This window comes from Arachis hypogaea, chromosome 15 (genome assembly GCF_003086295.3).
Source record: "Arachis hypogaea cultivar Tifrunner chromosome 15, arahy.Tifrunner.gnm2.J5K5, whole genome shotgun sequence".
Classification (NCBI taxonomy): Eukaryota; Viridiplantae; Streptophyta; class Magnoliopsida; order Fabales; family Fabaceae; genus Arachis; species Arachis hypogaea.
This window is the reverse complement of record NC_092050.1, coordinates 243644-314748: the sequence shown is the minus strand read 5'-3', so window position 1 is coordinate 314748 and position 71105 is coordinate 243644. Positions and strand designations below refer to the sequence as shown.

The following is a 71105-nucleotide window of genomic DNA, read 5'->3' as shown; positions in this document are numbered from 1 at the left end:
ACCAAACATTTTTAATTGTAATCTTGTTACAATACAAAATCTACCTTAGTTTACACATGAATTAAGGTAATCAATAACATGGGTGCTAAAGTACAAATAATGTAGGTATAAGATCAAATTGAACCTGTGGCCACTTGCATTGTGTCAAAGATGGCTGTGGGACACACAATCAACCACTTGTACTTGACCCTAATATTTTTTTTTTCACAGTATTTTTCAATCCGATAAACTAAAGATTAATTCATCACAAATCTGAACTTCATTTAATGGTCAGCCGCTGATTAATGAGTTACTGCATGCACAAACCAAAATTCAAACCCTCAACATTTACTTAAACGTACAAATGAATTAATCACTCGACCAATCCAAGTTGGTTTATACTTGATCCTAACTTGATGTTAATTAACTTGAAGGTGAACCCTATGGGCCTTTGCCTTCTCCACATACATTTGCATTGGACACTCCATGTGCCTGTCCTTAGGCACCAAACGACAACGTAATAACAGATTTTTTATTTCCCGGTTCTAATAATATTATGTATTTAGTAATTATTGAACCACTCACGGATATTCATTTTGACCATTTTAACATTATATATTGATAATTAAAATTTTAATTTAATTCTTAAAATTTTAAATAAATTAATTAAGTTTTAAAAAATTTAATAAATTAAATGGTATTACAATTTAAATCTTGTTATTATTTCATATTTTATATATTTAATTTATCATAAAATCTCGATTTTTTTCTATTAAAATAGTGATAGTGTTATTTGAAAGAGTAGATACAGGACAAATAAAGATGAAGGAATGGAAAAAAAGTGTGTTAGAAAAATTAAACTGTTAATAATTTGTCAGATTTTGGAATAAAATAATAAAATAAAAATATTCTTGACATTTTTTACAAATATTATGGACAAAATATATAATGCACACAAAAAATTAAATATCTTGACAGATTCTCACAGAAATTAATATGTTTGATTTGAGAATCTTGTCATGTTCATTAATAATATCATTAGAGGGATAAACTCAATTTATGTTTGATCTACTACATATAGTTGATAAATTCACACAACATCGTTTTTTTTTTTTTTGTTGAATGCATGAAATTAATGATAAGGAGAGAGAAACACATATTAATGAATTGAATAAAATCTTGATAAGTGTTAATTGTATAGAGTTGGGAGAATAATTAGGCTTACTATTTAGTACTCTCAATTATTTTTCTTGTTTTTATTACACAATAAAAATATGAAAAAAGTTCTGCATATAAGTTATTAGGGCTTGTATGCTTTACAAGTTAATTAACGAATAAACTCCAAAAACGCAATACAAAGTCTACGTTCTTCTTCTTCTTCCTCTTCCTCTTCTTTTTCTTCTTTTCTTTCGTTTCTTGCCTTCTCTTTCTCCTTCTTCTTCTTCTTGCTGCACGTTCTTCTTCTTTTCTTTCGTTTCTTGCTTTCTCTTTCTCGTTCTTCTTCTTTTTGTACGTTTTTTCTTCCTCTTCCTCTACTTCTTCTTTTCTTTCGTTTCTTGCCTTCTCTTTCTCCTCCTTCTTCTTCTTGCTGCACGTTCTTCTTTCTCTTTCTGTTCTTCTTCTTCATTTACGTGCTTTTCTCTCTGTTTTCTTTCTTCGTTATTCTCGATTTCTATTTTTTTGACATCAACCTCTGAAATCATTTTTGAAGAAGAAGAAGCAGTAGAAGATGAGGAGGAGAAAGAGAAAGAGTTCTAAAATATGCATAAGGTGTACTTCAACGAATTTTGGGTGTATTAAATCCTTTGGGTGTATTTCTGTAATCCTTTAGGTGTATTTCTATAACCGTTTGGGTGTATTTCTGTAATCCTTTAGGTGTATTTCTGTAATCGTTTGGGTGTATTTCTGAAGTTCCATTATCTTCAAATTTGGCAAGAAAATTGTTTTCATGGAGAAAGAAGAAGAAGAGTCGTTCATAATGCATGGTGAGTAGCGCGTTTTGAAAATAGGAAGTTGTTGAATAACGTGCGTTTCATTTACTCTTGAATGTGGAAGTGTGTAATGCGTTAATTAAGTGTAATGCGTGTGTTTTATTAGACTTGTAAAACTTGTAAGCCAAAAAGACTTGTATGTGTAGCAGACCTCTAAAAATATTATTACTTCGTAGTGCTTCATTATTGACTAATTAATAATGTCTTATATAAGGGTCATAATATAGTGTGGTTGATGATTCTTGTAAGATGCTATAGTACAGTTTACCATATCTAATGTAGCTATAGTCACTTTAATATTTTTCTTCTTTAGATGGACATGGTTGCTTTAGGAAAATGTTGAAATTTTCTGATCTCATTTGGCGTAGTGATGATGATTCTTTTATTTTCTATCCTTAAAAGGACAAAAAGATGGAGCACTGAATTTGGTGCTTGATGATGCTTTCATTTCTCTTATTATGCTTGCAAGTTGCATTCAAAAGCGACAAAGTCTCTCACCTATTTTATTTTGGATTATTTGCTATTACTTATTTTTTAGTTGTCTTTTCTTACAGTACTAAACTAACATCTATCCAGCTAGCATAGCTAGTTAGCTATAATGTTTGAGTATTATTATTTTTTTAGTTTAATTAATTTATTGCTTTATTCATAATTTTGAAGTTTTAAAAGATAAAAAAATATTACTAATATATATTTGAATTTGTGTTTAGAATATCAAAACTAATTTGAGGAGAAAAAAATTTGTCAAACAGTCACTTTTGTCTAAATCCCAAAATTTTTTAGAGGAACGGTAATGTTAAAGAGATAAAAAAATTTAAAAATTTATTTTATTTAATATTTATTAATTTAAAAATAATTATAAATATTAAATAAGATAAATTTTAATTATTTTTACTAATTTATTTTGTTATTAAATATTTTGTTAAAAAAATCTTAAATTTTCAACTCTTTATACAATTATAATTGTTGCCATTATCTAAAAAAAATCACAATAAAAAAACTATTTTTAAAAGAAAAGTTTTTAATTTTGATCAAAGGACTAGAATAATTAAAAAAAATAAAATATTTAGGACAAAATTAAAAATAAGATATTCAAATATTAGAGATAAAATTAAGAGTTAGAGACTAAATCAATACTTTATCCTTAAATAAATTAACAACTTATTTATTAACTAAAAATTAATTCAATTCAATACCAATAAAAGGGACAAGAGATGGAGTAGAGATGTTCGTCTAGATAAAAAAGAAAAATAGAGTAAAACAGAAAGATAGATTAGAGAAGAGGAACGACAATTTGAACTGACCGACTGTCCGCCCTAAATACGATAGAATTTTCAACGATTGATTGGATTTTGGAATAGATATGGATAATATCTTATGATAATTGTTTGGATATGAGACAATGATGAATAGTAATCGCTTCATCCAATACCTACTTCATACTCATCCCTAACATCTACAAATATAACTAATTTTGATAGTGTAAAAATTTATGTACAATTAATTTCGTATTAAATGATAATTTAATTATTTAACTATTAATTTTACGTACGGTTAATTTTTGTGTCCAATATATAATTTTCTAGTTGGTCGCTGATTTTAAAAGAAGACAGTTTTGTATAAGAACCAAATTAGTTTAGGCTTTAAACCAATCAAACGAACCGGTTCGGATGGGTTCGGTTCAATTTTCATAAGCACAAATAATTAAGTGGAAGTGAGATTGACGAAAGCAACTACCTCTTGTACCATACATAATAAGACTAAAGATGATGATAAAATTAGAAGTGGCGAAAATCCTTGATGATCGATGATTGTGCAAATTCATGACGGCCAAAAAGGGAGTGAGAAAAAGTGAGTCTCAGAAAAGAATAGGCGTTAAGTAGCTTCCAGAAAAGAAGAGAGGACGCCTATGTGTTATTAATGCATATGAAACACCCCTTAGCTAGGTTAACAATTAGTGAGTGCATGCATGCATGGCTCATATCACATGCCGCATGCACATATATAAATGTGTATTATTGTACTAATTATTAGACTATGCACATATCACATGCCGCATGCCCTACACATGGTTTCTCTACATCCATTTCCATCATAAATCTCGTCTTTTCTAATTTCTCTTCCTCGTATAAAACAAAATAAGAGTCCTAATATATACAATAGTGAAAACTCAGCTGAAATCGTTTTTATGTGAAGTTAATATCTAAAAGTTGTTAGATAAAATTTTAATTAAATTAATCAAATTATCTAACAGTTCTGAGATATTAACTTCACGACTGCACTTGAGTTCCACCATATACAATCCATGTCAACATATACGTACATCAATCACCATGAATCTATCCCACGTAAAACGTATGTAACACATCATTCTCTCCATCTTCATTTACATGTTTACATTTGTATAGTATATCATTCCTTTAATTTATTACATATATGATATCTCTAAATTATTTTTATTAATACAATTTTTTTTTTCAATTATCATTTAAAACGATGCATGGTAATTTAGAAAAATTATATAAAAGAGGTATAGTAATTAGTCTTTCTTACGCTATTTTTTTAGATGACAATAATCGAACGTTATATTATTTTTGAATATAGAAATTTCGATACCATCTATAAAATTATTTTTTTAAAAAGTATAAATTTATATAAAAAAATGCACATAAATGATTAGATATTTTATAAAAAAACAACTAACTATTAATCTCGCCACAATTGATGATAGATGTGGCTAAATCCTTTAAACTTGCACATAAATAATTTCATTTTAGAAAAATGTTAGGTATACGCAACTGCCGTTGCAACTCATGACTTATTAGCTTCCTCTTCACCCTGAGATTTGCATTGTAAAATTTTCATTTTGGCTATTTTTTCAGTCAATTTTAGTACAATCTACCCCTGATGAGTCGATGAACGAGTTTGGTTTTCATATGTTAACATACATAACAAAATAAGAAAAACTTTGGTAACTTTAGGTGTATACATTATTTGTTATTCTTTTCTCGTCACTTTGAGTTTGATATATTCTTCTTTTTTAGTCAACTTTAATACAATTCGTAATTTTATACAGGATTAATTTTGATATAATGAACTAACTATTGAGTTTGTGATTTAGGCAAACGGTTGGTCCAGGATCTTAGTGTCTATTATTGGTTAATCTTTGATTATCTTATCATGCACGTACGTAGCGTAGTAGTGCGTATAATCATGCATGTTCATGTAAAACACTATTTTTCATTATTCCACACCCAAACACGTCCTTGCTCCTCCGACTTAGGTCAGTTTCTGGGTTTCACATTTTTTTAATTCCAATCGTGTTTTCATCATGATAATATTATCGTATTGTTTAATGTTGCATAGAAATATATATTGAAATGCATGGTTGCATTCTTATAAGAACGTAACATTTTGAAAATGTACGTAATTTTATCGTTCAATTTGATGCGTATAACGAAATTGATAGGAAATTAGGGTTGAAATTGTGTTATGTTTTAGGTTTCATAATTTGCACCTCTTTTATTTGTTTTGAATATTTGTTGCGATTAGAAATTGAAGAGGCTGAATGAATCAAAAGGCATTCAAGGATTTGGATGAAGCAAACGTTGAAATCGAAAGACTTGTTGAAGAACTAACAGGAAAGACGGATTCACTTGATAACTTGAAGAGATCGCACAATGAAAAAGTCAACGAAATACGAGAAGCAAAGCTCAAAATCGAGGAAATGGACCTTGAGATTCTTCAGAAGGAAAGCGAAATCAAGGATTTCAAGCGAGATTTGAGCTCCAAGGAGTATATCATCAAAGATCTAAGCGCCGAAAACGAGAAGCTCCGGGCCGAATTCGACAACCGGCGTAGAAATTGGGAAGATGAGAAGAGACAGTTGGCGTTGGAATTAGAGAAGGCTAATGTGAAACTGGAGAATCAAGAATTGCAGCTTAATGTGTTCAAACAAGAGATTGAAACCCTAGAATGGTGTCTTGAGGCTTCAAACAAGAAAACCGGGGGCCAAGAAAGTGATGACGTGAAAGAACGATTTAAACATCTACAGGGGGTTCATGAACAACTTAAAGGAGAGTTCAATTCAACTATGAAAGGTTGGGAGTTGGAAAAAGCTAGATTGCTCTACGAAATCTCTTCCTTGCAGGGCAAGTTAGAGTCTCGGATGAAAATCTCAGAGGATCTGCAAAATCAGTTACATATATGCAAACAAGCCCTCGCTTCTGCTGAAGAAATTCGAAGAAAGCGCCATAATGAAAAGAAGCAAGAGCAAGAGAATCCGAGATTGCAAACGTCCCTTAGAGAAATTCAGGATGATCAAGTTCAAGAAGCAGGACAATATTCTCTGTCGAAGCTGCGGTCCGAGCTTAAAATTTTGGAAGAGATTCATAGAGAGTGTGTTTCAAAGTTTAAGGCTAGACAAGCTGAATGGAACTTTCAGCTAGAACGTTCGACGCGGGCCATAACAAACTACCGGTCTCAGTTGATATATAAAATTGCAGAGGTTGAAGATCTCAAGATGGAATTGGAAGGTTCTTATTCTTTTAGTATTGAGATGATGATGCTGAATGAGGAGCTATCTGTGACGCTGATAGTGTTGAAAAGTGGAATTTATGATGCTAAATGGAAGCCTTTCAGAGAGGGCCATGAAATGGAAGTAGTAAACCAGAGTGGAGAAGACAAGTTACATCAATTGATGAAGCAGTTTGAAATGAAAAATGGAGAATGTGACAGAACAGCATGTTTAACGAGGCAAGTTGATTCTTGTGCTCTCCCTTTAGATTTGCAGAACTTAGAGCCAAGTGAAATTGATAGGCACAGGGATATGCTGGATTTACTCGATGCTTGGGACATGGTAATAAACGAATCGGACCAAACATTATGCGAAATAACCGAAATAGAGTATGAGTTGCAAATGTGGAAGTCATTTGCTGAACGTTTGAAGACTGATCTTGATGAAAATTTTGTAATTCGTAAGGAGCTCGAAAGTTCGCTCCTTGCACAAGTAGAATTTAGTGAAACCCTTAAACAAGAGAGAGATAGCTTGGCTTCTCAAGTAGAACAGAAAACAAGAAGCATAGAGTATCTGCAGGAACACTTTGTCCGCTTGAAAGCAGATAGCATAGAAGAGGAGGGCTCGAATTTTGAGGATGTACAAAATAAGGTTGCTTTGATGGCTGAAGCCAAAGAGCTTGAGGAACAATCTTTTTCTTCGCAGCTTGCGAGTGAAGAGGTTGCTTTGATGGCTCAAGCCAAAGAGCTCGAGGAAGAGAATCCCATGGAAGACAAAGCATTTGAGAAGGAGAATCCTATAGAAGATGAGTGCAGTAGCTCATTGACACGTTTTTCTTTGCAGCTTGCCCATGAAGAGGTTGCTTTGATGGCTCAAGCCAAAGAGCTTGAGAGAGAGATTCCTATGGATGAGGAGTTCAGTAGCACGTTTACATCTTTTTCTATTCCCAGGGAAGAGGTTGCTTTGATGGCTCAAGGCAAAGAGCTTGAGCAAGAGAATCCTATGGAAGACGAGTGCAGTAGCTGGTCCACATCTTTTTCTCTCCATCTTGCCAAAGAACAAGCCGAAATTAAGCTGCTCAGAGAAGCTTGCGCAAGGATCACGGCAGCAGAGGTTCTAGCTGCGCTGGAAGTTGAAGAGAAGAAGTTGATGATAGCAGAACTCCAGGGATATATTCGTTGCATAGAACAGAAACTGGAATTGCAGGAGGAAAATTGCAGCCAAACAGAACAGCTTGCATTGGAGAATAGAAACTTGCAAGAAAATTCTACAATTTTGTCATCAGAGAAGGAAATTTTGTTGGCATTTGTTCTTGGATTGAGTGGTAAATTGTGTGATGAGTGCACCCTTATTAAAGATACAAAACTAATAGAAATGTTGAGAAGCATAGTGCAGTCTTTTGAGAATGATAGAAAGGGAGATGATGCACTTCTGGTAAAAGAGAACATGAAGTTGCACCATCCAACAGGGATAAAGGAACCTGAAATAATTTCTAATATCTAAGGATCTGAATAGCTAGTTGCTATAGGTAAAATTGCAATGATGCTGTTTGAAGGTTGAAAGTTTGTTTAGATTGTATATTGTATATGGAAAGTTTTCTGTATCCATATGTGTTGCTTGTCAATACAATTCTTTCACAAATTCTTTTCATAAGAAATCCTTTTTTTTATACCTTTTATGTACATAATTTTGTTCTTATAATTTATGTTCTTATGAATAGCCTTCTACAGATTTAAAAGCATCTCTGCAATGTACATATCCCATCTGAAGTTACAGGTATTCTATTTCTAAATAGAACATTTAATTTACAAGTTTTGATTTTGATTTCAAGTAAACGTCTCTTAATATTTTCTTTTAATGTAATTTCAAAACTTAAGAAAACCCATTTCATTAAACACTAAATATTCTACTTTTTAATTTAAACAAATAAACAACAGTAACTTGTTCAACAAATCATATGAATTTTGGTAAATTAAAGTTTTACAATCTTATATTAGTAGACCTAGCCAAACATGATTGACAAATTAAAGAATAGTATTTGACTCATGCAAGTTAGAATGTTGATGTTGATATGATTATATGAAGATCATTTTAGTGCATGATCTGCAAGAATCTTTATTAGTGCTTAAAGAGCTCGAAAGCATGTCTAAACCTTGGTAATATTTGTTAATATAGTATATTCTTACATTGAGAACTGAGAGGTGTTGACAAAATGGGCCACATTCAAATGTAACAAATGTATTGATAAATATTCCATGAATCAAATTATGTTCAATAATAAGTGGTGTTGGATGTTTACATACTGGTCCAATAAATTGAACCTTGCTTTTTCCATTGAAAACCATCCCTTATGCTCTAATGTTAACTTATAAAGACAGTATGCTAGCTACTGCTTGATGAGCCTGAGTTCTGAGAAAACTCTGATAATCCTTTCCTTAAAGCTGCAAGGTTTACTCCATTGTCAACCAGAATGCTTGTCACACCCATTTTGGACACCTGCTTGTACAACATATTGATCACAAATATTTCATGCATATCAAGTTCCTGGAGTTCTAAATAAATATATAAACGATTCTAGAAACAAGTTAACAGAAACACAGAAAATAGGATGAACGACAACTTTACCCCTACAATGTTCCTATCCTCGTCATCAAAGAATAGCATTGAACTGTATGGAATCCCAGTTTTCCTGTGGATTCTCTGGAAATGGTCTGTTTTATGAGTCCAACTGGAAAAAATTTCCTGCAAAAATCAGAGTCTCAACCATCTAAAACTAAACACATGAAATACTATATTAAAAAATAAATAATAGATATACAACAAATCGTAACGGTCATAAGACAGAAAATAGAGACATTAAGATGATAGAGATGGAAAAACCCTGTCTCCAATATCCATATATTTTTAGTGGATAGAAAACACAGAGAAAATCTGTCTTGGGACAGAGATATTTTGCTTGTCTCTATAGCTGTTTTCTTCTCAAAACAATCTTATATCTTACAATTTCTCTGTATTTTGTGTCCTTAGACGATCTTCAAACACAGCCAGAGATAGGAAGGGATCTAGGATCCACATAAAGGTAAAAGATGGGACAAAGAGCAGCTTAATAGTCGCGAACCTGTGCCACAAACATAGAGTGGATGCCCAACCTATTAAGAAATGTTTTTGCTATCTTTGCAGTTGGAGATCTAGAAGCAATTGCCATATCGATTCCCTTTTCCTTAAGTGCATATAGTATGCCTCTAGCTTGTGGAAACAGATATGGCATGTCATCTTCATAGTAGCACTCACTGCCAAAATACCAGAAGGGCATATATTAACAAGTCAATAGCTACGACGGACCCAAAAAGAAAAGGGAAAACTATATAACCCAAGAAATGTCTATCTTTGATATTCAATGGTTCCAATTGTTAATACATTTTGATAATGTTACTCATTTAAGATACACGAAACAAAACTATCAAGACAACAAATGAGCAACAAAACACTATCAACAAATTAGAGATCTTCTAACGCAACCCATCAAGCAAATAACAAATTTAGGTGATATAAAAATGTTAGTGTGATTAACGAAAGTTAGCATTTCCATCAGAAAGATTAAAAACCATCCAATCAAAACCAGTCATAACCGACAGAACCAGCTCATGAGGCAGAGGAAGTTATATTCAATTAACAATACAGATTAGTAGCATGTTTAGTTTTCTATTTGAAAAAGAACCAAAGATAATTTTCATAAAACCTACTCTCTTTGTAGCTTTTTCCAAAACCATGGCTTCAAGAGCACGAAAAATAAGACTAAGATAGAGGAAAGGATAAGTAATACGCACTTGTAAACATCACCAATATCAATAGAAAGATTCATCAGATGTAACAGTTCTATCTAATTATTTCATTTTGCTCATCCCTTGTCCCTTTGCAAAGCATTCAGCAGAGAAATCCAATATTTTATTATCAGATCAGCAAAAGTAACTACTTTAGCAACCGCTGCTTAATAGTCCTCCAAAAGAAAAGATTTCATTGTACCTTTTTCCTTTTAACCATATCAAAATTAAACTCTTTTTCCTCTCAGAATCAGAAAATGACCTATTTTAATGCATCAAAACAATCATAGCTAAAGTAAGCTAATAACAATTCCCCAAACTAAACACCAACTTCCTCATATCAATATCATATCATATATATAATATAAAACGAAAAACAGAGGGTCTCAAGCTTTGTTCACAGTTCACACTACCGGTTTCAATTGACACCAGCACATGCAGAAAAGAAAAAAAAAAAAAGACTTTGCAGATTATCAAAAGACCCAAAGCACGTGAAAACTAGAAAGTAGAGAAGTTTAAGGGAAAGCGTTTGTGGAAAGGAATTACAAAACGAAAGGTACTAACCAGTAGAAGGGCCAAAGCGTGTAATCGAGATCGAAGACGACGAGCCGTGGAAGGTTCTCGAAACTTGAAATTATTTGCAAAGCTTCGTTCTTTACCTTGGCCTCCTCTTCCGCCATCGACACTGCACGTTCTTCTGTTGGACAGAAATCTCCACTCCCGAGAAATTTGTGACAACCTCCTACATTTTATTACGAAAAAAGTTGTATGCACAATTTATTAAATATTGGTTTATTTTATTTTATATTAACAATTCATAATTAAAAAGGTGGAGTCGATTTCATGTGAAGTTATAGCTGAGAGACATGAGATGGTTTGATTTATTTGACTAAATTTTGATCTAATGGTTCTCAACTATCAACTTCACGTAAAGTCGACTGCACCTGAGTTTCCACCAATTAAAAATAGTAATTTGTAAATTACTTTTATAAAATATTATATACACATATAAATAACATTATTTTTATTTTAAAATAATAAAATTTCTAAAATAAAAAATAAAATAACATTATTTTTAAATTAAAATAATAAAATTTACATGAAATAAAAATTATAAATTTAATTATTTTATCAAATTTTCCGAAAAATACTTTTTTTTTTAAAAAGTGATCTGTAAATATTTTCATAAACTCCTGAAAATAGTAAACTAAAAACTTATCCAAAAACAAACAAAAAAGAGACGATAAAATCATTGGTGGGGAAGGAGTGCTTGTTGGAGAAGGACACGTGGAACAGAAATGGTGGCTAGAAGCAACAATTCTTCTGGCACACAAACGAAGACTTTCGGTCGGGTCCACCCAAAATCACCGATGACAAAAACAAAGAAGAAATGAAAAAACTTCTTTCGCTTGCGTTGCGCCTCGTAGAAGCTGAACAAGAAGAAGAAGCCACACCAAAATCGTTTTAAAGATTCTCACTTTTTCGAGTTTTTAGCGGAATAAACCTTGTCACCTGACCTAGGTGCTTCTGCTGCTTCTTCTCCTTCTTCATCAAAAGGTTGCCCATAATCCAATCTTTCCAAATTTTGAATATTTTTGACATGTATCTCAATATCCCCAACTTAATTTTTAAGTTTGATTGCACGCTCGCAATTTCATGTATATAGTTTTATCCCCTAATTTGGTGGTTTTGACTTTTGATTCTCATGCTGCTGTTGTTGACATAGATTTACACAGGGGGATTTGTCTTTTTCCGACACATATATATTGGGTATATGAAACTGTTGCATTTGGTGGTTAAGAAAGCAGTGCTATTTAAATGTTTAGCTGCTAGGATTTTGGCTCTATTTTGCCTAGTTAGATGGTGATGCTAAGGAAGCAGTGAAAAGGAATTTGAAGAGTAAGTGAATTGGTTGATTTGTGGCCAATAATTTTGCACTTCAATCTCTAATAGATTTTAGAGGGAATAGGAGATGTAGGTTTCTTGTATGGGTTTTATGATGTTTCCCTTCAAGAGCTGGTTTTAGTCATTCTATAAATCTACTGGTGGATTTGATGCACAGAAAATTTAAATATTTGATATAATATCCTTAATATTTCATTGCTCACACAACTAATATCAGTTTAACTACAGGAAGCTGAGTAGCAGATTGTCATAGTCGCCACTTTATCTGTTTTGAGACAGTATCGAATTGTGTCAAAGTCAGCAATACTATAGAAGTTGAATTTCATTGATCTTTGGTTACTAGTGAGGCCTTCTTGGCTATCCATTTTGATACAAGAATGGCCCTTCCCGGTTCTCTGCAGCTGACCCATGGACTGGGACTTTGCAGGAAACCAGGCCGCCATAAACATCCGGTACAAGAATTCTCTTACGTTTCTTTTTGGTTGTTGTGTACACTTAATTGTTTTTGCCTCTGCTCTCACATTGATACCACTTTACGGTGTACAGTCGGTTGTGGGAAGAAGCAAGCTACATTTACTGAATACAGGCCCATCATATCTTCTTTCGGTATGCTCTTAAAATATTTATTGTTTTAACTTGCTGATAATGTGTAATTGATGTGAAAATTTTTTGCATAGCATTGTTATGAAAATTTACTATGACATACATACTGTACCGTTTTGTTTAACATGTGATCACGGATTTAATAGTACTATTTACTTTTGATTTTACTTTATTTATTATCTTGTATCATTTCTTTCTCTTGGAAAATAATTTCTGGTTCAATACCAGTGGAATCTGTGTTACATAAAATTTAATGGATATGTTTTGGACTTAAGGAAATGACTCATTTTTGAGACATTCTTATATATTCCATGACTAATAAATTCTTAATCTATGGTGTGATCTTATTCATTAAATTTGAAAAGTAAGAGAGAGAAAAAAAACAAGAGAAATAAGAATAAAAGGTAGATGAATGGTGTGGAGGAAAAAAAGATTTTCTCCATGGAGTAAGTAAGAATTTCTCCTCATTGTCAAGGGAAAATATGCTTCTTGTCTACATGGATTTGCCTATGATTTAATGTTTAAAAAAGATGATGAGATGAAAATGATTCCTTTTCAACATTAATGAAATTGTTTGGCATTTACTATTCATTAGAGAGTTCTCTGAGATAATCTTCTATTCTAGTTCATGAAACTGGATAGCTGGGGGATTCGACAATTTCATCACATTAACAGGCCAACATATACATTATCTTACAAGTCTCGCCCATTTACGTGCCATTCTCTTCTAGTACCAAGCCAACCAAGTGAGCTACCTGTTGTTAAGGTGGCTGCTACGTTGTTGGCAAGGTAAATTTTGTGGTTTTTAGCCTAGTAAGTGTATGTATTTGAGTTCTCTTTTATTAGCTTATTCCTTTTGGTGTTGGTCTGCAATTACAATTTTTCCCCCTTCTTTTCTGCAGGTCTATTAATCAGATACATAGTAATCCTGTAATATTAAAGTTGATGCCTTCAGTTGCCATTATCATTTTTGCAACATGGGGTGTTGGTCCATTAGCATGTCAGATAAGGAAATTGCTTTTCCAGGTTACACTGCAGTTATTCTATTCTTCATGTTTATATTAACTGATTCAGGGCTATTAGTATGCAAGTCTAATTTGCTTACTTTATTTTGCAGAGGAGTGATAATAGTTGGAAGAAAAGTAAAACACATTATATAGTAACTTCTTACCTTCGACCATTACTTTTATGGACTGGAGCAATACTCTTTTGCAGGTTTCGTTGTTATGGCACATTAAAATTTATCAGAAGATGAATACTTTATATCTTTCTATATGCATCAATTTTCTGCATAGTGAATATTTATTTAATTTCAGAGCATTGGAACCAGTAGTTCTACCTACAGAAACTAGCCAGGTTATTAAGGAACGGCTTCTGCATTTTGTAAGATCATTGTCAACTGTTCTGGCCTTTGCCTATTGTTTATCAAGGTATGCCGATTCCCTTGCTTTTGTCATGATCTATTAACACTGCTGAACAATTTGATCACTATTCACTTAATAATGCACCTAATCACTTCCAGTTGAAATAACTTGTGCTTAACTGCTTATGCCCATTGGGGTTTTCTCTATTGGACTATTAAACTGTATGTTTTCCAAGATATCATTGTTGTCAGCTTGAGTTCCTCAATGTGATTTTTTTTTTCAAAATAATCTGTTTACTAAGTTTTGCTTTGATAAAACTAATTGTGCAATATGCAGTGTGATTCAGCAAATGCAGAAATTCTTATCTGAGAGCACTGATCCAAGTGAGACGAGAAATGTATGTATTCTTTGTGTTCTGTGAAGGATACTACCATGTTAGTCTTGTTTGAAGTTTGAAAATCTAAAAACTATCATCTAGTTTCCAATTATTACCTGTCAACTTCATAAATTTAATATACTGACTGTTGAAGCTTGGTTTCCCGTAGTTGGGGAATACGTTTTCCCTGCTATACCATGTTCTATTATATTTAGCATTCAGCATCCTTGCTCTCTCTCAGTTTGTTTCACACATTGATAGCAATTCACAATTCCAGTATGTCTTTTTTATGTTAATCGATTTGGTTAAAAGAATTCATTCTGGCTGTGTACATGTATTTAAATGATATGATAATGAAAACTAGGCTGCTTGCAACTTAAATTTGTTGACGTTGATTGTTAAAAACTAAAAAGCCAGATTGTGGTGATTTGTTGGTTATTAGTAACATATTAGTTGCGGCTCAATTTCTAGTGTATATAATAAATTTCCTGTTTCTACCAGATGGGATTCCAATTTGCAGGAAAAGCTGTCTATTCGGCCGTATGGATTGCAGCTTTTTCACTGTTCATGGAATTGCTAGGCTTCTCTACACAGAGATGGGTTACTGCTGGAGGTCTTGGGACAGTTTTGTTGACTCTTGCCGGTCGTGAGGTGGGAACTGTTGTGCTTCTGATCTTTTGATTCCGTTATATTTTGGTGCACATTGACATAAAATATTGTGTGTTTTAGATATTTACAAATTTCCTTTCAAGTGCGATGATCCATGCAACTCGTCCTTTTGTGATTAATGAGTGGATTCAAACAAAGATTGAAGGATATGAAGTTTCTGGTACCGTTGAGGTGGGTCAAATTACACATTCTTAAGTATTGACTGTGGTAAATATATATATATATATATATATAAGGAAATTACAAAATATTGTATACTGTTTGTGTTTTGGGATATCTTTGAGGCTCTTTTGGCCACTGATGTTTTCTGTTTATGCAGCATGTTGGCTGGTGGTCACCTACTATTGTAAGAGGTGAAGATGGTGAAGCTGTACACATTCCAAACCACAAATTCACAGTGAATGTTGTGCGAAACCTCACTCAGAAAACACATTGGCGAATCAAAACCCATTTAGCCGTTAGTCATTTGGATGTAAAAAAGATTAATGTGAGCAGTAGTTATGCAGTTTCTATCCAACTGGGTTTATTTTGCTACATAGGATTTTGTGATGTCTCCTTGTGCTAAATGGATTAGTTCTTCTGCAGAATATTGTTGCCGATATGCGAAAAGTACTAGCGAAAAATCCTCAAGTTGAGCAGCAGAGGTTGCACAGGAGGGTGTTCCTTGACAATATAAATCCTGAAAATCAGGCCCTTTTGGTTTGTATAAAGTGCTTAAATTATATTGCAAATTGGTGGTTCTGTTTTCCAATAAATTGCTAACTATAGTCATGGTACCATAATTATAAACAAAATTATTGCAAAAAATTATTTGTTGCAGTTTTTGGTGTATTTTTCTGACTTTGGTTTTCTTCATATAGAAGATTAGTTTGAGATTACATTGTAAACATTTTATGATCAGATGCCTAGGATATTTTTTTTCAATGATATAATACATCTCTTTTTCCATGATTTTCAGATATTGGTGTCATGTTTCGTCAAGACCTCACATTTTGAAGAATATTTATGTGTTAAGGTAATAACATGCCTTGTTTATCTACAATGTGCCGTCTAATTTTCGTGATATTGCTCTAGGATTTAACTGATTTTCTATTTACCAGAAGAAAAAAATGTTGATCTTCCAACTTTTAATTCTGTTTCTGTGATTAGGAAGCTATACTGTTGGATCTTCTTAGAGTTATTGGTCATCACAGAGCCCGTCTTGCAACACCAGTTCGCACCCTGCAGAAAATATACAGTGATGCTGAATTGGACAACATACCATACTCAGATTCCCCAATTAGTGGTGCCGGAACTGTATCTAACCGTCCATTATTAATGATTGAATCACCTAACAAGATCAATGCAGATGATAAAGCAAAAGTCCGATCAGCACGAGCAGCTGGAGATCAAGATAACAAGGCAACTGTGCAAACCAGACTTGAAATGAAGGTTGGTTCATCAGGAATACAAGATGACTCCGAGGTGGATGCCAAAGTCGCTACATCTAATTCTATCACAAACGGAAATGCCAAGACTGTGTTGACACCCAAGCCTGATCCTGAAGTGGGTGAGAACAAGCCGATAAAACCAGATTCCAAGGGTCAGGCTGTTAAAAACATCAAGCCTAATATTGAATCCGAGAGTGTAGTTTCCTCCTCGGGAACAGGCAATGTCGATAAAGCCGGTGGAGTTCCTACGAATACACCAACAAAGCAACAAGGGGAAAGGAAACTGGCTACACAACCTCCTCCGGCATCAAGGCCTGTTCTTGAAGAGAATATAGTACTTGGTGTTGCATTGGAGGGATCAAAGAGGACCCTTCCTATTGAGGAGGGTATTGAGACTTCCGCAACTAGAGAGGCAAAGGAAATGGCTGCTTCCCATGGTGGAAATGGATCTCCAAAGGGCGGGGATGGAAATGACAAGAAAAATTTATAGTTGTACTTCCAAGTGGGGGTTTCTAGTTATCTAATATCCATTGTGATCAATGAGGTTTAACCACCTTCTTGTTTTAAGGCTGAGTGTTGTTAGTGTTAGTAAACACTCAACTTTTGAACCTGAAACTCACCCCACAACCACCTATGTACATGTCGTCATCACCTTCCCTTGGATTATCTGTTAGATGTTCTTACAAAAAGAAAAAAAAATCAAAAAAGGAAAAATCTTTTGAAAAATAACGTACTCCCAAATTAGTTACCACTAGCTTTTCATGTAATTTATGGCTCACAATAGCTAATGAGCACTATGAGCTATTTTTATCGAATTGGCAAGATTGCCTAAAGAAATAAATTAACTGACCATGGAAGAATGCAATCAATCTTTTCAAATCTCAATATCTTCATGTCCATGGATGTGGTACGGAATTGCACTTACTATTAAATTGACTTGCTTGGGAGTTGCTTAATGCATATTTTATGAGCACACATAATCAAACATCTTTATATAAACGGCAAAAGAAAAGTATAGAGAAACAATGTGAATAATAGAGTAAAAAAAAGAAAAATTAAGGGATGAAATAATTTAGGGGTAGAATGCTTTTTTATTCTATTGGACCAAATTTACAGCTTATTTTTCATATTGTTCACAAAAATTATTGTCTACCTAACAAAACCGAAGCTCAAAATATAAACAAACAAACACACCAATTTTTATATGCTTAACAAGTATTTCCGTTTAGGGGTAAAACTCAACAAATTTAGCGATCATCATACATTGAACTATAAACAATTTCTTCGCTACATATTGCACAAACGGTCATTTCCGGAAGTGCATCAAGTGAGAACTAGCAAGAGCATTTTTTATTATCATGTGCTTAATTTCTGTGGTGTTATGACTCAATAGAATATGAAAAGACATACATATTGGTGATCAATATATTATATGATTCATTCATGTTCACCGAATATTGCAATTAGGAGGGCCCTCTAATTTATCTGTGAATGTTGTATTAGTCAAAGATGGGGACACAGCAACTTTACAGCTATCATAGTGCATAGAAAGAGATCATTGTCATATTCCCCTCTTGCAATGATACAAACCAATCTGTCTTCATGTGCCTCATGTTCTAATCTTTATTTTCCTTCTGCCGCATTAATGGATTGATGCCAATTTACAATTGACAATTTGACCATATTTCTTGTAGTCTTGTAGACCTCTTCTTTTAGTTTTAATTGAATGAAATTACCATTGCTGAAGAATAATCTAATTCAGGGGAACTCATTTGTCAACAACAATATGGATCATGTTATTGAATCATAAACAACAATATAAATATTGCTCTTGCTATGAATGCTATCATCTCAAAAGTACATAACTCACACAAATACAGCTATCAAGCACTCTTACCAAGAACATGGTAACAAACTCATGAATAGGAGATAGAGGAAGAGAGGAGAGAGGGTGGACATGCTTTTATTTCACCAGATACAAAATGTCAAATAATAGGGACACTGAAAACCTATATAAAAATACACTGGCTAGTGGCTAGTGACTACTCATCCGTGAACAATATTTATGGTAATTATAGTAATATTAACTATTATATATATATACTACTACTACTGAGCCTGGCACATGCAATCTGGTGCAGGGTATGTGTATATTGACTGTTTTGGCCTTCTTAGCCTGAGTTGCCCTTGTCTATTTTCGTGACCTTCAATCACTGATTGCTGAAATTCTGGCCATTCCATGGTTTTATTGAGGAAAAGCTGCCCCATCAATGCCATGTTTGGCCTTATGGTCTTTAGGTTCAAATAGGTTCTATGTCCAACCTATATCATCATCCAAAATATTGATCATTAGTTACGATCCAATTCAATTCCACTGTCTTTAGATAGACAGCATTGCTATTTATTCATACCAAGTACCAAGTGATGACATTTAATTTTAAATTTCAGAACAAAAGTTAATCCGAATTCTCAAATAAATGTATCTGGAATTGTATCCAAATACATTGATTTTGTAATGTAGCAGTTTGTCCAATTCAATAATTGTTAAGGAGAATGGAATAATTGAAATTTCCCTAATGTTTATTTTTAAGAAATCAAGATATTTCAATTCTTTGCCTTGGCCAACAGGGAACTTCATTATGATATGACGCTTCAAACTTTCACTAGGCCCACATGATGTATATATATCATTCCATCATTATTATTCAATACTAGTTAGGTTGGAAGAAATAGGCATAGCATTGAAGAGACTTCAAGACACATGATAGAACAAAAATTGAAAAATAATGTAGGTAAACATAAAAATAGTGCAACTCACCATTGCATTGTGCATATTTCCTGGAGAAGCGGAAATGAAAATGTCACTGTGCACGCCGATATAGTAATCAAGTGCAGCTAATACAGAAGCTTTTCCCTTTATCAGGGTCCTCTCCTCAGGTGAAGTAAGGCTCTTCTTGTCTTCCATCAGTGGAAACAATTGCCTCAAAGTTGAAATCCTTGCTTCTCCACCATAAACCTGGAAAATCATCACTACTATTTCTTAAAATCAATGAAAATGGAATCACCTTCCTAATTATAGAAGATGACAATCACTTGCAGACAAGTCTTTCAAGTGTCAAACTAAGAAGCAGCAGACAATTCTTTCAAGCTTCAAACTAAGAAGCAACATGATTAAAAAACCTTGTGCGAGGCAAGATAGACGCGAGTGCTGTTGTCGAATCCCAGAGCTGCTAGTAGTAAACCAATCTCTTCTGGAGTCATCGGGCAGCGGCCCTGACCCCTCAACTCCTCGTCGGTAAATTGGGAATTAACCACCCTTCCTTGCCACATGACCTGTCTATACTTTGCAAGGGCCAACTTTTCAGCTTTTCCGCCACCAAAATCACAGGCTGAATGAGCTGCCATATCCTGCCGAAAAAAGAGAACCAGAAAAAAATGTATATATATTACATAGCTAAACTTCCAAGTTTACAAACAAATCCACTGTAACAAACGAAAAAAGAGATACATAGTGAAGGAACCACCCAAGCGCACCTGAACTACAAAATTCTCATAGGTGTGCTAATTTAGATTTTAACTTGTGTATAAGACAATTAATGATCTGGACATATTTACCTCTTAATTTAATATTTACCTCTTCCATGATAAGCAATGTTTGCATTATAAGGTGCCACCAAATGGATGCAACTCAAGCACTCTCATAATGAATAGATAGTCGTACCACCAAAATAAAAGAAAAAATAAATAGAGACACACATTACAATCTCGTATAGATTTTTAAGATTATCAATAAATGAAAAAGTGAAATACCTTATCAAAACGAAGGTGAAGAACAACAAATTTGCCTGCATTACTAGCACCAGCACCAGTGACTTCTCGGATGTAGTTGGGGCTCATTTCTCCATCAGCTTGTTGAGGATATCGCAGACGGTTTATAAGGGCATCTCCGAGTGTTCTAATATGCGGAACAAAGACTAAAGCCTGAAAGTTGACTTTACAGCGCAGGTACTGGATATCCATAGGTAAGTTGTCATAACTCAGACGGTGAGAAAATGGAGAGATTGCAGCAATACCATAGCTGCACGAAATACAAAGAATTATAAATTATTTGAAAAAGAATATAGAATAATGGCATCAAGAAATGGAAAACTTCTCTAACATGAAGTAAGGATCAATTCATTTTCAAGAAGAGGTAAATACCATAATGATTGCATCACATGTGCATGAAAGAATTGATACAGAACATTCAAGGTGTACAATTAGCATTAAAGTAACAGATTAAGGTGGTTACAAACCTCTGCAGAACAGGTAAAACATTTTCGAGATACCAGTGGGCTGATGCATGCACGGGTGCAGCCTTGATTCTGGTTTCTCGAATAGCGATGGAATAGTACTCCCTTGTGCTCCAGGAGTACTCATCAGGGAGCTCTTTAACTATGGAAATATCATCCTTCAATACATCAATGAAGTGATCCACATCAAATATATCAGAGAAGGAGCTGCAGAGAAAAATAAGCAACCTCAATGCTACACGTCATGCAAAATCCATAGGGTTAAAAAGATTGCACAAATTGCAATTATGGTGTCCGAAACTTACCTGGAATCTCGCCAAACAGGATTTACTTCAAGGTATGGGATCACAAGAGTTGCATTCAGTATCTTTGCAACAGCAACTGCATCGCATATCTACATAAAAATAAATGAATACTTAGCACAACTAATATTATGCATACAAACGATAATGCTTCTGATGTAGTTAATAAACTTTAAATACCCACCCCCATCCTCTGCTGGTTCAAACCGCCATCAAGAAATACTTGGATATATCCCTCAGATTTTTCTGGTAATGCTGCTTCAATCAATAAAAAAGCCAGCCACAAAAAGATTAAACAAACTAGTAGACATATCAAATGTTCTCAAACTTGCAACAAACAACAAAATAATTTATTCTAATTTCTCTTACTTGGCTTTGTAGATTCAACAAAAGGTTTCCATCCATGGTCTTCCAAAGGTGCCCAAAGTTCAGAAAGTTGTGATGTTGGCTATTCAGAGAGAAAAGAACAAGTACAGATGTTTCAATAACATAATCCAGTTAGAATCATTTGAAAATGCATTTGTTGCTCAATTAAGTCTTACTGTTTCGCGTTGCACAGCACTCTTCAGAAGACGCGAATGCCTAGGTTTTATAGGATTATAGACCTACATGAAGCAAGGTTGCAAGTTAGAAGGCAATCAGATAATCTAATTATTAATGATATACGCAAACCAAAGAAAAAACTAGGCACAGTGAAAGCATAATGTCAACAATGTTCCTCTGACATGATGATCACACTAGTGATGAAAATAATCATGAACGGAAAAATATTTGTTCAATAATCATGAGAGTAAAGTGCAAACAATCCACCCTTCTTGACACCTTATTCATGTTAAGTCACTCATAGGGCTTAGAAGTCGATAAACACTATTAATGGTGTATACTGAAAACCAGTAGAGCCTCCATTCCCCATTGCTATGCACAATCATATTTGGAAAAGGGGATAAAGGTCAAAATAACTTCAAAATATTTCTGTCAATAGACACTTTTTAGCTAATTTTTGGAACTCAAAAAAAGGAGGGGTACAATAGACGTGTTTGGCAAGTAAATATGGAGAAACAGAGATAGATAAAATTTTGTCTCCGCATAGAAGCAATTTGCCTAGTTCTATGTCTACTTTACCAAATAGGATCGTGTATCTAGTGTCTCTGTAAAATCATCTTGAGACAAGAAGATACATCTCTACTACCCCACTATCATTATCATTATCATTTCTGTCCAAATATCAGAACTTAAGCTAAATGATACTTAGCTATATCGTTTCTTTCTCTCTCTTTTTTCCGGATTTTTCAATTTGGATTTCCTCCTTTCTTTTTTGCTAGAAAAAATTACAGACACTTGGCAAACAATACATGTCCAAAAAATAAAAAATAAAAAAGAAGCTAACCAAGGAGCCGTGATTTGCTCCAATTTTGTAACAACCAAAAAATCATAATTAATGGCCTCATCAATTGGCTAAAAATAACAAATAACAAATAAAATAAGAATAATAGACACACATAAAAAGTGACTGAACTTCAATCCCCAAAATGAAACTTTACTCTTGCGCAACTCAAGTTACACCGACAGTTATCAACAACTGAAAACCAATAATAATAATAACAATAACATCACAGAATCTTCCAGTAAAAAAAAGTATATAACGGTAATAAATATCTTGAGAAAGAAAAATAGCATAACCAAAAGAAAATTATAACGCGAATCTACCTGTTCCACCGAAAAAAAAAATTAAAACTACACAATAAAAATCAAAGATAAGAAACAAAAGTGAAATGAAGCTAACTAGCTAAGGCCTAAACTAAAAAAAAAAAAAACTCTGACCGTGTACATAGAAGAGGCATGGTTGAGAGAGAGTAAGAATGCAAGTGCAAACAGCATAGCCTTATGAGGCTGAGAAGTATTGTTGTTCTGCTCCATTGCCATGGCCAGAGAAGAGGTTGGTTCGTTGAACCTCGGATCTGGAAACTGCAGAATCTGTTTTGAGCACCGCCACCACGAGAAGAAGAAACGCGGTGTGTGGTAAACGGTGTAATGTAATGTAAGTAACTAGAAAACTAATAATAAAGAGCACAGAAACAGAAGAAAGAAGAAGGAGGAGAAAGCAAACCCCTTCACCATAATGATCCCACCTATTTATAATATATCCAACGGACTATTAAATACAGACATTAAAAAAATAAGTATAACTATGAATACAGTGTATAGTGTATGGTATGTGAAAATAAAATAAAATAATAAATGAAATGAAGTGAATGAATGGCTTTGAAGGAAGGAAGGAAAGGGAAGTAGAGAGAGTAAAGGAGGGTCACATGGACACCTGGACGCACTCACCGAATTAAATAATAATTGTTAGGAGATGATGGGCTTGCTGTCCTTATCAACACGGGAATGGATCTCTTCAATGAAAAAAAAAATAATATTCAGTGTTTAATTTTATTATTTATTATTTTTTAATTTATTTTTTGTTCTATTTATAAAATTAAAGATAAAATCATATTTTATTTTTTTCAATAAAAAAATAAAAATGATCTATTTCCTATCAACACCACCGTCTCCCAATTACAGGCACTTGTAATTTCTTTTCATCATTTATCATTACATTTCTATGTAATATTGTAAATTTTATTTCCTGAAAATAAGGGTATATGTTCAAATTATTACTAATAGATATATTAAAAAATTAACCAATTTAAATTGATCCAACAATTTATTTTTTATTTAAATAAGTATTAGAAATTTAAATTCTACTTTTGTATATATAATAATTTAAGGAAAAGTCTAGAAGGCCAACAGTTTTATTGAATTTTAGCCAGCATGTAACCATCAGAGGAAGGTGAACCATTGGATGAAATCTCACACTAATCTCACACCATCAAATCATTATTGATGGCTAGTTGATGGCTAACAATCACCAAAATTGCTGCCCCCTAGCATTGCTCATAATTTATTGATCAACAACAAATTTTTAAATTGAATTATCAAAATATATTCAAAAATTAGTTAAATTTTTAAAAGGATTTTTTGTTTAAGGAAACTTCTTAAATCAGATTTTTTTTGCAATAATAAAAAAGATCATGATTAGTTAATTTCTTTATATATATATGGACTACAAACTGTGATCATGTTGTATTCGTCTTAAAATTAGTAATGGTCACATGTTATCTTTTACAAAAATTTACAAGGCCAACAATATATATAGTAATGAACAATTAATCAACACGTTAAATTCCTTTTATTCTATTAATTTATGTATGTAGGTGAAATATTAATTCTTTCTATTATATAAAATCCTCACATACAGACAAAAAATATGCATTCATGAATTATTATATATAAATTTTTGTGCATATTAGTTACATGTCAGTCACATAGCTGAGAGATCCTAATAATATTTATAAGAAACATAATATTAGAAATAAAAAATTGTATGAGGAAAAAATAATAAAAAAAATTGTCGTGTCTAAAAGACTAAAACCAAAGGGCAAAGCGAAAGGGTACAAAAGTAGGGATTTTTACGTTTAACATAAAGTGGGGGAATCACGAAGACGAAAGGAAAAAAAAAAAAGATACTATCAATAATGTTAAGTAATTAATTTTCTTAATTATTTTTATTTATTTTAAATTATAAATGTAAATATTAATAATTTAATATTGATTAACGAAAAATTTGGTTTCTAAATTTTTTTTGGAAGATTATATAAAGTGGGTGGGTTCACATCATGAGTCACAAGAGTCACATACAGGTGTTCAATTCTGATGCGTTTGTGTGTATAAATGGCCACTTCTGATTGGTCAATGGCCACTTTATATATGTAATTGCTTCTTCTTTTTTTATGTGAATGTGACCACCGACACCTTCCTCTATAGTGGAAAAATAAATAGTATCCTGTCAACTTTGGCTTTTTATGTAATTGCATTTTATAATTAAAATTTTTTTGTTAAATATAATTTAGTCCAGTATATTTGTGTATTTTTTGAGACGATAATAATAAATATCATTGTTAAATATGATTTATTTTTTTAATTTATAATTAAAAAAATTTTTGAGAAATCATGTTTGTTGTTTGTATATTTTTGTATACTCCTATATACTGTTTGTAGATCTATATACTATTTAGGGATGATGATAATGGATTAAAAACGTGGGATTCAAAAAAATTGAAAGGAGTTCACACTCTATAATTTTTATAGAGTTCGTTGGGAGTGCGACGAACTTACTCTAAACAAAAAAAATCATATTTAAAAAATTAAAATTTAAAAATAGTGTTTGAAAAAATATAGATTTTTTTATTTTATTTCTGAAAAATCCTTATTTGGACCCTCAAGTCTTCATCATTTCTTCTTTTTCTACTATAAATGCTATTTTTAGATCCATTTTTGTACTAATTTTTTTAACACCGAGTAAATGAATATATTTTATTTTATTTTCCCCTCAGTTGCATGGTTTAATTTCTAAGTTGAGACATTAATTTAGTAGTGTACTGTGTGTCTTCATACCTACCTAATTCAATGAGAATAAAAAATTAAAGGACTGAAAAATAATTAAGTGACTCAGCCATATATATATATAATGAAGTTTCTATATTAATGTAAAGGATTTGTTTTAGCGTGTGAGAACTCATGTGATACATAATATTATTAGTAAAAAGAAAATGCATTAATGGTGTGTTAGAAAAGGTTAGAATTTATCGTTTTATTCATTTATACTGTATACAGTTGGAATTTAACATTATTCCATAAGAATAGCCGAATATATATTGTTTCTTAATACAGTTGTCAATTTACAAAAATGTTAATAATGTTCACTTGTGATTATAATTTTGATAATGTGGCTAAACTGGATACAATATATACGGTCTAATATAATGAAAGCTAGATAAATATACATTATCAAAATAATAATCATTATAAGGGGATACTATATTTAGCTACCGTTTGTAATAATAAGATATATCTAATAATAAGTTACTCTAGTTCTAATTTATGTACTTACTCAATTATTAGAGAACAAAAAATACTGAAATTTATTTACCATTCTGTAAAAGTTTGTAATAATCCTCCTGAATCATGTTTCTAGAGAATCTTTCTAAAAAAAAAGTTTCTGGCTTCTTACGTTTTTTTCTTGTATATTTAATTTTCTTTTTGAATTGGCATAGTTTTTGTTTTGATTTGTTGGGGTAAAGAAAAATGTTTAATTCATTTTTATTGAAATTGACGTGTTGCATAAGGCTGCTCAATATATATAGGTTAGGGGTGTAAATGGTGCGGCCCGGCTCGAAGACTCGACCCGGTCTCAAATACTTTAGAGATTAATTTAGTGTGATTTTATTGGGTTAAAGGTCGAATAAGGATTTTAAAAATTGATCCGGTCATTACTTCGGATTGGGTCCGGACCATAGTTCGGGTCATCCAAACTCGGCCCACCGATTCTCATACATAATTAATATTTTGTGTTATTAGTGATGGATGATTGTTATTTTTATATGAAATTTAAATATTATAAATCTTAATATTTTATGTTATTAGTCATTATAAGATTATAAGTTAATGTTTTGTATTTAAAATGCATAAGACTTTAGACTAATACATGATATTGTGTTATTTGTATTGATTTAAATATTTGGTGTTATTAGACAATATTAGTATTGATTATGGTTATACTTTAATTTTAAAGAAGGGTTGGTTCTTGTTATATTTTTTAAGTGAATTTTACTATGTGAATTGTGAAATAATGGTTGGAGATTAGGTGATTTTTACATCCTAAAAACCCGATTTTTACCCAACCCGAAAGTGCGTAGCTTTCATCTAGTCTAGAACCAGGTTAAGATCTAAAAATTAGACTCCATCTATATTTCAAATCGAATCTGAACTAAACCAAACCCAATATGGTCCGACCCATATACACTCCTAATATAGACCATATCATTTAAATTTTAAAATAACATCCGTAATCTATACTCTCTTTTTTTTATTAGTTGTCATTAAATTGCTTAGTCTTTAAAAAGAAGGAAGTCCAATTTCGAGAGTTCTGAAAGAGAAAGTTATAGATCCAGATACTATTTTCAGTATTCTGTGCATTAAAAATACTAAATAATGGTCAATATCTTTTGCCATGCATCAACACTATTATTATTCAATAAAATAGAACAATTTAAGGAAAAAACGTATGTAGGTTTGTTAGATTGGATTCTACTTAGGTTTGATTTAAATATATAGAGAGTTCGAGACTCCAAAATAAAGAATTTTAACATAAGATAAAATTGAAAAACTTAAAGAAATGCAAAATTCACACACTTAAAAAAAATCTTATGTAAAAAAATATAATAGATATGTAAATATTCATATACTTTTTCTATCAAATTAAATTGTAAGATAAATAATTTTATAACAATATTAGAATATATTCTATGCTTAAAAAATTGTGTTTATTGACAGATATTTTAAATGTGTATATAAATATTTGCATATTAACCACTAAAATAGTGTTCTTGTTCTTATTATAATTATATTACAGAAAGAAATAAATTTGTACCATTTTTTAATTTATATAAAAAATGCATCGATTAACGTGTAAATATTTTATTAATTATGTCAATCATCTTGTGTTAATATATGTCATAAAATTATTTATTCCAAAAATTTAAGTTTATTAATAAATAAATATACATAAATAATAATTATACATCTTATTCTCCGTTTTACATAAAAAAAATTAAATATCGTAAAAAATTATTTATTTTAAAACTTAAACTAATAAAAAAGTTACATGAATGCACGATATTTACCATACAAATTATATTATTTGACACAATCGTGCATTTTACATATCGTGTAGATTAATCTAACATTGTATGAGTACCAATGTTCTGAATTTTCAACATGATAAGTTGACTATTTATTAGTAGATGTGTATGAACTCCTAAGACCTAAGTTGGCACATTTATTATATAGTTGGAGTGAAATGCAAAATTGATCTTCCAACAATAATAATAAGCATGACTAGTTGACAGTTGTCTAGTTGAATTAGAAAATTATCGGAACTAAATTGACCTTGCAGTTTCATAATTATACAATAAATTAAATTGCGGTTTAAGGAAAATTTAACATTGATGCAATTTGGTTATTAACACCTTATCTTATCTTAATTAGTACATGATACGGTATAAATTAAAGCATGTTAAGAATAATTTCGTGCTTTTTAGTTTAATTTTTACACGTCTTGGTGTATCTCGTCACTTTTGAAGGTTAACGTTGTTTTCGCAATCACTTTTTTGATTGAATAACAAGAAGAAAATTCAATTATTGGGGGACCTAGCTCTTCATGGATTTTCTTTTTTTTTTTTTCCTATTAAATGAATAATAAATAGAATGACCAAATCTGTATCCAACAAAATATTATGGCTATCTATACTTCTGTCCAGGACCCAATCTTAGTTATGAGTATATATATATATATATATATATATATATATATATATATATATATATATATATATATATATATATATATAGTGTACGTCTATCAATTATTCTTTTATAAGTTAAATATGTATAATAGTCACATATAAATATATAAAATATCTTTAATTCAAGTTTTAGTATAACAAAATGAAATGTCTTTTATAATTTATATACAATAAAAATATTTTTGAAAACATATATATATATATATATATATATATATATATATATATAGGTGAAGTACTAAATTGGTTCTATGTTTGGGCATAATTCTGTTTTGGTTTTTAAAATTTAAAGTATTCTATATGAATCCAAAAAAGTTTTTTTTAGCTTCAACGTAGTCCCACCGTTAGGTTAAAGTTAAATAATTAATGAAATGTCCTACATGACAACAATATAAGAACAATGTTGATAATCTGGAGAATAAATACAAACTCTATAGGCACAAAATTAATCTTGGATGTATCAATACTTTTATTTTTTATTTTTTTTACAATTTAAATAAAATATTTTTTATAGAACTAAGGAGAATGATAAATAAATGTATTGATCGATTGATTTTGTGCTTCTAGAACTTGTATTTATTTTTCAAGTTATCGACTTTGTTCTTGTACTGCTGTCATGTAGGACATTTTGTTAATTATTTAACTTTGATTTCGTAGTAACGAAATGAAACTTTTTTAATTCAAATAAGACACTTTAAATTTTAAAGACCAAATTAAAATTACGTTTAAACATAAAAAATCAATTTAGTATTTTATCATATATATATATATATAACGAATCTCTGTATCCCATTATATATTATACAAATATGATAAAATTAATTTTTAGAAGAAAATTATACATCTAACCTCTCAATTCTCGTTATATATTTTATAAATATAGATATAAATATATATTCTGTTTGCAGTTGTGATATTGATATATGCCTTTAATGTTTTTTCTTTATAATTTTCTTTAAAATCTTTATTATATTAACTCATAACTTATTGGCAGTAGTTAGAAAAAAAAATACATATTAAAAAACTACACGGTCAAGGAAACCAAAAAAAGAAACAAAAAAACATTAAATATATGAAATTGGATCCCGTGTGATAAGAAAAAAAATTTGTTGTTGTTATCCTGAATTGCTGATGCTCATATGATACATGATGCTCAAATATATAGATTTAAGAATAAATAACAAATAAGTCATAACTTTTTTATTTAAAAAATAAATAAATTATCAATTAATTAAAAATTAAAAAATGTCTTTTATTTTCTAAAATGTGAGACATTTAAATTTTTATAAAAAAACAATATATTTGTATACTTTTAATTAATCAAAAAATATATATCTTCAAATTAAAAAACTATAGATTTGTGTCTGGATTTAATATTTTAATTATAGAAAGCAACGAGGGCATAAAAAGTAGCATCAGATGCATGGCTTTGATAATTGGCATGACAAGCACACGAGATTCTGAATTCATGCTTTGCTTGTAAGCCTTTTAAGGTGTCCCTCTTTCACAACTCATTCACCTCTTTTCTGTCCTTCCAATATTCTTAAATTATCACCCAAATTATATGGATTCTTTTTTTTTTTTTTTTGCTTTTCCTTTTACAATAATATTTATTCTTCAATCTTTCTTTTTATCTTTTTTATTTCTCCCTGAGATTGGATATCCATTATCAAACATGACTAATCTTTTTTCAATTATACCACGTCTATAAAAAAAAATTGTCAATAAATTAATTATTTGTAAAAAATATAAAAAACACAATAAAAATAATAAAAAATACATGTATTTATTCATAATAAATACATGATAATAATTGATATAGTAACTAATTTTTTATATGCACGTAATATTTTTATTATTTATTACTAAATGGACATTTTAGCATGTAGTGAGACAATTGATCAGAATTTTTTTGAAAAAGTGTAAATGATAGAATCACACAGAAATTTAACAGCTATTCGTTATAAGTTTCCCCCCGCAACCACAATAGTGATAACGAATCCTGAGTTACATTCATTCATTTTTATTATTATTTTAAAAGTTTAATTTTAATATAGGTAAAACGTATCATATTATTGTGTAATTACATCCATTTTCAATACCAGAATTAATATAAAAAGTAGTTATTTTTATTGATGTAACATTACATAATTGAATATACGTGTAAAATTACTTTATGACAACTGACAAGTACATTAAAATTAAGTTATTTTTTAAATGTTGAAACAGTTTTTTTTAATTAAAAAAAGGGGCAAATAATAAAGGAAGCTAAGGTTATTAAGTAGTGCAATGTCACATAATATAAGGTAAAAATATTTGCTAAGAACTAAAAAAGTGGTTAAAGAAGTTTAAAGGAATATAAATCAGCATACCAATCAATTGACAAAAAATAATGTTACATCCTTGTCAAAATAAATAAACAAAATGTTACATCTTTTAATAACAGTATCTATCAAGCAATAATTTTTGGTTTGGAATACTAGGTAAACAAAAGTGTGCTGCAGTAAGCGTTACGTTGTTATTATATTGACACAAGAAATTGGAAAATTGTGTGTGCTGCTTTTGTTTGTACCATATCTTGATGGCACAATAATGTCCATAAGAGTGAATACAACATTAACAACAGTGACAAATGGGTCCTATGTTTGAAAGGCATTAGCAATAACACCACTTCCAATCACTAATCACAATTAAGGATTTGTTCAACACAAAGAGGTTACTGGGTCAATTTGTTGCAAGCTGTTTCTTGGATATATCCTATGAATCTAGCATATATATATATATATATATATATATATATATATATATATTATGTGTTATATATTCATAGTTTGTATCATATGCCTATAGTATTGTGTTTAACTCTTTTCTCTCGTGTAGAACGAAATCATTGCTCAAAATTCCATTTTATATATGTACATTATTTCGGTTTTACTATGTATGTATTTTAGTGAGAAAAAATATGAATCGTTGTTTTTTAATAAATATCAGAACTAATTTTTAATTAGTTAATATTAATTATTTGGTAAATTCTAGCCTACCCTTCCTATAATAACATGTAATTTACCCTCTGTGACATGTCATCTTTTAATTGGTTGCTATGTTAACTATGGTTAAATTATTGGTAATTAAATTATAGCCCAAAGTGGGTGATTATGTAATTAAATACCTCCAAATTTAATTTCAATGCCATCCAGAAATCTCATATCATCATCACCATCACCATCATCATCATCATCATCATCATCATTATTTTCATTTTCTTTTTCGTCTTCCCCTTCTACACTATCATCATAAAAAGCCATCATAATCGATTTCACGTTCTTAAATTTTAAGATTTTCTGAATTTCGCAAACGTAAACTTAGTCTGGGCTAGGTTCACCAAACAAAAGCAGTTTTTATAACTAAACACAAAGAACACAAAACACAGAACACGACCTTACTTGAACAAGATCTGTTCTATAGGCTCGTACATCTGTATCCTTGAGTTTTAAGAAGACTTTGGTTGAACTATGACCGTGAGGTCAGAGCGTGATTAATTGTTCCAAAGCGCATGCCATCTGAACGGTGGAGGATCGTTCACGCTACAGGTCGAGATGGTCTCACGGACAGACTCAAATATTTTTTCCCTGGCCATTTAATTAGTTATTTTTTCTAAATACTTAGTGTGTGTTTGGATTACAGTTTGCAAATGGAAGTTTTAATAAAATTAATTTTGCAAACTTGATTTTGATGAAAAGTAAGTTTGTATTAAGTGATTTATGTTTGGCAATATTTATATCAAAATGAATTATAGTAAAATAAATGTTGTTTAGATTACACTATTCAAAATCACTTTTAGATACAAAATTACTAAAATAGACATCAACTTAAATAATTTTTGTATATTATTTTAATTTAGATATTTGAATAGATGTTATTAATTAATTCTATAATAAAATTAATATTTATACACTAAGATAAAAATAATATATAAAAATTGGCAAAATATACTTTTAATTAAAACTAACAAAATATAAATTTTAGAGAGTACTAAAAATAATAAAAAAATTCAATATTTATTTTGGTAGTAATTGAAATAAATAAAAAAAATTTATGATATTTTTTATACAGTATAATTTTAGTACTCTTAGTACTTTTTTTAGTATGTTATAATTTTTTATTATTATTATTTACAATTAATTTTTTGTTTAATTTACTTTCTTAATAGGATCAATATATTATATTAAAAAAAATAAAAATAATACAAAAAAATTATAATTATAAAAGTATATAATATCAAATAAATAATTAATAAAAAAAATAGTAAATAATAAAAAAAGATAGTTCATATAAACAAAAATAATATAAATAATACAATAGTATGCATAAAGGATAAAATTGGTAAAAAATAAATAAAGATTGAGTATTAATGGCTAAAAGTCCGTTGGTGAAACGCAGAAACTTAAAATTGTTGCTTCTTGAAAACGTGGTTTTGAATGCAAAATCACTTCTGCGTTCATGAATTAAAAATTTGCCAAACAAAAAATTACAGCTTTCAAGATATCTAAACGTACTTTTTCTCTTTGAACGTGGTTGCCAAATACACCTTTATTTCCTGGTTCATCAAAATATGGAACACCCAATGAGTTGATTTTTTCTTTCAATTTCAGAGAGAAATGGGACTGGGTAAATTGAATTTCTACACAATGATAAAAATATAACTTTATTTTTTAATGTTTATAGAAATTATATATTTATCTCTCTTATAAAAGTATTTAATTACAAAATTACCCTACTTTAGTTAACATATTAACTCTTATTGAGTTAAATTAACTCAAACTAAAACTAAGCATCCAATTAAAGCATGTCACGTCACGAGGGGTAAATTACATGTTGAAATAGAGGGGGTTGGGTAGAACTCACCTAATTATTTTTATTATAAAATTATTTTTTCAACTCTTATTTTTTAAATAATTAGAAATTAAAGTTTAAAATTAATTTTTTTTAAAAAAAGTTGTCTTCTTAATTGGTTTTTTTTCTTTTCTATATTTTTTGGATACATATCCATAACATACAATATGTTAATTCCTTGAGTAAAAGCTCTAGAATATAAAAAGCAAGAATGATATTTTTTTTCTTTGAAATTACTATGTATATTATTCCTTTTAGGAGAGGAAATCCTATCTGGGATATGATCATTCATGTTATAAATATGAATTAGTTTTCTTTAATAGATTTTTTTTCCATCAACAAAACTTGAACTAACACCTCCTTGCTTAAGTGGAAATGAGCATATACCACTCAAATCAACTCTAATTTATAATTTTACAAATAAGAAATCAAACAAGTTCTAAACTAAATAAAATATCCATCAATATATTTGGGGAAATTAATATTATAAAAAAAATCATGGAACAGATGACTTAATAAGATACGGCGGGTTCATCACTTTTTTTTTTTTTTATAAGCCTTGGTAATTATTTCTTCTTGGTACTCAAAAAAGCTAAGTGTGATTGCAAATTAATCTTCTTCACTCCATAAACAATTAGCATCATTGTAACTAACGAGTTCCATTGTAATTAACAATTACTCAATGGAAAATGCTATGTGTCCTTTAAAATTCAGTCTTTATTCGGCCTTTAAATTTAAATAATATTATTTAAATAAATTTTAGTTAAAAGACATTCCTAATTTGTAGCTAAACATGTTGGTAATTAAAATTAATTTAAATTTCAAATACTAGAATTTCTCTAACTTCCTACCTACTTCATAAAATAGTTGTTTTATTAGTTTTTTATTTATTTGCACGTCCCCCTCCCCTCTCTCGTGTACGTTTTTTTTTTTCTCTCTCACTGTTCTTTACAAAAATTTTCATAGAAGAGTATTATTTCTCTACAGGTAAATTTATTATTTCATATTTAACATTTTATTATTATTATTATTATTATTATTGTTATTAGATGAGCCGTGCTATTTTGTTTCTATTTCGAGTGACTTACATACTAATTCAAAACTCATTCATCATTATTTTAATAAGATTATATCAACATTTGAATTAAATAATAAATAATCAGTGTATATATCAATATTCTTTTCTTCTTCTTTATTTTTTTCTTTCTTCTTTCTTTCTTTTATTTTTTTTTTGAATTTTTTTATTGCTTATTTGAATATTAACGCTTTTAAAATTATTAAAATGTATATTCGTAAAAATTAATTTTTTTCAATTGTAACACATCTAAAATTATTAAATTATACATAAAATATTTTTAAAACACATCCAAAATTATAAATCTAAAATTTAAATTTAAGCATTAAAAATAAAATTAATTTTTTATATCTTATTCGAGAAAAACTCATCTAATATTTCTCTTTTTTTAATAGTTAGATTTTTTCGTTACTTATTTTAATATTAATGCTTTTAAAAGTATTAAAATGCTTGTTTGTAAAAATTCGATTTTGTTTTCAATTGTAACACATCTAAAATTATTAAGTGATACAAAAAATATTTCTAAAACACATCCAAAATCATAAATCAAAAATTTGAATTTAAACATTAAATATAAAATTAATTTTTTTATATCTTATTCGATAAAATTCATCTAATATTTCTCATTTTTTTATTATTTGTTGAATTTTATCGTTACTTATTTGAACATTAATGCTTTTAAAATTATTAAAATGTATGTTTGTAAATATTGGTTATTTTTCATTTATTACACATCTAAAATTATTAACTTATATACAAAACATGTTTGAAACACATCCAAAATTTTAAGACGGTTTAAGATTTATTTTAAAATTTTAAATTCAAAATTTTGAATTATAACTAATTTGATTTTTGGATGTGTATTTAAATTGTAATTATAATATATTAATAATTAAATATATTAAATTTGAAATAGAAATTTAAAATTTAAATTTAAATTTTAAATTTCAGTTTTATTTAGTTTGTATTTTGAATGTGTATTTAATTTTAAAAAGATACTAAATCTATTTAAAAATTTTAGATATGTTTGTTTTATTTTTTTTAAATTATTGTAATAAAAGGCTGAATATTATACAACTTTTAAAGGATACCTAGTTGAACTGTTACTCAATTAGTGCCTTTTGGAGTTTGGAAAAGAAATACTAACACATTCCCTGCCTTGTTATATATTAGGAAAAAAAAAACTAAAAATAACAACTCAAAGGTGCTGATTTCTAATACTGAAAGCGTCCCTTTGAAGTTTGAAATGTATTATTATTATTATTATTATTATTATTATTATTATTATTATTATTATTATTATTATTATTATTATTAGGAGAGAGAATTTATTATTGGATAAGTAAGTATTCGGAGATAGAGGTTATCACTCAAATCGTTATCACCGTTAATTGAAGAGAAATGATAATCCAATAGGGAAAAGCGACAATATCGTAATCAATCCATATTATAACCCTCCAATCTTAATCAACTCCAAACTCAATTCCTATATAATATAATAATCTTGGCAAAATAATTGGGGGAATTATTGGTACGAATCATATATTTTTAAATGTTTGTGCGGAGAATAATAATTCATTCTCTCGGTTGAGTTTAACATTTATTATTCTGTGACTTATGATATATGGACGTGCCTAAAATTTATGTATCAAAATTTACTTGTTTTTATAAGAAAAATAAAAAATATACTATGTAACACTTGGTTACTCCTATAATCCTTTTAGTAAAACCACATGATGATAGATTATTAGCTAAGATCGGATAAAAATTTACTGATAGTGACTTGGGTTCCTTAATCAATAATTTTATTTATTTATAACTTTAACTAATATGTATCCTAAGAGTAGATATTAAGAATATTATCAGTAAAAATTATTAAATTTTTATTTTAATAAATATTTAATAAATATATAAAAAACTAAAAACACATATTTTTTTAATTAGTAACTTTAGTAGATAGTTTTTTTTTTTTTTTAAATTAAGAGTAAAACTCAAACTCGTAATTTTTAAGTAAATATGAAAAGACTATGCTATTTAAACTATAATTCGTTAGCAACTTTAATAAATAGTCTTAGAACATATATAAACTAAACATTTTTTTTTGTCTTGATTTGTTTTTGGGTTAAAATTTAAGTGTTTCAGATATTTTTTTTTTTGGTTTACCCAAATGGTATCCCCCAACCCGACAGGTTAAGGACTAATCCATCGCAGATCTGAACTCCATTTAAGGGTCTGCCGCTGGCCAATAGGTTGCTGCATGCACAAAGCGGAGTTCGAACTTCCGACACTTGCTTAAGCGGACGAACGAGCTAATCACTCAACAAAAGGTGTTTCAGATATTTACTAGTCAACCAAGTTAAGAATAATTTTTATAATTTGTTTTAGCCCGAATTGACTTCTTCTATGTTCTAACCCGTATACGTTGGCCCAATCTTTTGCTATTTCCTTTGACTAAAAGACTTCAGTCCAGTTCACAACACTTTTTGTTTCTGGAATAATTTGCAACAAACATTTAGACCAAAAACACAATGGATGTGTTAACCAAAAATAAAAAAAATAATGGATGTATCAGATATGGAGTGGCAATTTTTTTAAATAAATTAAAATAAATCTTTATTTGCCAGGTCACCAAAAAATCTCTATTTTCTAAAATAAGATACAAAAATCTATTTGAATCGAGAAGCATTTCTACCAAAAAAAAAGAGGAATGTTTGTATCAAAGAATTAAAAAATTATTTTAATTTATTTCAAAAAGGTTACCTATACAAAGTAATAAAAGTTTCATGCTAGATTAGTAGTGCAAAATTAATTTTAGTACTTCGTTAAAAAAATTTTCATTTGATTTTTACCTATTTTAGATAAAAGTGTATATAGATCTGATTAAATAAGTATATATATATAATTTTGGAATTGAAATCCTATGTCATATACTTATTTATGAATCAAATTATAAGATATGACAGGCTTGATGAAATTTTTTTTTAAAAAGAATAAGATAATTTTTTTTTTTGCTCTTTTGAAACTATTTAGAATTTAACGGCAGACATCGTCATAGCAATAATTCTGAAAGAAGTATTTCAGTTTATCAAGAAATTGCTAATTCAGGGGCAGGAATTGTAGCGACTTATGGCAGGAATATACCAGAGCTTAATGACAGTGATAGCTACAGTAATATTGAGGACAGTGTGGGAGACAAAAGACATGTAAACGATGATGAATCAATAACAGTGAGCATTTAAAATTGGGTTGGTAGAAAACAAAATGACTTGGGAATTAGTAAAGGAGTCAGGAGCAAAGTTATATAACGAAGGAGATGACATTATGGTTATTCTCCCACAATTGAAGAAATTGCAAAAAACAAAGATTGGCAAAACAGAAGGCGAAAACTAGACAGAGCAGACCCAAAACTAAAAAAAAAAGGTTTGCAATAATTCCTTAAAATGGTTTTTAGTTCTTGAAATGTTAGGGGGATGAGAGATGATAGAAAATTGAGGATCGTAAAGGACTTAAAGCAAAAATATAGATTAAACATGCTAGGTTTGGTAGAGACTAAAAGGCAGTTAGTGACTAGCTTTGATATTTCAAAAATTCAGAAAAATGGCTGTGCGGGGGTGGGACTAAGTTAAGTCTGTTGGTGCAGCTGGTGGGTTATTGCTGATATGGGATGATGAGTTTTTTAAAATTAGAAATTCTTATAAGAGTGAGAAATGGTTGTGTGTTGAGGGGGTTCTGCTGAAGAATAATTACAATTGTGCTTTTATATTAGTTTATGGTGCACACGCTAGAGATGAGAAGTTTGTTATATGGGAAGAGCTGAGTTACATAGCTGGATTATGTTAGGTTCCTTATTGTTTCATGGGAGACTTTAACAAGATTGTACAGGTAGAAGAAAGACGCGACACTGATAGATTAATCTTGTCGATGGAAGAATTCAAGAATTGGATACATGATATAGGGTTAGTGGACTTGCCGATTACTGACGGCAAGTTTACATGGTTTAGAGGTCAATCCTGTAGTTGTATTGATAGGGCCCTAGTTAGTTTGGAATGGCTTGAGGAGTTTCCAGAAACTCGATTACGAGGGGGTCCAAGGAGTTTGTCTGACCACTGTCCTATTATGGTGGAAGATAAGTGGATTAGAGATGGTTTGAGGTTGTTCAGAAGTCTTGACTCATGGTTTACACATGAAGGTTTCTGGAGGATGGTTAAGGAGGAATAAGGAGGATTAGGAGAGGTGCAATTCACAGATAAATTGAAGGCTTTGACAGTTTCTCTGGGAAGATGGCATAAAGACAATTTTGGTGACATGGACAAGAAAATTATGAAGTTTGAAGAAGAGATTAAGAAGATTGAGGGCATGGTGAGTGATGGAGTTTATGATGGGATGGTAGAGGCAAGAAGGAGGGCGCTTGTGGCTTGCTGTGAGAAATGGTATGTGAGAAAAGAACTACATTAGAAGCAGATGTCGTGATCTAGACATGCGAGCGACATAGACAAAAACACGAGGTACTTCCACAACTTAGCTTCGGCGAGAAGGAGAAACAATAGAATAGATGTACTAGTCATTAATGGAAGATTGATAAGGAATCAAGGTAGGATTAAGATTGTGATTAGGGACTTTTATAAACACTTATATCATCAGGATGAGTCTCCATTGGTGGGTTTCAGAGATTGTCTGGTGAAAATGATAAGTGAAGAGGATGCTTTGGCTTTGGAAATGCAATCAACTAATGAGGAGGTTAGACAAGCAGTGTGGGATTATGAGTCTTCCAAGACTGGCGAAAGTGATGGTTACAACATGAATTTCATAAAGAAGTGTTGGGATGAAATTGGCTCTGAGTTCACGGCAGCGGTGTTGGACTTCTTCCAGTCTTCTAGGCTACCGATGGATGCTAATCTCACATGGGTGGCACTGGCACTGAAGTTTACTGGGGCAAAGGAAATCAAGGATCTCAAGCCGATTAGTATGGTAGGGTGTGTGTATAAAGTTATTTCGAAGATGCTGGTTAGGAGAATGCGAGCAGTAATACGGAAGATTCATGATGGGGCTCTTATTGCTTGTGAAACAGTTCAATGGATCAAGCTGAGGAAGAAGGAAGCGGTGATAATAAAGCTAGACTTCCAGAAATCATATGATAGAATCAAGTAGAGTTTTGTGAATTTTGTGCTACAAAAGATGGGGTTTTAATGGAGATGGAGGGGTGGGTTATGGAGTGTGTCAGTACGTGTTCTATGTCAGTTTTGATAAAACGGCTCATCATCTAAGCCGTTTAAGATGGAAATGGGTCTACGACAAGGTGATCCATTGTCCATTTTTGTTTGTACTTGTCGTGGATGTCCTACACAAGATGTTTGGAGAGGCGGTTAGAAACGGGTGCATATCTCCATTATTGGTTGGAAGAGATCATATTGAACTGTCGCATCTTCAGTTTGCGGATGATACTGTTTTGTTTTGCCCTCCAGAAGAAGAGACCATTAAAAATTACAGAAGAATCCTTCGTTGTTTTGAATTGATGTTGAGGTTAAGTATTAACTTTGACAAATTTAGCTTGATTCCAATTAACTGTGATGATTAGTGAGTACAACATATGTGCAGCGTGCTGGGTTGCAAGGAAGCCTCTCTCCCAATTAAATACTTGGGGATCTCGTTAGGAGCTAATCCGAGATTGGTGAAGACCTGAAAACTAATTTTAGACAAAGTAGGAGAAAAACTTAGCATATGAAAAGCCTCTCAATAAAGCTAGTAAGTTCGTGCTCATAAAATCTGTATTAAATAGCCTCTGAGTATATTATTTGAGTCTATATAAGGTGTCAAAGGCTATTGCAGAGAAACTTATTTCTCTATAGAGAAGATTTCTATGGAGCAAGGAGGATGGTAAGAATGGTATAGCCTTGGTCAGGTGGGAGGTGGTGAGTTTGGTGGATTGGGTGTCAGAGATATCATGGTACGTAACATAGCACTCTTGTTTAAGTGGTGGTAGCGCTTTTTGAAGGAGGAGTGTCCGCTGTGAAAGAAGGTAGTTTGTTCTTGTAATAACCTGAACCTGAATGTGTTGCTGTCCTCCCAGGTTCTACCTGTCCGGGGGTCTCTGGAAAGATATATGCCAGATACAGTTCAAAGACCAGTAAGTAAGGCTGAAGATGGTTACTGGGTTGTCTATGGAGATTGGTGATGGGAGACGGACTCGTTTTTGGCAGGATGTTTGGTTGCATAGTGGTTCTCTGAAAGATCAGTTTTCGAGGCTCTTCTCAGTTTCAAACTAAAGAGGATCCATTATGGAGGATTGTGGGTTTCGGGATGGGGTAGAGTGGATATGGAACTTCCAATAGAGGCGAGAGCTGTTCCAATGGAAGTTGGATTTAGTGAACTAGATGCATGATGCATTGAGCCTAGTCAACCTTGCTTATGGCAGAGAGGATAGAGTTGTGTGAAAATTTGATAAATAAGGAGTCTTTTCTACTAACTCTTTTTGTGCAGGTTTTGAAGGCGAAAATAATTCCGGAAGATATAACAAGTTACAGCTTTATTGTAACAATTTGAAAAGGTCTAGTTCCTCCAAGAGTTGAACTGTTTGTCTGGTTTGTATTGTCTGACAAGGTTAATACGAAGGAGAGACGGCGTAGGTTTGGAGTTATCAACCAGGAAGATGTTGTATGCGTATTATGTAACAAAGATGTTGAACATGGCCACCATTTGTTTCTGAGTTGTGACTTTACTTGGCAGGTTTGGTGTGTTTGTTGGTTATCATTTGTTAGAAGACAATGGTCGTGTCCAGGGACGTTGAATGAGCATTTCCTAAGTTGGACAGAGATATCCACTAGTAAGGAAATGCGTAAGAGATGAATGGTGTGTTTTTGTGCGATTATTTAGAACATTTGGTTAGAAAGGAATAGAAGGATTTTTTAGCATAAAAAAAGCGGTCGTCATTTACAAACTATAAAGAGTGGCTAGGTGTGGATCCTTTTTATTGTTGATGCCGATGCTAGAAATGACAAGGAATAAAAATTAATGTTCTTTGTATTTGTACTTTTTATTTTTTCTTTTATTTATGTTGGTTTTTGTAGTCTTTTTTCGCTTCACTTGTTATGTTGAGTTGCTTTCTTTTAAAAAATTAAAAATTAAAAGCATTATTAAACACTATTTTCTTAAATACTAAAATAAGACAACCAAATATATATGTATATGTATATGAATAATAATAAACTTTTTTTTCTATCTTAACAATTTTTGATATCCAGATCGAATTATCCAACGTTCTAACAAGATATAGAGTTTTGACATTCTAAGAGTGCAACACAAATAGAAAAAAAAAACTTAGACGCTATAACATAATAAATTTGCACATGTACACATCCGAACATAATTTTACCAAGTGATCTGAGCATCATGATTAGAGATCTGAGGAGCTCACATAATCATTAAATTTATCATCAAATAATCCAAAACTCTTAAAGCTGTATAGATTTCTATTCATTAGAAGCGTAGATTTATTTTAGTTATCCATATTGATTGTAAAGGTTTATTTCAGTGTAGTTACAGATATGTACTGGCCTTCATTTTAATCAATGAAACCCAAAAAAAAGCTTCAAAAAATATACCAAAAAATGAAAGTTACTCATTTTCCTTATTGAGGAAACTACTTTTTAACCTTAAAATAATTATACATCGACCTGAGAATACATCACCAACCTTCTTCTTTTCTTATAATTATTTTTGTAATTCACTTGAATTTTAAGCTTGGTATCATTTTACATGGTATCAGAGCGAGAAGATCCAACTATGGCAGATCTAGTTCCTCTTCTGCAATTTCTGATCCGATTAGCCCTTATTTTCTTCATCCAGGAGAAAGTCCTGGTTTGGCTCTAATTCCGCTTAAGTTGACACCTCAAAATTATTATCAGTGGTCGCACGATATGTGGAGAGCACTCAGATCGAAGAACAAGGTAAAATTCCTCGATGGATCCATTCTAAAACCAGGTGAAGGTGATCCTAATTTTGAAGCATGGGATAGGTGTAACAATTTCTCCTCTCCTGGATCCTCTCTCTCAGCCCTGAAATCGCTAAGAGCGTGATGTGGATTAGCTTAGCTCCAGACTTGTGGAATGATTTAAAACATCGTTACTCACAGGGAGATGTCTTTCGAGTTGGTGCGTTAAAAGAAGAATTTTATGCACTCAAACAAGGTGATCTTACTGTTACCTCTTACTTTGCTATGTTGAAAGCTATTTGGGAAGAATTAGAAAATTTACGTGCTATTCCTAGTTGTGTTGCTTGTGTTAATGGATGTTCATGTGGATTACGAATTGTTCGAGACTATACTTCTGAGGAATATGTTGTCAAATTCTTAAAAGGATTGAATGAGCAATATTCAAATGTTAAATCACAAATCATGCTAATGAAGCCGTTACCTGAAATCAACACAGTACTATCTATGTTAACCCAACAAGAGCAAGAATTGAATTGTGACCCGTCAAATAGCAACATAGTGACTAACTCTTTAGAGGTGCAAACCTCAACTGGAGGCGGTTCATTTTTTGGAAGAGGCAGAGGCCGTGGACGAAATTCAGGCAGAGGAGGAAATCAAAAATCTTATAGTCAAGGCTACACTTCAAAGTTTTGTAGCTACTGTAATCGAATTGGTCATTTAGCAGAGACATGCTATAAGAAAAATGGCTTTCCTACTCACCAAAAGCAGCGAGTAGCCAATCAACTTAGCACTGACGAGATAGTTGAGAATTCTAGTGCTGAGATTGCTGATTCTAACCAGGATAAAAAGAGTGATGATACAGTACTTGTGTTGACTCCAGATCAGAAGGAAACCTTACTAGTACTCCTTCAACAACCACGCATGCCAACTTCAAATAGTGTAAACCACATTACTTCTTCGGCCACCCTTACTCAACCAAAAGGTAGGCATTGCTTGAGTGTATCATCAAATTTTACTAAAACTTCTTGGATACTTGACAGTGGAGCTACTGATCATGCATCCTATATTCAAGAGTCTTTCAAAACTTTTCATTATATGAGACCAGTTTTGGTAAATCTACCTGATGGTTCTACCACTACAACAAACATTTGTGGCACTGTGCAACTCTCTAAACATTTGATTCTTACCAATGTTTTATTCATACCTCACTTTAAATATAATTTGATTTCAGTGTCTAAACTCACAAAGTCATTACATTGTGAATTAAAATTTACTGATTCTTTTTGTGAGATACAGGTACTCCCATCATTGAAGATGATTGGGCAAGCTAAAGTCATTGGTGATCTTTATGTGATGGATGCTCAACCTTGGAAACTAACTACACCAGAAGTTAACACACATTCTGTAAATGTCACAGTGCAGCAAGATTTAGGAACTCTATGGCATGCTAGACTAGGTCATTTACCATCCAAAAGAATGTCAATCATGAAAAATACATTTCCATTTATTGAATACATTTCATCATCTCATGTTTGTGATTCTTGCCACTTGGCTAGACAAAAGAAATTGTCTTTTCCCATTAGTAATACACAATCAGAATATATTTTTGATTTGTTACATATAGATATTTGGGGACCACTCTCACTTTTATCTACTACTGGCCATAAATATTTTCTTACAATTGTAGAAGATAAAACGAGGTTTACTTGGATTTATTGCATGAAACTAAAATCCAAAACTAGAGTGTTAGTAGAAAATTTTGTTCAAATGGTGCAAACTCAATTTCATAAAGTTGTGAAACAAATTAGAACAGATAATGGGATGTAATTTAAAATGAACTCCTTCTATAACTCAAAAGGAATATTACATCAAACATCTTGTGTTGAAACTCCTCAACAAAATGGAATTGTTGAGAGGAAGCATCAACATATACTGAATATTGCAAGAGCACTTTTGTTTCATTCTAATGTGCCAAAATGTTTTTGGCACTATGCTATGCAACATTTAGTACATTTAATAAATAGACTACCAAGCACCTTCTTGAATCATCAAACGCCTTACGAGGCACTTTTCAAGAATAAACCAGATTTGACTCATCTCAAGGTGTTTGGTTGTCTTGTTTTTACTACCACTTTGAGTACTAATAGAAGAAAATTAGATCCTAGAGCTAGAAAATGTGTTTTTCTTGGTTATCAATCAGGAACAAAAGGGTCCATTTTGTTTGATTTAAAATCCAAAGAAATTTTTATATCAAGAAACACTGAATTTTATGAACACTATTTTCCATTCAAACAAATACCAAGCACTGATTTTTCTATAGATCATCCTTCAATTGAATCATCCAATTTTGACCCTTTTGCATTCTTTTATAATAACTCTGCACATACTTCTTCATATGAGCATACTCATGGCATAATTGCACCTCACACCATACACACTACACCTGATTTATCTGCCACTTCTACATCACCTATGGCATCTCTTTATGATATAACAGATTCTGCATCACCCGCCACCTTAGAATCAGCATCTGCATTGGCACCATTGGAACATTCATCCATTCATATTGAGTCACAATCTGCTGCACCAGTTTTGAGAAGGTCTGAACGAGAAAGAAAAACACCCTCTTATCTTAAAGATTTTCATTGTTTCCATATTTCATCACATAGAGATCCAATCAATGCGGCCCAATTACCTTCAACATGTAAGTATCCCCTTTCTCACCATTTGTCATATTCATTGTTTACTCCCAAGCACCAGGCCTTCACTTTTGCTCTCATAAATAACTCGGACCCCAAACACTATTCTGAGGCTGATGCATGATTGTTGGAGGAAGGCTATTGAGGCAGAACTTACTGCTCTTGAGCAAAACAAAACCTGGATCATCACTTCTCTTCCTCCTGGAAAGAATGCAGTTGGTTGTAAGTGGATTTTTCGCACAAAATTCAACCCAGATGGCACTATCGAGAGGCATAAGGCACATCTTGTTGCCCAAGGTTTCACTCAAATTCCTGGAGTCGATTACATTGACACCTTTAGTCCCGTTGTGAAAATGAGCACTGTGCGTGTTCTTCTTACCGTTGCAGCAGCAAAGAATTGGCATCTTCATCAACTTGATGTGAATACAGCTTTTCTCCATGGAGACCTACATGAGGACGTTTATATGAAACTTCCAAAGGGGTTGCAGTGTTCCGATCCAAACTTAGTCTGCAAGTTGACAAAATCTTTGTACGGTTTGAAACAAACTAGTCGCCAATGGAACATCAAGTTGTCTGCTGCACTTGCTGATCTGGGGTTTACTCCATCTGAAAATGATCACTCGCTTTTTACCAAATCCACAGGTACAACTTTCACAGCTATTCTTGTTTATGTTGATGATCTTGTGTTAGCTGGAGATGATTTGAGTGAAATTCAAGCTGTCAAAATGTTTTTGGATGATAAGTTCAAAATTAAAGACCTTGGCCTTCTTAAGTTCTTTATTGGGATGGAGGTAGCACGAAGCAATGCTGGTATTGCACTGTATCAAAGAAAGTATGCATTGGATTTGATCACAGACTGCGGTTTGCTTGGTGCAAAACCAGCATCTACTCCTATGGAGTACACTACTTCTCTGTCTAAGGCTTCAGGCTCCCCTCTTCCTGATGCAACCATCTATCGTAGATTGGTGGGCAGACTTCTGTACCTTACTAACACAAGACCAGATCTCAGCTACTCTGTTGGATGCCTATCTCAGTTCATGGATTCACCAACTGATGCCCACTTGAAGGCTGCCTATAGGATCATCCGGTATCTAAAACAATCACCAGTAACTGCCTTATTTTTCTCTGTCAACAATTCTTTCACACTATCTAGTTACACTGATTCTGATTGGGGGGCTTGTAAAGACACCCGAAAATCCATCAATGGTTATTGTTTCTTCCTTGACCAAACTCTTATTTCTTGGAGGTCATCCTCAGAAGCAGAATATCGCGCCCTTGCTAATGGCACTTGTGAACTCGTTTGGTTACTCAAACTACTAAAGGAATTCAACATTCTTCCTCCTCTTCCGGTTGATATCTTCTGTGATAATAAATCTGCTATCTATATTGCTTCAAATCCTGTCTTTCATGAAAGAACCAAGCATGTTGAGGTTGATTGTCATGTGGCTCGAAACAAGTTCAAAGAAGGGGTTTCTAATCTTAGGCACGTTGTCTCCAGTGAACAACTGGCTGATCTATTCACTAAATCCCTTCCTCCAGGACCATTCTCTCATTTGCTTTCCAAGCTGGGATTACTTATTTGCACAAACCACGTAATACCAGCTTGCGGGGGATGTAACATAATAGAGTTTGTTTTTTGTATAGCTGTCAAGTTGGTTTGTTTGTTAGACATAATTACAGCACTATTAGTTAGTAATTTATTTTTCCTTTTACTATATATATTGTAATTGGTACTCAGTACTCTGTGGTAGTTCTTTTAATCAATTATTCTCTCTTTTCACTTCTTTTCAATTCTTCTTCCATTACTTTAAATTTCAATGACCTGAGAATACATCACCAACCTTCTTCTTTTCTTATAATTATTTTTGTAATTCACTTGAATTTTAAGCTTGGTATCATTTTACATTAACATTTAATTTTATTTTTTGACAATTAATATTTAGCATTTTTTTTTCCATTTACCCTGGATCAAATTATTAATGAATGATGCTTATTGTGTCAACTGTCGTTTGAATGAACAATCAACAATAATAATAAATAAATGGGATCATCATAACTATGATGTCTCTATCTTGTTGCATCTGCCAACGAACAACAGCATCTCCTACTCACGTTCTACTGAACAAAATCCATTGAAGAAAGTAAGTAATGGTAGCAGTTAAGAAGTTGAACTACTCTTAACTAACACAACATGACAAATTTAATTCCACTTAGCAACACAACACAACACAACACACCACAATATTTAACATTGGATCTTTCATCCTCTCAACTCCTCTCCCCCTACACTTGCATGTTCCTCAGATCTCACATTCAATGGCGGGTTTCTTCTCTCTTCTCAGGCGCCTCTACCTCTCCATTTACAACTGGACCGTCTTCTTTGGATGGTACTCACTATTCAATATTCAAAAAATTGTTTTTTTTTTCCGAGCTTTTTCAGATCTTTCGTTTCTTATTAGCCATGTATGCATTCGGTTCTGATTTGGAACGGTGCTTTCAATTTGGGAACACAGGTCTCAGGTTCTGTATCATGTCCTGATAACGTTGAAGGAGTCGGGTCATGAAAACGTTTACAACGCAGCCGAAAAACCTTTGCTTTTTGCTCAAACCGCCGCTGTGTTAGAGGTATGTATCTACGTCACCCCCCAAAATGATAAAGGGGGAAAAAACAGGTTTTGACTAGATTGGGAGATACCCTTTTGTTTATTTTCTGGGAAAATATATCAATTTGTGGGAATTTCTGAAGTTATATGTAATTTTTGTGGGGTGTTTTCTGGTGGGGCTTTGGATTGCATCGTGTACCAGATTCTGCATGGTTTGGTAGGTGAGTAATCTTCTTCCCATTTTCGTCATTACATTGGGGTTAATAAATATGGGGATCTCAGTGTTAGAGAATGCTTGTTTATTGACCTTAATATCCTTTTTAATTCAATGATGAAGGGCTTGTCCGGTCTCCAGTTTCAGCAACCTTGCCACAGATAGGTTCTAGGTTGTACCTGACTTGGGGCATCTTATGGAGTTTCCCTGAGGTTAAGACAAATTTCAACTCTTAAAATTTCATTTAATTTATCTTTTAATTCAATTTTCAGCCGTGTTATTTATTGAAAAGTTACTTATATATGTTTTATGACAGACCCGGAATCATGTGCTTGTTACCTCCCTACTAATCAGCTGGTCCATCACTGAGGTAAGTCTTTCACAATTTCTAGGTGGTTATTGATTTATTTATACTTAATTATATATCTATCTTTCATTTCCTCTATGTTTGCTATCTCTAACTTCAAATATCATATTTGAAGTAATTGAAAGTGCTAAGAGCAAAGTAAGTTAATTACTTGGGTTCTTAACACTGATGAGTATATTTTAATTGCTGGATGCCATAGCATAGAACTAGATAACTCATTATTCATGGGATATTAGGCTCAGTAAGATTTCTCTGCTAAAGTCAGTGAAAGTATGGGTGTAGGCTGTAGGGCGTAGTCAACAAAACAGCCACCATTTGTAATTACAGTCCAAACATGTTATATTTGGATGTAACTCCTTATAAATTTTGATAACTTCGTGTTATATTTGACAATGTGAAGTTGTAGATCAAGTTTTCCAGTAAATAGATGGATTGTTGATCTGATTATCCTGGTGCACTCTACTGTGTATTTATAGTCAGATTGGGGCTTGGCATTGTGCCTGTTTATTCTGTTAAACATAGAGGCAGACCTGAGACGTCACAATTTCCTGTTGTGTGACATATATAGTAGTGTAATGTAATTATTTAGATATGTTTTTTTCATTTGAAATGTTAATTTATTATTTAATGGTTATAACTTATAAGCACCTATTACATGTAACTCAAACCAGTAGGCCTTTAGGTTTGGCGCCCCATCTATTGCTTCGGGTAAATGTACCATTTTTTCTGTGTTAAAAAGGTAAAATATATATCAGCCAATACCATTTTTGATTGTTGCAACTGCAGATAATTCGCTATTCTTTCTTTGGCTTCAAGGAGGCTTTCGGTTTTGCCCCGTCATGGCTTTTGTGGCTAAGGTATGATTGAAGGTCCGGTAGCTGCATATAGTAGAGTAATGGATAAATCTTATTTTCCTGATATATTGGCTGAAATTCTCTACTTGCAGATATAGCACTTTCTTACTGCTGTATCCAACAGGCATTAGCAGTGAAGTTGGTCTGATATACATTGCACTGCCATTCATCAAGGTAAAGAAACAGTTATCGTACACAATTTTTTTAGGATAGGATATCTATATTGCTGGTTGTGTTTTTGCATGTTTTCTTTTATCATCACAAGCATATATGGTTTGTGCTTTTGCTCTTTTATTTATTACTAATCAAGCAGAGGACGAAGAGGAAAGAGCACTTCTTTATGAAACTATTCATGTTGATTGACCTTCAAAACACTTAAGCATCTTCTATTTCTTGGGATTCCCAAACTGATGAAAGTGGATGAGACAATTGACACTCTCTATTCCCTTTCGTTTGTATCCGTCATAGTTTGGTATATGCTTAAATCAATGTTTCTTCTTTACCAAGATACATCGATGAAAAGATTGCCAAAATAGTGATAGTGGCAAATAAATGGAAACACAGGAAAAAGTTTATATATCTTGATAGAATGTAGGAACAATTTGACATGGTTTTTTTTTTTTTCACTCAAGTTATCTACATACCATAATGTCTATTTTTCAGGCATCTGAGAAGTATTGCATAAGAATGCCAAACAAATGGAACTTCTCGTTCGACTACTTCTATGCTGCTATTGTTGTACTTGGAATCTATGTCCCAGGCAAGCACTCTATAACTTTTCTCTCTGCCACAGTTCTTAGATAGTTTAGAATTTTTGGCTGACTTTATAAGTGTTTGAATGGCATAACTCAATGCAGGAAGCCCTCACATGTATACATACATGCTTGCACAGAGGAAGAAAGCGCTCTCAAAATCAAAGAGGGAATGATTAGCATCTGTTGTAGTTTATCATTGGATTTTGGCCAAACATAGGATATAGGCATGTCTTTGTCTTGGTTTGGATTCACATATGTATCCAACTAACTGTTGCCTTTCTTGCAAGTGTATGCTTAAGAGTGAAGAAATTAAAGTATTTTGTTGTTAGTTTATTTGTTGCAAGTTCCTTTAGCTAATAATGCCTTTCAATGTACATGAACCTAATAATATGCGAAATTCCAAATAACGAATGTGTGGTGAGGAAACAATTTGTGAGGCTTTTTTGGGTGTCAAACTGAAGCTACTCACCCTTCCTCGACTTCAATTATATAAAACAAAAAGCTTCGGTTAGTAAATTGGCATATAGTAGCTCTTATTTGGTACATATAATAATTGATAAAGAAAGAAAAATAGAAAATGCCATTTGTACTCGCACTATAAGGGGAGTCTATAATATCTCTACACATCTCAGTTGTTTTTGCATTTTTGCTTTCTCTGTTTCTTTTGGGAATGTTATAGGCATCATATTTGTTGTATACTTTACATATATAGCTTTTATTTTTAGTATTAAAGTGACTGATAAGGAGAGAAAATAAAAGATATATCTTTTAGACTATTTAAAAAAAAAAAGTGTAGTACACTCAATAGTATACCAAAAATTGGTACAAGTATAATTGTTTTTTCTTCTCTCTTTCTTTCTTTTGACTTTACTGTCCTACACAAAAGGGGGATCATATAGCATCAGTCTACATAATTAATGCGTATAATTCCAACTTAAGAGGATTCCTTGTGACTTTATAAGTCCATTGTCAAGTGAAGTTGAGGAGGGACTAATTTTCTGCATGCTAAATTTCTAATGCATATTTTTTCAATGGCACTGGCAAGTTCAACTGAGCCAGTCTTACATATATGTTTATATGGTACATGAACACGGTAAATTCACAATGTAAGTCCATTTGTGCTATTACATCGAGGCCAAGTGTGTTAATATTATGTTGAAAGGCATAGGAATATCGTTTTGAGGTGCAACATGCCATAATACTGATCCTACAAAGCAAGGTTCTATCAACGCTCAGAAGAGATCCCAATTTCCATTGGGTGATCATAAAACTCAGGTGTAGACCAAGATAAAGATTTCTACAGATATTTATTTGGAATAAATTCATAATAGCCTTATATCCATATTTTTCTATAAATAACTACTTGAAGAAAAATAATTTGTTGAACATAAAATTACTTATTTAATACTCTATTTTAACTAATTCGATGATACAACATTTTTGTTGAAAATAAAGGAAAAACTTTGTTTTCTCATGTTCAAGAGGCTAATGCCTTAAGAGTTCGTAACAAGAAAAAACAAACTGCATGACAATAATTCTCTTGGCTCCATAGACTTGGAGAGTGAGAAAGCACATAAACCAAGCCTTGATCAATTTCAGCCTCGAGGAAAATAGTAAAAGATTAATATCAACTAGTCAGCACTGTGAAGCTGATGAAGTATACTGAAAACTCAGTTTTCATTCTTCTGCAGCACTGGCAGCACTCAGATCCACAGACAGGTCCAACTCCTGAGTTTATATAAAGCAGTGAAAAAGAAGGAATTAGTAGAATTAGTAGAGTATCAGAAACTCCTTCCAATGGCTGAAATCAAACTACAAAGAAAATTTATCATGTCCTATATAACCTTGAAATAACAGTCTAATAACTAATGTTTACCTTTCCAGTAATCTTTCTGTACATGTCAATCACGTTTGTTACGGTGGTTTCAAAATGTGTTGTCGCATCATAGCTCTGCAGAATTTATATGTCAGAATATGATTAATGATTACAGGAAATACGGCTAAACATATGCAAGATAGAGTTCATTTTTCCAGAGAAGTAAATACATAAGAATATTTAAGAGAAAATTATAGAGGCGAGTAGCGGTATCATTGTTTAAAAAATCTTGCAAGGTACAAGATGAAGATGGAATATCGAACCATGATAGCTCTCATGCATAAAGTTTCAGGAAGTAAAGGGATCCGCTTACTGTGTTAAAAAACATAAAAGGATAAGAAACATGATCCCTTTAAGTAATACTTACTGTGGATATGAAGCAGCTATCAACATCGTGCTGGTTAATGGGTTCATATCTGTCGTAGGCATCAAAAAATATTTCATCCACAGGTCCAAGGAGATCTATGCCAGGCTTCAATTCCTCCTTAGGATTATCAGTCTCTGCTTCTGTTGTCACAAATGAAATGTATTTTCCTTTTGGAGCTACATTATGAGAGTAGGAGCAGCAGAAAAGATACCTGAAGCATGGTAAAGTCAAGTTACTATAAGGAAAAGAAAAAGTAAAAAGACAATTCACTAATCTAGAAAAAGTTGGCATACATACATATCTGATTTACGCCCAAGTTGTTTCTGAGGCAGAATAACCTGAACTGATGGAGAGTCGTGAGTGTTTGGGATTGGATGGCTCATAATACAAATAGCACGGGCCACTCTCCCCACTTTCTTCACCTATTGATAGATACAATTTTCTTTTCATTCAAAGGAATAAGACTTGGATCAGTATTCCTATATTATGATCATTATAAGTAACATACCTTGTCTGGTAGGTATGAAGGGTCACAGACAACTTTTTTGCATTTTGCTGTTTCGCCTTCGGAGGTTACACCAAAGGCCTTTCCATTCTCATCAAACTCAACCTGTCATCAGTAGAATCTAGAAACTAGCATCATTCATTTCCCAGTTAACTCGATAAGTATTTTAGCGTTTAAGCTTTTGTATGGACACATGCACATGCATCCATAACGGAAAATTTTCAAGTATACCGTCGTACCGGTGTTTCAGTGATTTTTAACCGTTGATCTTAATTATAAAAAATATATATAATATATATAATTAAGATCAACTGTTAAAAATTACTGATACACCAGTACGAGGGTACACTTGAAAATCTTCCTATAATAACATGTTTAGCTGCTATATGTAGTTCCGCATTACATGTTAATAAATAGAAATAGTATATATTTTCCTGTACATCTTTTTTTTTGTGGTATAAAAAATAAATATTTTATCTTCTTTTTAATTAATCACTTTTAAGTTTTAATACTAAAAATGAAAAGTGTACAAGAGAGATGTATACAAAAATAGTACACATAATGTTCAATAAATGTAGGACACAGTAGTGGCATAAAGTCGTTATGTTCAATTATTAGATTGGTTGAACTTGTAAATATAAACATCCCCACTTGTATATTGTGAAGCATATATTAATATACCTTGCATTCTGGCTTGTTTAGCATGTAGGTGCCACCATAAACAGCACTCAAACGAGCGAATCCCTGCCGAATTCGTATCATTACAGTCAAAGTAAATAAAATATTCTCAAAGGGTAGTTTTTAATATTCTAGTTATGTCATAAAAACCTGAGGAAGCTCTCCCAGTCCATAGAGTGGGTAAATATATGGAGATCCACCCCGGAAGCGTGCTAGAGACTCTGCATATAGCTTTATTAAAAACAAAGTTAAACTAGATTAGGCCTTCGAAATTGGACAATTCACAACTCCTCAATGAAAAGGTTATGATTGGTTGTGCTTCAGAACGAGCTAGGCACGGCATGATTGAGAGAAAAAAATTCTCGGACTAACAAAAACGTCAAATATGGAATGGCACAACGATATTTGATATCTGGATTTGAAGTTTGAAATAACTTAAAGTTTTCAAAATAGCTTTATGGTTTACAACTTCATCCCTTACAAGATTGCATGCTTTAGCCTCTTCAACTAGAAAATCAGAAGGTGCTAATAATAGCTAGTAAGCAAGACACTAATCCCTTCTTGCTAAAACGGTGAAGTTTTAGAAAATCCCCCTTTTTCTTTTTTCTTTTAATTAATTTTCCCTAAAGTAGAAGGCTTTATAAACAAATTTACTTCTATTCTGTTAAATGCACCAGCCATATTCCCAGTGAAGAAAAGTAATAATTATACTGGATGTACTGGTTCTGTGGTGAGCGATAAATCCCCACATTCCCAATTCTTGTGCTCTTAGTCTATGGGACTTCCCAAGAACCAAAAGAGGAAAAAGTTGTTTCTCAATAAGCAGAATACACGAAATTATACTATTCCGGTGTTGTAACACCCTGGTGCTATCTTGCTTCTTCTGCTTCTTATACAAACTGACATGGAAATTTAATCCTAAAGAAAGAGTTAAGTTCGACACAGAAATGCAGGAAACAAGAAGTATTGCACCAGAAATATCTATAAGGGAAAATTAGATACCTTAATCCTCTTCACAAAATCCATTGCAGGCTGATTTAAGTAAGAATCATCCAAATGTAGAGCCAACGCATGGCCAATGAAATCAATTGTGTTGTCATCCAAACCATATTTCCTAATTAAATTAAAAAACAAAGTTATTATACAAACCAGAAAGCTATGAATAGTCATATAGGATGATAACCATTCTAGAAGAACGTCCTTCCTCTAATACGGTGTTAATAACTATCTCTCTTTCAGTAGCTTTAAAGTCATGTCATATATGATTTTTTCATTTTTACTGAAAAGGATTATTTAACTCCACTGATATGTTTTAAATCCAACAGAACATGCTGATTTTGACAGTTCCTCCTGAACAAAATTGAGTGTCCATATTAGAGAAATAACTGTTCATTTGTTGTTCAAATTCTTCACACACAAGCACAGGAAAAAGAAACTCAGAGGGATGTTATTGATACAGTACGTAATGAGTTCTTTAGCTGTCACTTTGTTAAGGTCCATTCCTTCATGAGATTTTGGATCACTTTCGTCATAGTCTTGTACGTAAATGAAAAATTTCCGAGCTCGCCGCTTCTCAAACAGCCCCATGAGGGGGGATTTCAAAGCTTCCACATCGTTTGCTGGTACTTTATGAATCTGAAAGAAGGATTGAAATTCATCAGCTTGATGAATTCGACCTTGAGAATGGCGTTTTGTATTGAATATGATTGATTCTAGGCCCAGAGACGTATATTTAGCTTCAAACCTTTCCTTTGTTGTAAACAAAGCTGCCATCTACCGCCTTGAAACTCAGATATTTGGTCACATTAGTGTGGATGAGAACACGAACCAAACCGCCATTTGCCATCATGAACTGTTTAAGGATAAAGAAAACAATATAGTGGGAAAAGCCGAAAAGGTTAATTAAAAGGGTGATAGGTCTTACGTACTCAGATATTTACATGACTTTTTAAGTAGTGAATTTGAAAGTTAGTTACTTTTTCCAATGTGAGAATATATTATTAGTTGGCTTTTTTTGTATAAAATTCCTTTACACAGACGGTATATACTTAAATTCTTTTATTATCGTTGATGGTTTAACGATAATGAGTCGCATGGTCTTGGAAAAAGAAGAAAAAGAAAAAAGAATAAGTACACATATCAATTATTTCTACAGCCAATTTCTTTTGATTATTACCACTCCCTCAGACAGAGGCAATAAGGTCTTTCAAGGAAGTATTCCATGTGAAATTTGTCCTTAAACATTAATATAGGTGATACTCTGCTAGAGGGATACTATGGCTCAAGGGAGAGCTCGGATTCTATAATAATTTCTGGAGAACAAACTTAATATTTCTCGAAAGGGGGATTACCATTATTGCAAAATTTAATTTAAGAAATAAAATAAAATAAAATATATCGCAAATTCTATATCCAAAATAAGATGGATTAAGAAAATTCTGAAAGGATGTGTGTACCTTAGGAATCATATCAACATTGTATTCTTTGCTTGATCCCAGAGTCTCTGGAGGATTGTCATCCCCCCTAAATCGCTTCCACAACTACAAGAAATTAGTGACAGTTAATGTGTGATATTAAACTATAATTCCGATCATATAATACGCTTTGAAGATCCTAAATAAAATGAGAGTGGCAAACATTATTTACCTGTTTAAGATTAAGCGACGTGGATTCTCCTCCATAATAATCATTCCGATCCATATGCAACACCTGATCCGATATCCAAATCCAAGCGCGTAAGTGAACGCAGTTTTTTTCAGATTTATACACACTCTAAATCGATAATATACCTTGACTAATGAATTTCAGATTCGTCTCGTACAAGTCGATCACAAAACAAAACAACACAATCTAGATCAATCGTATTTTATTTTTTTTCTCAATAAGAATTCCTTGTTGCTCCTCTTTTAAATCTAGATCCATAATTGCGCATGTGATTTCACGAAAAATTGAAGGAAAAAAATAGAGGAGAATGTGCGGGAGAGAGAGAGTACCTTGAGGCCATTGACGGAGAGAAGGCCGCTGAGGATGCATTCTTTGAGTCCGGTTCCGAGGACTATAACATCGTATTCTTCATCCATGGCGCGAGAAAAAGAGAAAGAGAAAAGAGAAAATGAGAGTGCAGATTGAGAGAGTGAGAGAGAAAAGAGAGAGAATGGAGAGAGAGGAGTGAGTGAAGAGCAATTTGAACAAATTCCCGGGAGGATCGGATTTACCGCTATAAATACCAACCGCGTTTCCAACGGCCCGAGCACTACCAAACAAAAAATATTTGTTAAATTACCAAAATGGTACTCATACAGATACGGTCATACCATTTATGTACGAACATATTTTGTATTTAACAAATAATTTATTTATTTGATGGAAATTTTTGTAAAAAATTTGAATAATTATTGAGTCATTCGCAAAAAAAAAAAATTAAAATTCACTTGCCGTAAATTTATTTATGGGAAAGTATGAGGAGCCAATGAAATATCTATACAATGTAGACAATGGAGGTTTAGTGAATATTAGAGATATAATCATTAATGTTATTCTTTTCCATCAGCTGAAACTTTTGGGATGAGTGGTATCATGCATGGTATTAGAACACTAGATTCGAAATGTCAAGAGTTCGATCTTTGGTGAACCCCAAAATTAGTTTAAATTTTTGAGAAGATGTTTATTATCGCTAGTACTCGGATGGTTATTCTAAATAGTATATGAGATGTTCATTTTATAACTCAATAACCCATTGTACACATTGTATAAATAGTCCATTGTCTCCCTAGCGGATCCTTTATTTATATATTTAATAAGAGAAGTAATACATCTTTTTCTAAATAATAATTTATTTATATATCTAATATTATGACATTTACAGTATAAACGAGATAAATTATAATAAATTTTCAGCAATTATAAAAAGATGTACAATCTTTTGTATTCTTCATAAACATCTCATTTCTTCTTCTCTTTAATTCATTTTTATTCTAAAAAATAAGCTAAAATGTCTAATGGTAATAGATATGTGGTTGTAAGTGTGTATCCCAATTACCATATAAAAAATAATGACATTAGGATCATATTTGAGTGTGATAATCCTATTCTGTTGCACACCCGGCGAATTAATTCTTTGTCGGGAGTTATAGAGTTTGATTTTGAGTAGTGTTGGTGATAGTGGAAGAAAAGAGATCGGAAGGGTGGGGTATAGATTGTTAGAACCGATGAAAAATTGAGTTTTTCGGTTTTGTTGCTTCCATGGCGACGAGTATGTGCAGCTCATATTTGACATCTATAGGAAAATTATGGCGGAACAAGTTATGGAGCTTTTTGCGGAAGTCGATGATGTTGGTGGCGATGGATTTGACCACTCGAATTTTGTGCAGGACGACCCACTTATTGTACAACCATTGATACATGTTGCGAGTAGAAGACGTGGATGTGGATGGTGAGGAATCCGAAGAGGAGCATGTTGCGGATAGCAACAATAGTGGTTCTTCTGAAGATGATGACGAAAAGGAATTTGTACCGAGACGCCGGTGGAGGCATAAGTTTGGTATCTTTTTTTTATTCCGCAACCAATTATGGCCTTATATCAGCTGTACTCAATCAATATTAGAAGTTAGATCTGAACGCGATGTACGAGAAAACTCCGTTTTCCAACACAAATAAAGACTATTACAATTTAGATGGTGGTATAGAGTTTAGGGTTAGTCACAGATTCAAGAGTAGAGATGCAGTAATACACGATGTACTTATAAATTAAATGAGTTGAATTTGAATTTGAATAAATTCAGTTCAATAACTCATAATAAGCTGATTTAATTATATATATATATATATATATATATATATATATTCAATTTATATTTTTTATGTAAGACATAAATAAAAAATTTATAATTAATAATTATATATATTAATACACATAAAAAGTTTAATTTTTATTAAATTGTAAACTAAATTCAATTTTCGTGAATTAAATTAAGTTAAAACTTGTTCTAACCCTGGTTTGAACTAATCGCTTAGACTATTTGAGTTTAAATAAATAGCTCACATCAGTTAGATTTTAATTTTTGAGAACATATATAGCTCGTGTTCCCTTTTTTTTTTTTGCTCGTTTGTGATTGCTTAGTTTGGCTATTTATATGGAGGTTATTGATTTATTTAATTTTGTGATCTGAGTGTTATATTAATAGCTTTATATATATTATATAGTAGAGATAGAGATATTATTCATATTCATATCCACTTTAAGAAGGCAAAATATGTATTAATAAGAAGGAAAACTTTTGTTCATCTCTATCTCTTCATAATATGAGAAATATATATTAACATATGAATTCTCCGTGACTGATGAATATTAATCAATATTGTATTCGTTAGCCATAATCCATTATTGTAACAAGCCTTCATTCCAAATTAAATCCTGCAAAGATATCAGACCTTTATTTCTTCTACCTTGAGAGCCGATGGTACCACATTAATTAATTAATTAATTGCAGAGGTTAAAATGTGACTTGAAAATTGAAACATTCAATTACTTTTCAAATCAGTTCCTGGATGATGAAAAAACCACGTACAAGTCGTTACAATTATACCTATACATTACCATTATCACTCCACCAAGAGCCAGATTACTTTAGCAAATTAAATTTTTAGACCATAATCTAATCTCTGTTCATCTTTGCCAGAGTGAAACTCAGATCCTTAACCAGAATACGATAGCCTGCAAATAATTGTGAAAAATTTTCATCAAAACGAAAATTGTATCAAGTCCTCCTTTCCTACATTTCATACACTATTGTTATAATAAACGTTCCAATATTGCACCACTTTTTATTATTCTTTTTTAAGTAATACAATAAATACGAAAAAAATATTCAGTGGTTAAAAAAATTCGTAGTGAATAATGCAGTGTCCTATTCTACATTATCGACTAATCAATTTTTTAAAATTATTTATCCTAAATTTTAAAAATGTAAACTCTAAATTCTGTTTCTAAACTTTAAATATTCCAAAACATAAGAATTTAAAAATAATTTCATAATTAAAAAAGTTAGCAAATATTATACTTATTCATATTAAATAATATATATGTGAGAATGAATAAAGTGTAAAGTGATGAAGTAGTAAACTACTGACCCCAACTTGAGTGAAATTTCTGAACTATCATTATTATTGTTGTTAGTATTATTATTGGAGTAGTTGCAAACGTTTGTAACAGACTCTGAAGACTGGCCTTCCTCCCCAACTATGATCTCAGATTCACCACCACCATGATGCCCTTTCCCATGAGTAATCTCCACCACCTAATTCAATGCAACAACACATACATATATATACACATTTTCATTAGAAGATGCAATAAATTCAGTAAATAGAATAAATATTCAAATTGACCCTTAAGGAATTTTAAAATCATGATATTTATGCTGAGTAATGATTTAGATTCAGATAGATAATGCATGCATGCATGCAAAACAATTATAAGTAAATCAAAAATGTTATTCGTACACCAAAATCAGTCATGTATTTGTATCCATCATGTATTTTGTACTGATGACTGAATTTGGTGGCTGATTTTGGTGTACACGTAGTATAATCACTAGTAAATAAATAAATACATAACACAAATAATTAATAAAGATAGGATCACATATATACTTGACGCCTTAGTCGCTCGTTTTCTTCCACCAATTGCATTCCCTGAAGGATAAGAGTTATTGTAAGTTAATATTAGGAAATAAAATGAAATTTAACAACTTCTTTAACTTATTATTTAATTAGAACTTAGAAGCATGAAACGATAACTATATATACTCATATATTCATGAAACATCATTCTCAATGAGTGGATACTCAAATAACAATGGAATATCTCCAATATAACTCTTTCCAACCTTTCTTTGGAGGTCAGTGATCTCACTCATAATCTTCTCTCCCTGAATTAAAGAACAAAGATTATTCAGTTATATATAAGTGATAATGCTAATAACTGATATAGATAAAGACTCACATGCAGTTGTCTTCATATAAATTTGATAGTTAAAAACTGTTAGATAACAATTTAGTCAAACATGTTAAATTATCTAACGGTTTTCAACTAACAACTTCACATGTAAACAACTGGTGCATGTGAGTTTTCACCTAAAATATATATACCTTCTTCTCTATTACACGGCCTAATCCAGTTTCAAGAGACCTCTCCAATTGTTGTAATTCTTCTATATTTAATCCCTGAAGATCCTCTCCTCTCAGCTGCCTTTAAACACTAACGCATTTCAACACACCAAATATAAAAATAAAAAATAAAAAAAAAGCTATGAAAATTGTGAGAGTTAGTTGTAGCCAGTGACCTTAGTTTATGGCTCTTCTCAGCAACTTCTTTGCTAAGTCTGGTGTAGTTGCTGTTTTCAACTAGCTGCATTATTGCAAGTACTAATTAATTAAATGGAGGATTTGTAACGATAAATTAATAATTAATAACCATATTATATACATATAAGTGCACCAACCTGCAACTCAAGAGAGGGTTGTTCCATCTTTGCCAGATTCTTTGAGTGCAAATGATGCCTTTCAAGTATTTCCTTCATACTTCATATATAAGAACATTTTTATTGCATCAAAGTCACATAATGTATGCTTCCCAGGCCAATTAAATTAACTGACATGTGTTATTTGTATTGATTTTATCCAACACACACATCTTTTCATTATTTAGAAACAGGTATGAATAAACAAAATATGTAGTTAAAACATCTCTCTCAGAGTGATATATATATAAATAAATAAGTCAAGATTATTTTAATTATTAAGAGGAGCCTAATCATTTCAACAAACGAAAAATAGTATGGACCCTAAACACGAGTAGTGTTCACTAATAATAATATAAAAAGAAGGAATTGTTTATCTCTTTACCAATAATAATATAATTATAAGATGCTTAAAGAACTATTAAAGGGAGAAAAAAAAACACTTGTAGATATTCTTTTCAAGATTTAGGCAACAAAGTAATGGACAACAAATTCCATTGGAATCATTGTAGTCTTTTCTTGTCTCCACCACCCCAAGTCCCTAACCTCATAGCTACAATTATATTGCATATAGATCTCAGAATATTACGTTGTGCAAGAACAAATTAAATATGGTTATGTGCATGAGTTGTTTCATCCTCTCAAATTGAGACAAATTCTCTGATCTTATATTATTATACTCACTCCATTTTAAAACTAGTGTCAGCTTTTACCTTTTGGGTTCATTGAATGTATTAGTGAAAACGACCCTTATTTTAAAAACGAATGGAGTATTGCTTTTTGAGATTGGAATAATCTTTAACTTTTTAATATAAAATTTGTCTAGTATATTATAACCCAATTTGTTGAACTAATTCAGTTAAAGTAGAGCTCCATATATTATTCTTAGATTTTTGGCTAGCCACTAGATTCTAAGCAATATAATAAACAATCTTTAGAATATGCATGACATTTACTATATTCTTTTTACAATTTTATTGTTTACTAACATATTAAGTATAAAAGAATTAAATAATAATAAATGTAATACAAGAATTTATTAGAAATAAAAAATAATTCAAAAATGCTATTGCACACCAAAGATCAGCCACCATATTTATATATATAAATACATATTTAGTTTACCTTATTTTTAATATGTATTTTATATTTTAATGTGTATTATATATTTATGACTGATTGTGGTAGTTAATTATAATATATATCTAATATGGTTGAAAATGGTTGAAAATAGTTTAAATTTAAATTTCATAAAATCCCTCAATTTGAAAAATGTGAAAAATGGGAGTTTGGAACAAGGTAGAATTGTGAAAAAGTATATGTCCATAAAAAATCAGCTAATAGTCACTATTTATATTTGTATAAATACATATATTATTTAATTTATTTTTAATATATTTTTTTGTGTATTTCAATAGCATTTTTGTAGTTAATTACAACAATCAACCATGCTAGTTAGGAATACACTAAAAGCAATCACTAATATAAAATACATGGTAGAATATAAAATACACATTAAAAATATCTTAAACAATATATGTATTTATATACATGATAACTAATTTTAGTATCTATATATCATTTTTGTAGTTAATTACAAGAATATAATACCAAACATGAAGCTAACAATACAAATGCAATAGGTTTTGATAATAGACTAATCCGTTTTTTCAAGCAATGAGATATTAGGATACTAAAAGTACGTTTGGTTTGCGTTTTTATTTTTCATTTTTATTTCCAGTATTTGCTTGTTTTCTGGATTTTGTGAAAAAAAAATGAAAACAATAACATCATGTTTTCTATTTTCACATCGTGTTTTCACTTTTTCTTTTACAAAATCTAAAAAATAGAACACACTAAAAATAAAAATATAAAATAACAACGCAAATTAAACACCCTCTAAAGTATTCTGTCAAAGTAAAGGAAAACACTATCGCTAATCTACTTTACTTCAGATTGTTTGGTGTAAACATACAAACACCGTTAACTACTTTGGACCCTAAATCTTTCTAAGTTTTGAAAGCTTTAAACCACTAAATCATGAAAAAATAAAGATATGAGTTACTAACATGAGGTCTTAGGTTTAAAAGCCACCGTGTAACCAATTAATAAATAAATTAATTCTCCAAAAGTGGATACCTTAATATTATATTATGTCACTTTGGTTTTTTTAGGAGCATAAATCTATGATGGAAGAAAAGCTTATTAAGGGTAGAGGACGAGGGATAATTATTGCACAGCAAAGTAGGCAATTATTAGTGAATGTATTGCATGCATGTGATGTATGCATGCATATACATATAATACATAATTAAATATTAATATAGCTGCTTTAAATTTCCATTTCCATAAAGCAAATTAAAAACAATAATCATCAAAGGTTGGGTTGACAATACTTGACATAGAGATAGCTTAGCTCTATCTATACGTGACATTATAATTATATATATTTAGATTAGTGACATTTGCTCAGACAAAAAGTTCAATGTTTATGGACACTAAACGCTAGTTAAAGGTTCGGAATCATAGAGTAGTCAAAAGTAGTTAAGACGTTTATCTTGGAGTGAGGGACACGTTAAAATCAAAGAATTAAGGTAAAAGTAATAGTAATAACAAAAAATAAAAATCATTTTTCTTTATATAGGTTGCTTAATAATAATAATAATAATAATAATAATAATAATAATAATAATAATAATAATAATAATAATAATAATAATAATAATAATAATTCCCATCTCTTCTCACAGATGGTCACGTTTGATTATGTACTGCTTTCTTTTTTCCGTTAGCTAGAAAGTGTGAATTTTTAAATAGATTTAAAATAGTCTAATTTATAATGAAAAGTTTTTAGAAACATTTAAAAAAAAAATCATATTCAAGATAATAGATATCACACCATTATATGAACTAAATGCACAATTTATAGATCAACTATCCAAAATTTTCATCACAAATATTTAGCCTATATCCACTTTTCTCTCACACTTATAGATTCTTCTTACCTAGTTGTAGAGTCTTTTAAGCGCATCTACTTTTTTCTAGAATCTTCTAGGACATTACGATCCTTCTAAGACTTTTTAAGAACTTCTTGAACAATCTTAAACACATTAAAATTGATCTGAATTCTATATAAACACCATTAAAACAAAACATTCTATAATTTACCAACTTGTATTTAGAGATGTTCAAGACTGCACTAATATAAATTAGCTTAAGTTTTTGGAATAAGTGATTTTATAATATGAGATGTTTGTAATTGTTGCTAGCTTAAACACAGTAATATGGTATATATAGGCTCTACAGCCAAAAGAAAGACCATCAATCATTTTTCACTTATTTAGTTAAGCAACATTTTCCTACACTCACCTGATAACGAGTTGGAGTGTTCTTATTTTCGAATATATATATATATAAAATTTTAATTATACTATTGTAAAAAAAATTATTTTATTTGAAATATAAAATAATAAAAATTATTATATATATATATATATATTAAAATTAACTACTAAATTATATATTTGTGTGTAAATAACTAAATATATGTATTATTTAATTTTATGTTTTAACATACATTTTATATAGACGAATGATTTAATGGTTAATTTTGTTTATGCGGATTAAAAATAATATATTAAGAGCGAAGAGAGAGAGAGAGGAGAGAGAAACCTTGAGCTGGAGTAGTCAAAGAGCTTGCCGGTGGAAGAGAAGATGATGAGGGCAACATCGGCGTCGCAGAGAACGGAGAGCTCCTCCGCTTTCTTGAAGAGACCTCTCCGTCGCTTGGAGAAAGTGACCTGCCTGGCCGTGGCGTTGTCGATCTTCTTTATCTGAATCTTCTCCCTCGCCATCGATCTTGATAAGAGAAATTAAAGAAAGTAATAAACTTTTCACCAAAAAAAAAATATAGAATGACCTAAAAATGGACAAGGCAAATGAAAGCAAAGGAGTGAAGACTTGAAGCTGAGTGGTTTATTGACTATTTATGGGAGGCGTGTTTTATGTTAAAAAGGGTAAAAAAGTGTGGGTTAGTGTGAGTGGGACACTAAATTACACAGAAATTTGTATAAAAAGAAAAATGAAAATATCTGAGATCTAGCTAAGTAAGGAAAAATAAAAATTGGTGTGAGGAATGTACTTGTGATATTTGTTTCCTTATTGGGATGGAATGAAAGGCCTTTGATGTTGGTATTGGCTTCTCAGATGAAAGCCACCTATCAACTTAAAGGGCTCTGTATTTGTCTTTGGACTTTGGATCTCGCAAGTGTTGGACCGACAAAAATAAAAATGTTATTTCAACCATTAATTGCTAATTGGTTGTTAGTCTATAGTGTGTTTCGGACTAGATCATGATATTGCTTTTATTTTTTAATAAAGTATCGTTTTTATCTTTAATATTTGGATAAGTTTTATTTGTGTCTCTAACATTTAAATTGTTCTATTTGTATTTTTAACATTTATAAAAGTGATTTAATGTTATTCTACTATCAATTATACTAACAAATCATATTATATTTTTTAATTATTCTCACACTTGTATGTATTCATTCTCAATTATGTCTCACTTTAATGTGTTTGATTTTAATATTATACCAACTATTTGTGTTTAGATTCAATTATGTCTCTAGAAAAGTGAATTATGTAGATGTTGTAGGAATTAGTTTCAACTTTTGATGAGCTATTTTTCGGAGTGGATCATCGATTCTATTCGAGACATTTGTATTTTAACTTCAAAAAGAGATTTTTAAAATTCAAACCAAAGCGTTCATGATGTGTAATTGATGATAGGATAACATTAAATCACTTTTACAAACGTTAGGGACACAAATAGAATTTACCCCAAACGTTAGAGACAAAAATGATACTTTACTCTTTATTTTTTTAATAATGTTCATATATTTTTCTGTTTATAGATACTAGGTGGCCATTTGTTTTCAGATTAAGAAATATATTTTTAAGAATTATATTCTTAAAAATATTAAAATGTATTTGTTTAGTGTTACAAATGATTCAAAATTATTTTTAATGTCCGTAAAATTAAATTAGGATATATTTATTTTATTATACATATTTTTTGAACAATTCTTAATTTTAAGAGTAACCCTAATATCATAAACGGAAGCACTTTTTATTTTTTTAATAAATGCAAAGAGTGAATCGAAATAGTGTTTATTCTGATTTTTATTATGTTTTTTGTTCTGGTTCTATTTTTTTATTCAGGTTTAGGATTGTTGATTTTGATCTTTTTTATCTTGATTTTGATTTTTTATTTTGATTTTTTGTTTTGATTTATGAGTTTTAATTTGTTCTTTACTTTTGGTTGAGATATTTTCTGCACTTTTCTTATGTTTTTTCTTGGTTGATGGTTTTTTATTCTTGATGTTTGTTGTGATTATTAATTTATTCTCTAATTTTTTATTGCCGTTTTTTAATTATTCAATTTTAATTTGTGGTTTGATGTTTTAGTTTATGCTATTATAGTTTTGATATTGTTCTAATCTAAATTTGTGTTGACGTGCTGTTTGAAGAAGTTTATATTATCGCTGATGACACCAAGTATATATTAGATCACTTGTAATTTACTAAAGATACAACTTGTAATCCACAATATATCCTAAAACTAAATGTAATTAATGTAGAGCTAGCTATGTTTGTGATACACATAAAAATGGTAGTATGGTACTAGTAATATGAAATAACTTAGCTTCTTGTCGTAATGTAAAAAGTTTTTTAAGAAAACATTAGATCTAAATTCCACTACAAAAGTTAGAATTTGAATCTTTTAAAGTTTAAATTTTATTTTAAAGAATAAAATATGATCTCTCACTATTTATTTTATAAGTAGGGTCAATAATAAATATGAGAAAGAAATCATTCAAAGATAGAAGATTACACTTTACCTTTTAAATTAAAAATTCAAAATTTAGAAGATCTAAATTCCAAAAATTATTTATTGTAGTAGTTCTTGACCTTATCTACAAACTTCAGTTGATAAAGTAGAGTTTTAAGAAGTTGTTTGAAAAAAAAATGCTAAATTATTAATTATATAAAAAAATATAATACTTTTTTTATATATTATTTTAATTTTATATTTATTTATATTTAAATTAATTATATTTTTTATTATTCATAATTATTAATATAAATATAATTAAATATGTATAAATAGAAAATATCAAATATTTTTATTAATTATAATATAATTACTTTTGTTATGATTATATGATCATTATTAATATTATTTTTCAATAAATACATATAATATATAATAATATAACAAATATAAATTAATTAGTTAGTTATTAAAATAAAAAATTTGTTTTAATATAAAAATAAAATTAAAAAATTTTTATTATAAAAAATATTATAATATTATATACTTATTTAACAATAATTAGATTATAACTTGTTTATTATAATTTGTTGAAACTTAATTATTTTTAAAATATTTGTAAAGATATATATATTTTTAAATTTTAATTTTAGATTTTGAACTATTTTATATTTTTTATTTACGTGAAATTAATTTTATCGGTTCAATTAATAACTTATCAATTAAATTAATAAACTAATAAATAATAATTTGACCGCTTTGATTATCAATTCAATTCTAATAACTATAATATTTAGTACCAGAAAAAAGGCGTTCAATAATTATGTATATTGTTTTGGCGTTTCAAGATTTAAAGTAACTTTGTATATTTTGATTTAAAGTATGTTATTATGTTGTAACTTCAAGGCCTTCAAATGAATGGCTAGAACAATCAGTGTGTGTGGCTGTCTGGCTGAAAAAAATAAATAGAAACCTTTTTTTGTGTTAAACTTTTAAGATTTTCAATTATTATATTATTCTTTTCTTTTGACACTTGCTAAATTTTTTTGTGTCAAGATCTTTGTTAATTATTGTGTTGTATAATTTTAGTTTATTACTTTGTGAAATTAAATTTGTTATTTATCATGTGTTGGTAGTTGGTATTTTTTTTATTATTATTAGTTGAAAACAACATAAAATAATTTTTAGTATACTATATATGACTAGGACATATTATTTTTTTGAATTAAGTTAAAAACCGAACCAGATCAATTCAATTATAATTGGTTTAGTTGGTCTCAAGAAAAAAATTAAATCAAATCAAACTGAATATTTTATGTACAAGTAAATTGGATAACTTTTTTTTTTCTAAATATTAAGTCAAATTGTATTACAACTATTTTCGGTAATATATTACGGTCTTGAATACACTTTAATGTTACTTTATCGGCACTCGAACTTACTCAACTTCTTTATCTAAAACCAAGTCCGCCTAATCTTCAATATTTAGTAGGAAAACTAATAACAAAGAGAACCCAGGAGAAAAGAAGCTTTGATGAAAAGAACAATTTATTACTCAAGTGTTTGTTACAAATAACTCACTCACACTAATTATCACCTTCTATTTATAGCCATCCACCTCCTTAATTGATGGTTAGGAACTTAAGATTAAATATAATTTAATTATCCAAAACTTTCATTATAAATATCTATCCTACTACAACTTTCTAACTACTTATAAATTATTCCATACTACTCTTCATATTTCTATATACATCTACACTTTTCTAGAATACTCTATGACTTTTCAGAGTCTTCTAGAACCTTCTAGGATATTCTGCGACTTTCTAAGACATTCTAAAACGTTTCGAAATCATCTAGAGCATTTTCAAACACTCTAAAAAATTATATAAATACTATTAATTTTAATCTTCTAAAATTTACGGTAATAAACAAATTAAATATCCTTCTACAATTACAATTCACCCCATAAACATAAATAAAAGAGAGAGTTTTGGAGAAAAAGTAAGAAAATAAGTAAATAATTAAAAAAATAATTTAAACATAAAAAAGGGTTGAAATTGACTAATTCAAAAATTATTTCTACATAATTCCTGTAAATTTATTGTTTAAATGGGAAAGTAACTTTTTATTCGTTGTTCAAATAACATAATCCAAAAGAAAAATATTTTTTTTGTTTGAATTTAACTTAGATAAGATTATAGCACGAAGAGAAAAACTTGAAAAAGAACAATAACGATAGGTCTCAAATAATTTTTGCATTGTGAGTATATAACATAATATGTAAATAGAAAACGAGTTTTTTTTTTTTTTTTTTAAAGAAAGAAAAAAGGTCCGTTTTAGGTCCCAATGGTCAATACACTGTCTCTTACCCCATCGATCTCCCAAAGGTTACGGCGGGTAGATCAAAGTAAAAGAATCAAATCTATATTATAATACTTTTTAATTAACAACACCACGTCTAAGTATGAAGTTTGTGTATCACTACTGATAGAGAAAACTATTATAATTTATATATAAATATCTTTCCTTATTCTAATATTACTTAGTTGCCCGTCATGTTAAAAGGGAAACTAGCAAGAGAAAATAAAATCGTGTTTATACATAATTTTGTACATAAAAAATTAAAAAAATATATATTAAAATATAAGTATAGATTAAAAAGAGTTAAATAATATATATTTTTATACATAAATATATAATAATTAATTTAATAATTTATTTTTTATATACATATAATATTTTTGGATTATAAAATGCTAAACTGCTGACATAAAATCCTGAGTTTGTTATCATTATAGGATAAAATGATTAGAGCGAATAATGATGGACTTATATAAGTTCTCTCGATTTTATTTACTCATGTAATTCGAATAAAGGGAAAAGTACTAAAATCCAAAGTATAACACAAGGGATAAATAGCGATAGAAAAAATAATTTTATTCGAAGATTAAAGTAGTTGTGAGAATATTTATTAAAGACATAAATATTAGTCAAAGTAATCTTTTTATTAACCTTTTGTTTTGTTGATATCAGTAATGGATTTAGAAAATTTTGATAGTGGGATAAAATATATATAATATGATAATAATTTTTATAATAAAAATATTATGTTTACATAAAAAATTAGCCATCAAATTATTTACTATAAATTTGTGTATTTTTTTTGTGATTTACTATAAACTTGTGTATAAGTATATATATCATTTAACTTATTTTTAATGTGTATTTTGTATTTCAAAATTTATATTTTAAGATTTATTCTATACAAGTGATTATTTTATGTATACGTAGTATAATTATTGTTATAATTATATTTTGTTATTGTAAAATATGATTAGGTTTCAAAATATCTAATTACAAATTAAAATACTAAAATAGTAATTTAAATAATAACATATAATTTAAGATTTAATTTTTTATATTTCATATTTTAAAACCTTGACAATATAATTAAAATATTTTTTTTTGTATACGTAGTTAAACAGTCATTTAAAACTTAACTTTTATACAATTAACTCTTAATGATATTCATAGTTGAAAAAGTTCATTCAATTAATGTAGTTATTATGAAAAAATTAAAACTGATTTTAAAAGAAGAAATATAAATGAATAGATAATATTCTTTCGAATCAATTTATAAGAAAGAACATTAATCTTATTTAAATTTAAAAGTTGATAATTATAATAAACTTTTAATATAAAATTTTCAAATTGATTATCAAATAGAAAAAATTGAATAAAAAATTATTGTAAAATTAAATTTTATAATTTAGTGAAAGATAAATAAATATTATTATTATATATTAGTCAATAAAATTTAAAATTGTAACGGGAGCTTGCCCCCACACACTATGGAGTGGATCTGTCCCTCTGGTTGGTATCACTAGTGAACTATCACATATTCACATGGCACATCACCAATGCATGACAAATTTTACTTGAAATGATTATTTGTTTATAATGAAACTCAAACAGTAAATCTGTTATAAATCAAATTGAACCAATATACTTAATTTGTAAAGATTATTTTAAATATGAACGCATTATACACGTGACAAAATTATAAAGGTTGAGAATGTAAACTGTAACACACTCTAGTGAAAGTACATGTTTTCATTTTTTTATGGTACACAATATCTTAAAAGACAAAATAATGAAATTAGAAAATATTTAAAATACATAGCTAGGGCTGGCAATGGGTAGGGTAGGGTAGGGTTTG

At 30.7% G+C, this 71105-nt stretch overlaps 7 protein-coding genes and 1 pseudogene across 12 annotated transcripts; 4 read left to right on the top strand and 4 right to left on the bottom strand.

Moving 5' to 3' along the window:
• The first annotated feature begins 5538 nt into the window (after nt 1–5538).
• On the top strand, nt 5539–7989 carry LOC112746861 (uncharacterized protein At4g38062-like). Its single transcript, XM_025794988.1, has one exon. It carries the CDS (start codon nt 5539–5541, stop codon nt 7987–7989), a length of 2451 nt encoding a protein of 816 aa, XP_025650773.1.
• A 640-nt stretch (nt 7990–8629) lies between these two features.
• On the bottom strand, nt 8630–11473 carry LOC112747331 (uncharacterized). Its single transcript, XM_025795297.3, has 4 exons — nt 10872–11473; nt 9605–9776; nt 9112–9228; nt 8630–8982 (listed from the first exon to the last, which is right to left on the bottom strand). Exons 1-4 carry the CDS (start codon nt 10985–10987, stop codon nt 8869–8871), a joined length of 519 nt encoding a protein of 172 aa, XP_025651082.1. The 5' UTR covers nt 10988–11473; the 3' UTR covers nt 8630–8868.
• A 51-nt stretch (nt 11474–11524) lies between these two features.
• LOC112747328 (mechanosensitive ion channel protein 2, chloroplastic-like) lies at nt 11525–17533 on the top strand. Of its 3 annotated transcripts, none has more exons than XM_025795291.3 (14): nt 11525–11864; nt 12441–12664; nt 12759–12818; nt 13441–13604; nt 13718–13841; nt 13933–14030; nt 14132–14245; nt 14516–14576; nt 15057–15206; nt 15285–15395; nt 15544–15711; nt 15810–15923; nt 16183–16239; nt 16374–17533. In XM_025795291.3, the coding sequence occupies exons 2-14, from the start codon at nt 12590–12592 to the stop codon at nt 17142–17144; spliced, it is 2067 nt and encodes a 688-aa protein (XP_025651076.1). In that variant the 5' UTR covers nt 11525–11864; nt 12441–12589; the 3' UTR covers nt 17145–17533. The 3 variants fall into 3 exon arrangements, with proteins under 3 accessions (XP_025651076.1, XP_072073499.1, XP_072073498.1); XM_072217397.1 differs by having other exon boundaries at nt 11578–11864; nt 13441–13628; XM_072217398.1 differs by lacking the exon at nt 13441–13604 and having other exon boundaries at nt 11559–11864.
• An 892-nt stretch (nt 17534–18425) lies between these two features.
• On the bottom strand, nt 18426–23575 carry LOC112747330 (O-fucosyltransferase 39-like). Of its 2 annotated transcripts, none has more exons than XM_025795296.3 (10): nt 23070–23575; nt 21791–21853; nt 21618–21696; nt 21433–21503; nt 21252–21340; nt 20950–21153; nt 20465–20732; nt 19835–20062; nt 19473–19670; nt 18426–18976 (listed from the first exon to the last, which is right to left on the bottom strand). In XM_025795296.3, exons 1-10 carry the CDS (start codon nt 23169–23171, stop codon nt 18764–18766), a joined length of 1515 nt encoding a protein of 504 aa, XP_025651081.1. In that variant the 5' UTR covers nt 23172–23575; the 3' UTR covers nt 18426–18763. The 2 variants fall into 2 exon arrangements, with proteins under 2 accessions (XP_025651081.1, XP_025651080.1); XM_025795295.3 differs by having other exon boundaries at nt 21433–21506; nt 23070–23559.
• An 8572-nt stretch (nt 23576–32147) lies between these two features.
• On the top strand, nt 32148–32328 carry LOC112753615 (small nucleolar RNA U3; annotated as a pseudogene).
• A 15043-nt stretch (nt 32329–47371) lies between these two features.
• Nucleotides 47372–50434, top strand: LOC112747327 (very-long-chain (3R)-3-hydroxyacyl-CoA dehydratase PASTICCINO 2A). 2 transcript variants are annotated; one of them, XM_025795290.3, is made up of 10 exons: nt 47372–47449; nt 47613–47695; nt 47822–47933; nt 48114–48132; nt 48249–48337; nt 48442–48495; nt 49279–49349; nt 49439–49520; nt 50010–50106; nt 50204–50434. In XM_025795290.3, exons 2-10 carry the CDS (start codon nt 47625–47627, stop codon nt 50272–50274), a joined length of 666 nt encoding a protein of 221 aa, XP_025651075.1. In that variant the 5' UTR covers nt 47372–47449; nt 47613–47624; the 3' UTR covers nt 50275–50434. The 2 variants fall into 2 exon arrangements, with proteins under 2 accessions (XP_025651075.1, XP_072074546.1); XM_072218445.1 differs by lacking the exon at nt 47372–47449 and having other exon boundaries at nt 47474–47695.
• Nucleotides 50435–51477: 1043 nt separating this feature from the next.
• Nucleotides 51478–56729, bottom strand: LOC112747326 (guanosine nucleotide diphosphate dissociation inhibitor At5g09550-like). Its single transcript, XM_025795289.3, has 13 exons — nt 56521–56729; nt 56174–56236; nt 55984–56067; nt 55272–55379; nt 54990–55162; nt 54530–54641; nt 53678–53758; nt 53531–53593; nt 52853–52954; nt 52642–52766; nt 52345–52555; nt 51978–52052; nt 51478–51829 (listed from the first exon to the last, which is right to left on the bottom strand). The coding sequence occupies exons 1-13, from the start codon at nt 56605–56607 to the stop codon at nt 51779–51781; spliced, it is 1335 nt and encodes a 444-aa protein (XP_025651074.1). The 5' UTR covers nt 56608–56729; the 3' UTR covers nt 51478–51778.
• A 2258-nt stretch (nt 56730–58987) lies between these two features.
• LOC112747325 (MADS-box protein SVP-like) lies at nt 58988–65347 on the bottom strand. Of its 2 annotated transcripts, XM_025795288.3 has the most exons (9): nt 65189–65347; nt 64720–64905; nt 61030–61108; nt 60871–60935; nt 60677–60776; nt 60415–60456; nt 60179–60220; nt 59657–59823; nt 58988–59240 (listed from the first exon to the last, which is right to left on the bottom strand). In XM_025795288.3, exons 2-9 carry the CDS (start codon nt 64899–64901, stop codon nt 59222–59224), a joined length of 696 nt encoding a protein of 231 aa, XP_025651073.1. In that variant the 5' UTR covers nt 64902–64905; nt 65189–65347; the 3' UTR covers nt 58988–59221. The 2 variants fall into 2 exon arrangements, with proteins under 2 accessions (XP_025651073.1, XP_025651072.1); XM_025795287.3 differs by lacking the exon at nt 65189–65347 and having other exon boundaries at nt 64720–65180.
• Between the last annotated feature and the right edge of the window lie 5758 nt (nt 65348–71105).

Coding starts and splice junctions, on each gene's coding strand:
- LOC112747331 (XM_025795297.3), bottom strand. CDS start 10,987: ATGGCGGAAGAGGAGGCCAAGGTAAAGAACGAAGCTTTGCAAATAATT. Junction 9,229..9,604: donor ACTCTATGTTTGTGGCACAG/GTTCGCGACTAT, acceptor TGATTTTTGCAG/GAAATTTTTTCCAGTTGGAC. Junction 8,983..9,111: donor AGGATAGGAACATTGTAGGG/GTAAAGTTGTCG, acceptor TTGTACAAGCAG/GTGTCCAAAATGGGTGTGAC.
- LOC112747328 (XM_025795291.3), top strand. CDS start 12,590: ATGGCCCTTCCCGGTTCTCTGCAGCTGACCCATGGACTGGGACTTTGC. Junction 12,665..12,758: donor CAGGCCGCCATAAACATCCG/GTACAAGAATTC, acceptor TACGGTGTACAG/TCGGTTGTGGGAAGAAGCAA. Junction 14,031..14,131: donor GGAGCAATACTCTTTTGCAG/GTTTCGTTGTTA, acceptor ATTTAATTTCAG/AGCATTGGAACCAGTAGTTC.
- LOC112747327 (XM_025795290.3), top strand. CDS start 47,625: ATGGCGGGTTTCTTCTCTCTTCTCAGGCGCCTCTACCTCTCCATTTAC. Junction 47,696..47,821: donor TGGACCGTCTTCTTTGGATG/GTACTCACTATT, acceptor TTGGGAACACAG/GTCTCAGGTTCTGTATCATG. Junction 50,107..50,203: donor ACTTGGAATCTATGTCCCAG/GCAAGCACTCTA, acceptor AACTCAATGCAG/GAAGCCCTCACATGTATACA.
- LOC112747326 (XM_025795289.3), bottom strand. CDS start 56,607: ATGGATGAAGAATACGATGTTATAGTCCTCGGAACCGGACTCAAAGAA. Junction 56,237..56,520: donor TCTCCGTCAATGGCCTCAAG/GTACTCTCTCTC, acceptor ATATCGGATCAG/GTGTTGCATATGGATCGGAA. Junction 52,767..52,852: donor CTTCATACCTACCAGACAAG/GTATGTTACTTA, acceptor ATCTATCAATAG/GTGAAGAAAGTGGGGAGAGT.
- LOC112747330 (XM_025795295.3), bottom strand. CDS start 23,171: ATGGCAATGGAGCAGAACAACAATACTTCTCAGCCTCATAAGGCTATG. Junction 21,854..23,069: donor ATGCCTCTTCTATGTACACG/GTCAGAGTTTTT, acceptor TGCTTCATGTAG/GTCTATAATCCTATAAAACC. Junction 18,977..19,472: donor GAAATATGCACAATGCAATG/GTGAGTTGCACT, acceptor ATGATGATATAG/GTTGGACATAGAACCTATTT.
- LOC112746861 (XM_025794988.1), top strand. CDS start 5,539: ATGAATCAAAAGGCATTCAAGGATTTGGATGAAGCAAACGTTGAAATC.
- LOC112747325 (XM_025795288.3), bottom strand. CDS start 64,901: ATGGCGAGGGAGAAGATTCAGATAAAGAAGATCGACAACGCCACGGCC. Junction 60,777..60,870: donor GAGAAGAGCCATAAACTAAG/GTCACTGGCTAC, acceptor TAGTGTTTAAAG/GCAGCTGAGAGGAGAGGATC. Junction 60,221..60,414: donor TCACTGACCTCCAAAGAAAG/GTTGGAAAGAGT, acceptor CTTATCCTTCAG/GGAATGCAATTGGTGGAAGA.